At 41.7% G+C, this 72089-nt stretch overlaps 2 protein-coding genes across 7 annotated transcripts in view; one reads left to right on the top strand and one right to left on the bottom strand.

The window, feature by feature from the left end:
* uchl5 (ubiquitin carboxyl-terminal hydrolase L5) overlaps window positions 1-6368 on the bottom strand; it is a 79119-nt gene extending 72751 nt beyond the window's left edge. Inside the window, exon 1 of one of the 2 annotated variants that reach the window (XM_068037726.1) lies at window positions 6209-6368. In XM_068037726.1, coding sequence (XP_067893827.1) covers window positions 6209-6284 — 76 coding nt within the window. In that variant the 5' untranslated portion in view covers window positions 6285-6368. The remainder of the gene's footprint in view (window positions 1-6208) is intronic. The other variant, XM_068037724.1, reaches the window with a different exon arrangement.
* Window positions 6369-11455: 5087 nt separating this feature from the next.
* On the top strand, window positions 11456-46448 carry ro60 (Ro60, Y RNA binding protein). Of its 5 annotated transcripts, none has more exons than XM_068037720.1 (9): window positions 11456-11571; window positions 20977-21592; window positions 23581-23801; window positions 34101-34247; window positions 36285-36422; window positions 36512-36631; window positions 41605-41718; window positions 42380-42526; window positions 44257-46448. In XM_068037720.1, the coding sequence occupies exons 1-9, from the start codon at window positions 11566-11568 to the stop codon at window positions 44407-44409; spliced, it is 1662 nt and encodes a 553-aa protein (XP_067893821.1). In that variant the 5' UTR covers window positions 11456-11565; the 3' UTR covers window positions 44410-46448. The 5 variants fall into 5 exon arrangements, with proteins under 5 accessions (XP_067893821.1, XP_067893820.1, XP_067893822.1 ...); XM_068037719.1 differs by lacking the exon at window positions 11456-11571 and adding an exon at window positions 11585-11833; XM_068037721.1 differs by lacking the exon at window positions 11456-11571 and adding an exon at window positions 19011-19065.
* The last annotated feature ends 25641 nt before the right edge of the window (window positions 46449-72089 follow it).

Here is a 72089-nt window from a genome sequence, read left to right as displayed (position 1 = left end):
AGGTTTGGTAACATCGTCAAATTTTCAAAGTTTACTCTACTTTCCAATATCCAAGCCATGTATTTATATCAAAAAAGCAGTGGTTCTAGCACTGACCCCTGACGAACACCACTATCTACCAAATTCCAGTCTGAAAAACAACCATTTAACATGACTCACTCTATAGTTCTTGCACATCTCTGTGATTTTCCTGCAGATTTGCTCTATCTCTCTCACTATTTGGAGGCCTACAGAATACCCACGTAGTGTGATCATACTTTTCCTGCTTCTCAGCTCTAATTAAACGGATTCAGCCCTTGCCCTTTCAAGGACATTCTCTCTTTCCAACACTACAACACCATGAATATTTATCAGTAAATCAATAGTTTCAGGCATTTCTGCAATGTGAATTACTGGTTCATCAAAAACAATTTTAATTTTGTTCTATTCTGTCCATCACTTCTACCAGACTTAATGCCACAGATTTGCCAAGATATTGTCAATTGGCACACACTGTAACATTGTGTAACTTTAAAAAAAAGTTTAAAACTGCATTTGACCTTTATGGGTATGTTTTCAATTTGCTACCTGTTACGACCAGATGAGAAAGGTGTCTAGCAGTCTCTTTCAGCCTTCACCTGGCCTTACTGTAACAGGATTTAATTTTAAACACACCGTGTTTTGAGCTCCCCTTGGTGAATCCTTGTTCACCGCTTTCCAATTATAAGGCAAAGAAATGAGCACAAACAGGCTTTCTTAGGTTTCAAAAAGAAAAGTTGAAATTTATTAAACTTGAACTCTAATTCGGTTAATGCCTACAGATACATGCCATGCCTCACACTAGCATGCATACGCGATACGCACATGCAAATAGAGACAGAAAAGAGCAGAAGAAAAGATAAAGTGTAAAAGTTTGAGGCAATCTCTGAGGAGGGCTTTTTTTGTAACTGTGCTTCGAGCTCGCTGTAGTCCTTGCTTGTAGGTAGACCTTGCTTTCCGTTGGAACCCAGTATTCTTCTTAAACCTTGTTCACTGTAGGAGACTTTTCTCTCTTGGGGTTCATGTGTCTTCAATCGGTCTTGGAGTTCAGTGAGAAAGAGATGCGATCAGACATGAAAGGCTGTGGTGTCCAGGAGCAAACAGCTTTCTGCCAGTTCAAAACTGTGGCAAGTTCAAATTCCTGCAACAGCCAGTTAGTCATGTGACTAAACTGGGCTGACCACGTCTTCTTTGTATTCGGCCAACTTAGCAGTTAACCTGGAATGCCAGCTCCTCCACCCTCAACGTCTGGTAATCAAAAGTCCACGGTGGATTGAATGTGTCAGGGAATGGTCTTTTGTCCCTTTTAAGCACTGTCTGTATATATGCAAATGTCTTTCCATTCAAGGGTCTGGTGGGGGTTTTTTCAGAAAACAAGTTCTTTCTTTAATCCAGTAACAGCTTAAAAACCAATGTTCATGTAGCGAAATTAATATGCCTCATTCTTGGCAGGTGGGGGCCTGCATGACACTGCCAGAGAATCAAACTTGAGCTGCGGGTTGTCCACCCATTACAGAAACCTCCCAATTTTAAACTCCAATGGTTTCAACAGAAATGACAATCAGGCAATTTCTGTAATGGGCAGCCAACCCACAATGCCGGATTTACAACCGACAGCAAGGTAAAAATCTACCCCTTTCGCTCCTTCCATCCAACAATAAGATAAAAATGACACTTCAGGCATGCTGACTTAAAAAAAAACACATTTACTCCAACAGTTTAAAAATCTTCCAGCTCAAAGGCCACTTTTCCAACAAGGCTGAGAATACTGACATGGTCATATAAGGCACAAGCAAGTGAATTACTAATGCAATTTTTCGATGTCAAACTGAAATCTGCCACTACTGGACAAACATCTTGTATGTGGTCCTCACAGGGCTTTTTTTTTTTACATGTGGACAAGAATTACTTACACTGTAAAATGATGAATAAGGCCATACAACCTTAATTTACATCACAGAAGGAGGGCATTCACCCCATCTCTGTGCTAGAGTGCTCAATGCCCAATAAATACAATCCATAACTTTCTGGTTGGGTCAATGAGCGCTCTCACTATTTGCTTACCGGAATCAAATGTTTGTACCAGATACTAATTCATAGTGAACAATGTAATTCCTACCAGGCTTTCACCAATGTCACTCTCAACCAGTTGCTAGATACCTGACAATGGCCCAGAGATGACTTTCTTTTTTCGCCCTTTCCCACAATAACATAACCAAGTTCATCCACTTGCTTGTCTTTCTATAATGAGGCAATAAAGAAATCAAAACAAAAGGTGCACCACTGCTTTGATTTTTAATTTACATTATTAAAGACAATTATCTACCTTTCATGTTTCACTCACCCACATACTCTCCTCCATCCATAATGTAAATCTAGTGCTACTTTGTAAGTTCACATGACTTTTCAAAATGTGAGAAAAATAAATAAAATTTGCTTCATTTTGAGCATTTTTTAAAATTAATTTGTTCGTGGAATGACAGCATCACTGGCAAGGCCAGCATTCTTTGCCCATCCCTAATTGCCCTTTAGAAGGTGGGGAGCCACCTTCTTAAACCATTGCAGTCCATGTGGTTTAGGTACACCCACAAAGCAGTCAGAGAGTGAGTTCCAGGGTTTTGACACAGCTACAGTGAAGGAACGGTGATATAGTTCCAAGTCAGGAAGGTGAGTGACTTGGAGGGGAATTTGCAGGTGCTGGTGTTCCCATACACCTCCTGCCCTTGTTCTTCCAGATGGTAGAGGTCATGGGTTTGGAAAGTTCGGTCGAAGGAGCCTTGGCGAGTTGCTACTGTGCATTTTGTATATGGTACACACGGCTGCCACTGTGCGCTGGTGGTGGAGGAAGTAAATATTTAAAATGGTAGATGGGGTGCCAATCAAGTACGCAGCTTTGTCCTAGCTGGCGTCAAGCTTCTTCAGTGCTGTTGGAATTAGTGTTCCATCATACTCCTGACTTGTAACGTATAGATGGAAGACAGGCTTTGGGGTGTCAGAAAGTGAGTTACTTGCCGCAGAATTCTAAGCCTCTGACCTGCTTTAGTCGCCACAGTACTTATATGGCTAGTCCAGTTAAGTTTTTGGTCGATGGTGATGGTGATGGTGGAGGATTCAGTGATGGTAATGCCATTGAACGTCAAGGGGAGATAGTTAGATTCTGTCTTGTTGGAGATGTTTCTTATCTGGCACTTCTGCAGCTCAAGAGTTACTTGCCACTTACCAGCCGGAACCTGAATGATGTCCAGGTCTTGCTGCATGCAGGCATGGACTGCTTTAGTGTTGAGGAGTTGTGAACGGTATGAACACTGCATTCATCAGCAAACATACCTACCTCTGACCTTATGATAGAAGGAAGGTCATTGATGAAGCAGCTGAAGATAACCATCCAGGCCTAGGACACTGTCCTGCAGAACACCTGAGACACTGATCTCCAACAACAACAACCATCTTCCTTTGCACTAGGGTTTTGGTGAGACCACATCTGGAATATTGTGTGCAGTTTTGGTCTCCACATTTAAGAAAGGATATACTTGCATTGGAGGCAGTGCAGCAAAGGTTCACTAGATGGATCTCTGGGATGAGGGGATTGTCCAACGATGAGAGACTAAGTAAATTGGGCCTGAGATGAGGAGAAATTACTTCACTCAAATGGTTGTGAATCATTGGAATTCTCTACCCAAGAGGGTTGTGGATGCTCCATCGCTGAATACAGTTAAGGCTGGGATAGACAGATTTTTGGTCTCTCAGGTAATCAAGGGATATGACTAACGGGCAGGAAAGTGTAGTTGAATCCTAAGATCAGCCATGATGGTTTTGAATGGTGGAGCAGGCTCAATGGGCCATTGGGTCTACTCCTGCTCCTATTTCTTGTGTTTTTGTATGTGACTCCAACCAGTGGAGAGTGCCCCTTCCTCTACCCCCCACCCCCACCGATTCCCATTGACTTCAGTTTGGCTAGGGCTCCTTAATGCCACACTCGATCAAATGCTGCTTTGACATCAAGGGCAGTCACTCTCACCTCAGCTGTGGAATTCAGCTCTTTTGCCCCTGTTTGGACCAAGGCTGTAATGAGCTCCAGAACCGAGCAGCCCTGGTGGAATGCAAACTGTGCATCAATGGAGAAGGTTATTGCTGACTGTGCCATTTGACAGCACTATCAATGACATTACTTTGCTGGTGATTGAGGGTAGACTGATGGGACGGTAGTTGGCCTGATTGGTCTTATCCTGCTTTTTGTGGACAGGACATACTTGGGCAATTTTCCACATTGCCAGTGTTGTGGTGTACTGGAACAGCTTGTCCAGGGTGCGTCAGGTTCTGCAGCACAAGTCTTCAGTACTAAAGCTGAAATGTTGTCAGGGCTCACACCCTTTGTGTATCCAGTGTGATGAGCAGTTTCTTGACATCACATGGAGTGAATCAAATTGGCTGAATACTGGCATCTGTGATGCTGGGGACCTCAAGATGATGGACCATCCCCATGGCACTTCTGGTTGAAGGTGGTTGCAAGTGTTTCAACCTTATCTTTTGCACTGGTGTGCTGGGCATCCCCATCATTAAGGATAGGAATGTTTGTGGAGCCTCCTTCTCTGATTAGTTGTTTAAAGTTTTAATTGTCCAAGATTGGATGTGGCAGGACTGCAGAGCTTTGATCTGATCCACTGGTTGTGGGATTGCTTAGCTCTGTCTATAACTTGCTGCTTCCATTGTTTAGCATACATGTGATCGTGCCATTTTTAGGTATGCCTGGTGCTGCTCCTGGCATGCTCTCCTGCACTCCTCATTGAACCAGGATTGGTCCCGACTTGATGGCAATGTTAGAGTGAGGGATATGCCAGGCCATGAGGTTAAAGCCTGGCTTGGTTATAAAATTAAAACCCGACCCTGGCCCGACAACAGCCAACCTGAAGCCGACCCGGGCCCAAGTCCTTTAATTTTTTTTAAATGCCCGACCCGACTATAACAAACATACTTGATTAAATGTAGACTAAAACGGAAACAGTACGAAACAAAACAGTACCAGCCCAACCAGACCCGAGTGCGAATGCTGGACACAGAATACAGACCCAAACCCAACACATGTTTGGTCGGGTTCGGGTCAGGTAGCCTGGCTTTACAGGAGGTTACAAATTGTGATTGAATACAATTCTGCTGCTGCTGATGGCCCACAGCGCCGAATGGATGCCCAGTTTTGAGCTGCTAGATCTGTTCTGCATCTATCCCATTTAGCACACAGTGTCACACAGCACAATGAAGGGTGTCTTCAGTGTGAAGACAGGCTTTGTCTCCACAAGGGCTGTGTGGGGGTCACTCCCACCAATATTGTCATGGACAAATGCATCTGTGACAGGTAGATTGGTGAGGATGAGGTCGCGTAGGTTTTTCCCTATTGTTGGTTTGCTCAACACCTGCCACAAGCCCAGTCTAGCAGATTCTTGGCCTTCTGTTACACTGAATAAAAAGATAATTTGCGTACTTAGCAGTCACTGTACTGCGGAAAGTGATTCACTGTGTGAAGCACCAAGACTATTCACAGGATAAGAAACTCGTACACATTCAATTATGCTGGCTTCAAGATAAATCAACTGGCTACTTATTTTAAGAGCAATTTTGCCGATTAAACGTTTTAGTTAGTCAATTCATCTGGACAATTTACAGTTTGCGTTTTCATTCAAAATATACATCTACAAACGAGGCGCAACACTTATCAAACTTTGTCTTACTGTGGCCTTGAAATCGGCGCGTGAGATCAATCTTAAAGTTCTGTTGTATCGCAGAAGAATTGTCTGTTATCTCCGAAGGTTACTAGTGCTTTACTAGATGGAGAAAGCTTAAATATTAGGCCTAACTTGACATGTTCCAACGCCAGCAACAACAGTGACGAAGGCCTGGAAAAACTATGACAACCAAAAGAAACAAAATTCCCAGGAGAAAATATAAAATCAGGATGCTGCTGCTGCTAAGTCTAGATTTAAAGCTCAAGATGGTCACTTCTCCTTTAACAGGTGGCAATGGCAACCAGTATGAGTCGACCTGCAACCAACCCCAGGCTCAGGGGCTACAGCACGCAGGCCAAAGGCAGCTGCTGCAGCAGCAGCGCTCTCCCTCACCGTGGCTGCCCACCAACTCCATCCTCACCGCTTGCTGCAGCTAAACCACGCGGAGAGGAGCAGGAAAGTTTTGGCCATACCAAAGCCCTTAATCAGCTCAGTGAAAACTCCTGGATCACTTTCCATCAGACACCATTCCCCGGCGCTCCCCGCCATTTCTGCAGCGTGCACGTCCGATTCCACTGGCAATCCGTGAAGCCAAGCGCAGACTCTGGGAGTGCGGGAGGACCTCAGAACCTTCCCGGCAGGCCCTGCGGCTCGACCAGCGGCGCGCGCACGCCGTTTCTATAGCAACCGGCGGAAAGCTGGGCTGGGAGAAGGAGGCGACAACACGGATGCTGGAGAATTCATGAATGTAATCCTATTACTGTCAACCCTCCAGGATTGAATTATAGATTAATCTTCTGGACTTTGCTACGAGCCACCCAGGAAATTATGGGGACATTAAAAGTGTGTTTAATTTTCTTTGTGCACCATCATTAGTTAGTTATAAAAGTACTGGAGATGGGAAGAAAGGCTGTTAGACTGGATGTGATGGTTAACGGCAGGAATTTATATGATGAGGTCTCTCCAGGAACACATCCAACCACAGTTGACAACCCATATAATTTCGACCTGTCAATTTGTACAATCCATGCAACCTTTTGTGATGTGTCGCTTTGGTAGGCCAACACTCTACTCCATCCGTTTGTCAGCATTTGCATTGTTCTGCCTGCTCTCAGAGAATTTTTTGGAATTTTTGCTTATAATTACAAATCACAGTAATTATGGTACTGTAGTAGAAACACAGACTAGTGGTTATGGTATTTGTGCTATCAGCCCACATGTGAGTTCAAATCCTGCTACTGTAAAAGTGATATTCAAAATGACTGAAAGCTGCCAAATTTTCGTAAAAACTCCCAAATTTTCATAAAACTCCAACTGGTTCACTAATTTTCTTACATTTGTCTTACATTTGACTCTAGTCCCACATTATGTGTTTGACTCACATCCCAAGAGCAAATAAGAAAAAGGAATCAATAGAAACTTTTCAAAATTAGAATAAGAAAAGTTAATACGAGTCAGGAAAGCCAGTTCCATAATTGTCACCTTTACAAAACAAATGTATATTCAAAATAATTTCTTGCATTCTTTCTCTTGTTACTGTTGCTCTGTGTGTTCACCTAATCGCAGCGGAGCATGGACTAGAAGAAGAAGCATGTATTATGGGAAGGCAGGACCAGGAAAGATCAGAAAAGCACGCAAAGATGGAGACAACAGGTTCCATCAGCAATGCAAAGTGCAGTTGTTCCAGGCAGGTCAAAAGCCGAGCCTGTGAATTGATACCAAGAATTTGAACATTTGGCCAATTCCCAAAGGGAGAGAAGAAACTGACCACAAAGATCACCCAAAGGAATAACTATGTACGCATTAACTCACTGGGAAAAACATAGGTCATGCACAGGGCAGTACCAATAGAGATGTGCATTAACAGATATCCAGATAGTAAGAATAAAATTCAAGCTTGAAATCTCTTACTGAGGTGACAGTTTCTGTACAAATATAGGTTCATCTTAAATCATGTTTGTGGAGGGGGGAAAAGTAGAGTTTAAAAATATCTAGTATGGATTAAAAATGTCTAGCTTTCCTTCTAGATTCTGAATTCTCCAATTGCTTTAACTCTCATTTAATACAGCAGGACATCTTGACTTATACGATAGAATCCAACAAAGGTGAGCTAAATTGATGCCTTACCATCATGAGAAGGGGGTGGGTATTTAGAGCTGTGACCAAGAGGAGAGGCAGGCCTGGAGTATTTAGAGTCTGCGTCAAAGGGAGAAGCCGGCCTGGAGCAGCTGGTGGCAAAGAAGAGTGGCAGGCCTGCAAAATTCAAAGCCAGCACTGGAGATGGATGCATTCAATTTCGGCATTAGGGAGAAGAGAGGAACTTGCACTTTTCAGAGCAGAGGAAAGAGAGGCAGGCTTGGAGAATTTAGAGGTAGGATTATTTTGAGATTAGGGGGAGGGGGGAAAGTGCACACACAACTCCTGCTTCTCTCTGCTTCCCACAGGCTCACAATCACACATGCATACCACCATCTCAGATGCCAATCTCCAGCCAATTTGGTTCACTCCACATGACATTAAGAAGCAGATGGGTGTATTGGACAAAGACATTGGAGACTAGGCTTTGACAACATTCTGGCAGTAGTGATAAAGACCCGTGCATCTGTCATAGCCAGCACCCCCAGATGAGCTATTCTAGCGCAGTTATGACAACAGTCATCTACCCAACATTGTTGAAAATTGCCCAGATATTTCTTATTCACAAAAGCAAAACAAGTCTAAGTATACTTGGATAGCTCTACCAAAGAGCCAGCACAGGCACAATTACCTGAATGACCTTCTTTTGTGCTGTATCAGTCTATGATTCCATGTACCAATTACTGCCCAATCAGCCTCCAGCATTTTTTAGTTTAGTTTAGAGATACAGCACTGAAACAGGCCCTTCGGCCCACCGAGTCTGTGCCGACCATCAACCACCCATTTATACTAATCCTACACTAATTCCGGTGACTGCAACAACTACCGTGGAATCTCCCTGCTCAGCATAGTGGGGAAAGTCTTTGCTCGAGTCGCTCTGAACAGGCTCCAGAAGCTGGCCGAGCGCGTCTACCCTGAGGCACAGTGTGGCTTTCGTGCAGAGAGATCGACCATTGACATGCTGTTCTCCCTTCGTCAGATACAGGAGAAATGCCGTGAACAACAGATGCCCCTCTACATTGCTTTCATTGATCTCACCAAAGCCTTTGACCTCGTCAGCAGACGTGGTCTCTTCAGACTACTAGAAAAGATTGGATGTCCACCAAAGCTACTAAGTATCATCACCTCATTCCATGACAATATGAAAGGCACAATTCAACATGGTGGCTCCTCATCAGAGCCCTTTCCTATCCTGAGTGGTGTGAAACAGGGCTGTGTTCTCGCACCCACACTGTTTGGGATTTTCCTCTCCCTGCTGCTTTCACATGCGTTCAAATCCTCTGAAGAAGGAATTTTCCTCCACACAAGATCAGGGGGCAGGTTGTTCAACCTTGCCCGTCTAAGAGCGAAGTCCAAAGTACGGAAAGTCCTCATCAGGGAACTCCTCTTTGCTGACGATGCTGCTTTAACATCTCACACTGAAGAGTGCCTGCAGAGTCTCATCGACAGGTTTGCGGCTGCCTGCAATGAATTTGGCCTAACCATCAGCCTCAAGAAAACGAACATCATGGGGCAGGACGTCAGAAATGCTCCATCCATCAATATTGGTGACCACGCTCTGGAAGTGGTTCAAGAGTTCACCTACCTAGGCTCAACTATCACCAGTAACCTGTCTCTAGATGCAGAAATCAACAAGCGCATGGGAAAGGCTTCCACTGCTATGTCCAGACTGGCCAAGAGAGTGTGGGAAAATGGCACATTGACACGGAACACAAAAGTCCGAGTGTATCAGGCCTGTGTCCTCAGTACCTTGCTCTACGGCAGCGAGGCCTGGACAACGTATGCCAGCCAAGAGCGACGTCTCAATTCATTCCATCTTCGCTGCCTCCGGAGAATACTTGGCATCAGGTGGCAGGACTATATCTCCAACACAGAAGTCCTTGAAGCGGCCAACACCCCCAGCTTATACACACTACTGAGTCAGCGGCGCTTGAGATGGCTTGGCCATGTGAGCCGCATGGAAGATGGCAGGATCCCCAAAGACACATTGTACAGTGAGCTCGCCACTGGTATCAGACCCACCGGCCGTCCATGTCTCCGCTATAAAGACGTCTGCAAACGCGACATGAAATCGTGTGACATTGATCACAAGTCGTGAGAGTCAGTTGCCAGCATTCGCCAGAGCTGGCGGGCAGCCATAAAGACAGGGCTAAATTGTGGTGAGTTGAAGAGACTTAGTAGTTGGCAGGAAAAAAGACAGAGGCGCAAGGGGAGAGCCAACTGTGCAACAGCCCCGACAAACAAATTTCTCTGCAGCACCTGTGGAAGAGCCTGTCACTCCAGAATTGGCCTTTATAGCCACTCCAGGCGCTGCTTCACAAACCACTGACCACCTCCAGGCGCGTATCCATTGTCTCTCGAGATAAGGAGGCCCAAAAGAAAAAGAAAGAAAAAGAAAAAAAGAACACTAATTCCATATTCCTACCACATCCCCACTTGTCCCTATATTTCCCTACCACCTACCTATACTAGGGGCAATTTATAATGGCCAATTTACCTATCAACCTGCAAGTCTTTTGGCATGCGGGAGGAAACCTGAGCACCCGGAGGAAACCCACGCAGACACAGGGAAAACTTGCAAACTCCACACAGGCAGTACCCAGAATCAATTATGCTCTAAAGCAATGCCTAGCCACTGACAACCTTCTTGCCAATATTCAGTTGGATTCCATCAGAACCAGTTGGCTCCCAATCTCATCACAGCTCTGATCCAGACATTGAAAGCAAGAGCTTAATGCCAGAGGAGAGGTGAGAATATCAAGGGAGTGTTTGATTCAATGTGGCACTAAGCAATGCTGGAAAAACTGAGATAAATGGAAGACGGTGCGAAGGCCCACCTGTGGCTGGAGATATACTTGATACACAGAAAGATGGTCATGCTTGTGGGTGGCCAATTATCACCAAACAAAATTCAGTACAAGTGGTCCTTTATGGGCACCACGAATATAATAAAAGATCCAATTAAACTAAGAGGCTTAAAATAAGCAGCAAAACTAAAATTAACCTTAACAATATAAATATCAATATTACTGTTGGAATCAAGAAGACATTCCATATCTTGACACCTCCTGTGGAGCCACCAGTTGCGGAAGGTCTTAGATTTATCAGTAGACATTGCCTGCTCCCTCTCCATGACCACCTGGGTACAGAAAATACCAGGAGAAAGGCAGACAGCCAGAGCAATCCTCCCCCCGTGGACCAAACCCATCCTGGACCTGTAAATTACTGTCTTAGCTTGGCCATGAAGCACTTGGGGAGCTGTTGAGGATGTGAAAGGTGCTGTATCAATGCTAGTTCTTCCTCTTAAAAATCTAGGACGGAGAAAAAATGTATAACTAGATGCCCTGCTTGAAGTGGGGGGGGGGGGCGAGGAGGGATTTTAAGTCTTTCTGGAGCGATGAGTTAAGACGGGCCGAATGGGCTTTTTCATAGGTATCTATCTTGTGAGCACTTGGAGAAGTGGGGCAAGGCTGCTCAGTGGACGGTGAAGTCTGGGGCCGTTCCCACTGTGGCCGCGTGTGGCGCTGCGGAGCCCCGATTCCCGAGAAGAGGATTGGTTGATGATGACATCAGGGCGAGTGGAAGCCCGGATGTTGCTGTGGTAACGGGCGGCGGTGGCAGAGTTGGGGTGACAGTGATAGGGGTCATTGGGCGCTGTGTACACCGTTACCTGTCCAACAATAGGGATCGCAGCATGGAGGTAATCTCTATATATTGTTTTCTGATGTCATAGCGGATAGTTAGTCTGCTTAACTGGGATTTAGCTGCCCCCACCCTGGACCAGCAAACCGAAAGCGGGTGTCGTGATTCATTCCCTGCTGACTGGGACAGACAGGCCTGTAATGGTCTTGGAGCTGAAAGATGTTTACATTTCCTATCCCACTTTATACAGGCGACGGATAATATCATATATTCATCGTAAACGACAGTGATGTGCCTTAATGCTTGAAACTTTTGTTATGGTAAGGAACCCAGGAACCTCTCCCTGCCTTTGAGAGACATAAATATATTTTTTTCTCTCCTGGCGATAGCGATTCGACCGTTTACCACATGATTCCCACATTCCCTGCCGGTCTCATACATACATTAAAAATGTCATCAAGTTAAGTGTTTATATTTCATTAATTGCAATGCCTTTGAAATTCAAACCCAAGGATGTTGGAAAGTTCCAAATGCCTTCACTGATGACCGTGTTCACTGGATCACAGATCTTGAACAGTTAACTTGATGATGTAAAATAATGTAACAGTGCTCTGAAGGAATAATTTTTGAAGCCCAGTAATTTTAAGTGAGAATACTTGGCTAAGAGTAGGAACTTACCTTATACAGAATCGTGGTGCAGTTCTTGTGCTGTCACCTGAATTGTTGCAGTATATTACAGAAATACTTTCTACTCATTTATTGAAATCAGAATATTGAAGTAAAGATGCTTAAAAAGGAATGGTACCAATATCAGGCTGCAGGAATAAATCAATTATTTTGTTTCTGGAGTTTGATTTATTCAGTTTGAAATGATTTACAACTCTTGCTTGGCATTCAAGAATGATCACAGAATTGTTACAGCACAGAAATCGGGCCATCTTGTCTGTGCTGGTTCTCTGAAGGAGCAGTTAACCTAGTGCCACTCCCCTGCCTTTTCCTGATAGCTCTACACATTTTTCCTTTTCAGATAACAATCCAATTCCCTCTTGAATGCCTTGATTGAACCTGCCTCCACCGTACTCTCAGCAGTGCATTCCAGATCCTAACCACTTGCTGCATGAAAAAGTTTTTCCTCATGTCGTCATTGCTTCTTTTGCTAATTACCTTTAATCTGTGCCCTCTCGTTCTCGATCCTTCCACCAATGGGAACAATTTTTCCCTATCTACTCTGTCCAGACCCTCATGATTTTGAATACCTCTATCAAATCTCCTCTCCACCTTCTATTCTCCAAGGAAGGTAGTCCCAACTTCTGCAGTCTATCCTTGTAACTGAAATTCCTCATCCCTGGAACCATTCACATGAATCTTTTCTGTGCTGTCTCTAATGCCTTCATATATTTCCTAAAGTTTGGCGCTCAGAACTGGACATAATACTCCAGTAGAAACCGAACCAGTGTTCTATACAAGTTGAACATAACTTCCTTGCTCCATGTACTCTATGCCCCTATTAATAAAGCCTAGGATGCTGTATGTTTTATTAACCACCCTATCAACCTATCCTGCCACCTTCAATGATTTATGTACATATGCAGTCTGGTCCCTCTGCTCCTGCACCACCTTTAGAATTGTACCCTTTGTTTTATATTGTCTCGCTGCATTCTTCCCACCAAAATGAATCACTTCACCCTTCTCTGCATTGAATTTCATCTGCCACTTCTCTATCCATTCCACCAATTTGTCTATGTCCTTTTGGAGTTCTACCCTATTCTCCTCACAGTTCACAATGCTTCCAAGTTTCGCATCATCTGCAAATTTTGAAATTGTGCCCTTTACACCAAGGTTTAGATCATTAATATATATCTGGAAGAGCAAGGGTCCTAACAGTGATTCCTGGGGAACTCCAGGATCAGGATACTTAATTTCCAGTCACTTCACGAAATTGGCTGACAGATTAGTATGTGTCTTTGTAATACCTAAACTGAAATGCAAGGTGGCCTGGTTGGCGCAAAATGTTTTTTTTTTAACAAATTGACAAAAAAAATGTTGAAATCAGTATGCAAAGGAGGCATGCTTTTAATTCTCACCTCCTTTTAATATAACTGTATGTTATACATTTTATAACCCTATCAAAGAACAAAGAACAGCACAGGAACAGGCCATTTGGCCCTCCAAGCCTGCGCCGATCTTGATGCCTGCCTAAACTAAAACCTTCTGCACTTCCGAGGACCATATCCCTCTATTCCCTTCATATTCATGTATTTGTCAAGATGCCTCTTAAACGTCGCTATCGTACCTGCTTCCACCACCTCCCCCGGCAGCAAGTTCCAGGCACTCACCACCCTCTGTGTAAAGAACTTGCCTCGCACATCCCCTCTAAACTTTGCCCCTCTCACCTTAAACTTATGTCCCCTAGTAACTGACTCTTCCACCCTGGGAAAAAGCTTCTGACTATCCACTCTGTCCATGCCGCTCATAACTTTGTAAACCTCTATCATGTCGCCCCTCTACCTCCGTCGTTCCAGTGAAAAAAATCCGAGTTTATCCAACCTCTCCTCATAGCTAATGCCCTCCAGACCAGGCAACATCCTGGTAAACCTCTTCTGTACCCTGTCCAAAGCCTCCACGTCCTTCTGGTAGTGTGGCGACCAGAATTGCACGCAATATTCTAAGTGTTGCCTAACTAAAGTTCTGCACAGCTGCAACATGACTTGCCAATTTTTATACTCTATGCCCCGACTGATGAAGGCAAGCATGCCGTATGCCTTCTTGACTACCTTATCCACCTGCGTTGCCACTTTCAGTGACCTGTGGACCTGTACGCCCAGATCTCTCTGCCTGTCAATACTCCTAAGGATTCTGCCATTTACTGTACACTTCCCACCTGCATTAGACCTTCCAAAATGCACTACCTCACATTTGTCCGGATTAAACTCCATCTGCCATTTCTCCGCCCAAGTCTCCAACCGATCTATATCCTGCTGTATCCTCTGACAATCCTCATCATTATCCGCAACTCCACCAACCTTTGTGTCGTCCGCAAACTTACTAATCAGACCAGCTACATTTTCCTCCAAATCATTTATATATACTACAAACAGCAAAGGTCCCGGCACTGATCCCTGCGGAACACCACCAGTCACATCCCTCCATTCAGAAAAGCACCCTTCCACTGCTACCCTCTGTCTTCTATGATTGAGCCAGTTCTGTATCCATCTTGCCAGCTCACCTCTGATCCCGTGTGACTTCACCTTTTGTACCAGTCTGCCATGAGGGACCTTGTCAAAGGCTTTACTAAAGTCCATATAGATAACATCCACTGCCCTTCCTTCACCAATCATCTTCGTCAGTTCCTCAAAAAACTCAATCAAATTAGTGAGACACGACCTCCCCTTCACAAAACCATGCTGCCTCTCGCTAATAAGTTCGTTTGTTTCCAAATGGGAGTAAATCCTGTCCCGAGGAATCCTGTCTAATAATTTCCCTACCACTGATGTAAGGCTCACCGACCTATAATTTCCTGGATTATCCTTGCTACCCTTCTTAAACAAGGGAACAACATTGGCTATTCTCCAGTCCTCTGGGACCTCACCTGTAGCCAATGAGGATGCAAAGATTTCTGTCAAGGCCCCAGCAATTTCTTCCCTTGCCTCCCTCAGTATTCTGGGGTAGATCCCATCAGGCCCTGGGGACTTATCTACCTTAATGCTTTGCAAGACACCCAACACCACCTCCTCTTTGATAATGAGATGACTGAGACTATCTACACTCCCTTCCCTAGGCTCATCATCTACCAAGTCCTTCTCTTTGGTGAATGCTGATGCAAAGTACTCATTTAGTACCTCGCCCATTTCCTCTGGCTCCACACATAGATTCCCTTCTCTGTCCTTGAGTGGGTCAACCCTTTCCCTAGTTACCCTCTTGCTCTTTATATGCGTATAAAAAGCCTTGGGATTTTCCTTAATCCTGTTTGCCAATGACCTTTCATGACCCCTTTTAGCCAAGTTCCTTCCTACTGTCTTTATATTCCTCAAGGGATTCGTCTGTTCCTCGCCTTCCAGCCCTTACGAATGCTTCCTTTTTCTTTTTGACTAGGCTCACAATATCCCACGTTATCCAAAGTTCCCGAAACTTGCCAAACTTATCCTTCTTCCTCACAGGAACATGCCGGTCCTGGATTCTAATCAACTGACGTTTGAAAGACTCCCACATGTCAGATGTTGATTTACCCTCAAACAGCCGCCCCCAATCTAAATTCTTCAGTTCCTGCCTAATATTGTTACAATTAGCCTTCCCCCAATTTAGCACCTTCACCCGAGGACTACTCTTATCCTTATCCACAAGTACCTTAAAACTTATGGAATTATGGTCACTGTTCCCGAAATGCTCCCCTACTGAAACTTCGACCACCTGGCCGACCTCATTCCCCAATCCCAGGTCCAGAATGGCCCCATCCCTAGTTGGACTATCTACGTATTGTTTCAAGAAGCCCTCCTGGATGCTCCTTACAAATTCTGCCCCATCCAAGCCCCGAGCACTAAGTGAGTCCCAGTCAATATAGGGGAAGTTAAAATCACCCACCACTACAACCCTGTTACCTTTACATCTTTCCAAAATCTGTCTACATATCTGCTCCTCTACCTCCCGCTGGCTGTTGGGAGGCCTGTAGAAAACCCCCAACATCGTGACTGCACCCTTCCTATTCCTGAGCTCCACCCATATTGCCTCGCTGCATGACCCCTCTGAGGTGTCCTCCCGCAGTACAGCTGTGATATTCTCCTTCACCAGTAATGCAACTTCCCCACCCCTTTTACATCCCCCCCTAACCCGCCTGAAGCTTCTAAATCCCAGAACATTTAGCTGCCAATCCTGTCCTTCCCTCAACTAAGTCTCTGTAATAGCAACAACATCATAGTTCCAGCATTAACCCAATGCAAATTTGCCCATTTGATTTGTCCAAGTAATTTTACACCACAGCTTTTAAAATGTACCTAGTTTGTGTAGTTTGCAATTTTGGTACTGTTTAACTTTTTATTATGCTTCAACTGTTTGTGTATATATAATTTATATACAGATTATTCTGCACTTTAAATAATTCGCAACTTTGTGCAAATCTTTTTTAGAAAGCAAACACTTTCAAATTGCAAAAATGAAAGTCTTGATTTATATTGCACTTTTCATGACCACTGGCCCTCTTAAAGCACTTTACAGTCAATTAAGTACTTTTGAAGTGTAGTTATTGCAATGTAGAAAATGTGGCAGCTGATTTTTGCACAGCAAGTCCCCACAAACAGCAATGTGATAATGACCAGATAATTTTTTTTTGTCACGTTGATTGAGGGATAAATATTGTCCAGGACACCGAGTGACCTGAATGCCTGCAGAAACACCACAGCAAACCACATTTTAAAATGCAAGTATCAGATTAAAAAACTGCACTGTTCCGTCTGGATTATCCTATTAAATAACTAATGTTGGCTTTCACATCGTCTGGTTAAACCATTCAGTAGTATTCTTTAGTTTTTGACATTCAGGTATAAAGGTCAAGAGGAAGGGGTCAGGTGACAGTGGGCTGTGTTGTGGGTGAGTTGTTTTGCCTCACGACTCTGTTATCAGTGCGATATTAGGGGCAGGAGGCAGCTCAAATGCAGAGATGTGAATTTGAACTATGAATGTGTGTACTGAGGAGGATACCAGAACCAAGAGGTTATACCCATCTGGAAAGATTGACCAGGCTGGGGCTGTCCTCTAGAAAAGAGAAGACTTGAGGGGGAGGCCTTTAAGATTGAGAGAGTTTGACATAGAGAGATGTTTCCACTTGGGAGTGAGACCAGAGCTAGAAGCCATAAATATAGTCACTTTAGGGAATTCAGGAGGAACTTCTTTACCCAGAGTGGTGAGAATGTGGAAGTTGGTAACACATGGAGTAGCTGAGGCGAATCGTGCAAATGTATTCAAAGAGGAGCTAGATAAGCACATGAAGGAGAAAGGAATAGAAGGATATGTCCAGAGGATTAGGTGAAGTAGGGTGGGTGGAGGCTCGTGTGGAGCAGAAGTGTGGCATGGGCCAAATGGCCTGTTTTTGTGCTATAAATACTATGTGAAACTCTCGTGCTCTTCTTCGAAATAGTGCCATGGGATCTTTTACGTCCATCTGAGAGGGCAGACAGGGCCTCAGTTTAACATCTTATCTGAAGGACAGCACCTCAGACAGTGTAGCACTCCCTCAGTACTTCAGTGGAGTGTCAGCATTGATGTCTGTGCTCAAGTCCTGGAGTGGGACTTGAAACCGGAACCTTATGATTTGGAGGCAAGAGTGCTACCAACTGAGCCAAGGCTGACACAAGTGCAATAGAAAGTGTTCTTGTGGAGAGAAAGTGCTTCTGGTTAGTCTGTGAAGCTACTGTAATCATTAAAATGGAACTGACATAATAAAGAACTGATAATATTGGTTGAAATGAAGAAACACTGGTAGAAACTAATAATAGCTGTGGGCTTGAAAATGAGTTAACGCGGGCTGTAAAGAAAAGTATATTTCTAAAGTTCTCAAATTCTTATTAGCAGAATCCCCATAAACACAATTGTTAAACAATTGTTTGGTATTGTACCGGAGTAATCTATATAATTAATCCTTATTGTTTTTCTTAGATATTCGTGTAGATATTTCACAAAGCGACAACACAAGACAATCTCAGTTATTCTTGAGCATCTCATTTCGTTGATATTTCAGTTAAACTGAAAATTTATATTTTTAGAGATTTAAACAGTATATCGAATCCTATATATGTATAGCCTCAAACTGTAAGTTGCTTAAAAGTGAAATAACAAGTAGATTAGTTAATCTCTTCACTGGTGTTGTTTGACATAGACATGTCAGCCAGAGCCCAGCTCTGGGTATGCACCTGAAGCACCAAAACGTGCCAATAGGGTCAGTTTAACAGCTTTTCTGGAGAATGGGACCCTTGATAATCCCGCAATACCTTCACATTATACTGTTAGTCCAGACTATGCAGTCAGGTGCTGGGGTGGGGCTTGAACCCACAGTCTTATGATTCAGATGAGATTGTTGCAAACTGTAGGGTTGGCATTGCATTTATTATAAGCAGGGATGCTGTAAGGGAAATTCTTCTAAATGATTTTAATTAATGTAATACATCCTTTACTTGATTGAAGCTCTTGGAAAATGATATTTTATAGTAGAAAAGATAAACAAATGAATGGCTTATGTATACTATCTGATCTTTAAAATGTATATTTCTGAATCTCAGAAGGATAATAAAATGTAGTATTTATACTGTTACCTTTGCACAGTTTTGGGCATCTATCAACGTACAAGTGGCTAAGTAACTCAGAATCAGGTTCTGATCTAAACCACCAGTGCATCAATCTCAAGCAGCATGAAACAACATCCAGAGGCCAGTTCTCACTGGTCTGAGCTTACACTGGATGCTGCATACTTAATATTAAAAAGTATTCCTTGCACAGCTTTCTGAGACAGCAGATCTTCCCAGCAGTGGGTCGAACTCCTTTGTGCTTGACCACTGTGTGACATTAGGTAAGCACAGTTGGCATTGTGATTTTGGTATACTAAATGTGCATGGCACTTCATGGATGTGATTTGAGACTGGTAACTGCAGTATCTCCCCAGGGGGTCCTCCATAATTGAAGATCTTAGGAACATAGGAAATAGGAGCAGGAGTAGGCCACTTGACCCCTTGAGCCTACTCCGCCATTCAACTAGTTCATGGCTGATCTTCTACCTCAAAGACATTTTCCTGCACTATCCCCAGATCCCTTGATGCCTTTAATATCTAGAAATCTATTGATCGCTGTCTTGAACATACTCAACAGCAGTGGTTAGCACCGCAGCCTCACAGCTCCAGCGACCCGGGTTCAGTTCTGGGTACTGCCTGTGCAGAGTTTGCACGTTCTTCCTGTGACCACGTGGGTTTCCGCCGTGTGCTCCAGTTTCCTCCCACAGCCAAAGACTTGCAGGTTGATAGGTAAATTGGCCATTGTCAATTGCCCCTAGTGTAGGTGGGTGGTAGGAGAATGGTGGGGATGTGGTAGGGAATATGGGATTCATGTAGGATTAGTATAAATGGGTGGTTGATGGTCGGCACAGACTCGGTGGGCCGAAGGGCCTATTTCAGTGCTGTATCTCTCTATGACTCTAAGCCTCCACAGCCCTCTAGGATAGAGAATTCCAAAGATTCACCGCCCTCTGAGTGAAGAAATTCCTCCTCATCTCAGTCCTAAATGGCTTACTCCTTATTCTGCGACTGTGTCCTCTGGTTCTAGACTCCCCAGCCAGGGGAAACATCTTTTCTGCATCCACCCTGTCAAGCCCTGTAAGAATTTTGTGTGTTTCAATGAGATCACCTCTCGTTCTTCTAAACTCTAGAGAATAGGGGCCCAGCCTCCTCAATCTCTCCTCATAAGACAATCCTGCCATCCCAGGAATTACTCTGATGAACTTTCGTTGCACTCCCTCCATGGCAAGTATATCCTTTCTTAGGTAAGGAGACCAAAACTGTACACAATACTCCAGGTGCAGTCTCACCAAGGCTCTATACAATTGCAGCAAGGCATCTTTACTCCTGTACTTAAATCCTCTTTCAATAAAGGCCAACGTACCAATTGCCTTCCTAATTGCTTGCTGCACCTGCATGTTAGCTTTCAGTGACTCATGACAAAGAAATCCAGATCTCTTTGGACATCAACACTTCCCAATCTCTCACCATTTAAGAAATATTTTTCCTTTCTGTTTTTCCAACCGAAGTGAATAACTTCATATTTTTCCACATTATATTCCATCTGTCACGTTCTTGCCACTCACTTAGCCTGTCCAAAGCCCCTTGAAGCCTCTTTGCATCCTCCTCACAACTCACATTCCCACCTAGTTTTGCGTCATCAGCAAACTTGGAAATATTGGATTTGGTCCTCACATCCAAATCATTGATATACTTTGAATTTTGTACAAGTCTCTAAAATGTTATTTATTATCCTCAGTAATATTTTTTCTATAAATGAAAGTGAAACCCTGTGGTGTTCTGTTAATCCTGCAAAAATTGCTGTTTATCTTAGAATCTGTCACAGTTTTTCAGGGATCTAGTAATGTGTTTTTTTTTAAGTGATTTCAGCATGGGTAGGGTGGGAGGAGGTATATGTGGCACAAAAACTCTGGCATAGACCTGTTAGACTGAATGCCTGTTTCTATCCTGTAAATTCTATGTTGCTTGCTACAGTAATATAAAAAAATCGACTTTTTACATACGAACATATGAATTAGGAGCAGAAGCAGGCCATTCGGCCCCTCGAGCCTGCTCCGCCATTCAATAAGATCATGGCTGGTCTGTTTGTGTTTCGAATTCCACACTCCCATCTAATTCCGATAACCCTTGATTCTCTTTTTGTAAAAATTAGCTTGTGTATTTATAAAATTTATACTTTTTCCATTCAACAGTGTATCACAGATGGGCTCAAAGCTGTTAAAATGCCATCGGAATCTGAAGTGCACCAGATGGAGCCATTGAATGACCAACTGGCGCTAAACTCTGAAGGTGGTTACGTGTGGCAAGTGACCGACATGACCCGCCTGCGCCGGTTTCTCTGTTTTGGTTCTGAGGGTGGGACATACTACACCAATGAGGAAAAGCTTAAGAAAGAAAACGCTCAGGCCATATTAAGATTGATAGAAGAAGGTAAAGGGGCTGATGTTGTCCAGGAAATAAAGACATTTGGTATTGAAGGAAGAACAGCCACACAAGATCCTACTTTGTTCGCTTTGGCTCTTTGCACCCAGTGCTCAGATATTTCCACGAAACAAGCAGCATACAAAGCTTTGACTGAAATCTGTCGCATTCCAACCCATCTATTCACATATATCCAGTTTAGAAAGGATCTCAGTGGAGGGATGAAATGTGGTATATGGGGAAGAGCCCTGAGGAAAGCAGTGGCAAACTGGTACAACAGTAAAGATGGGATGGCTATTGCTATGGCAGTTACCAAGTACAAGCGGAGAGCAGGATGGTCACACAAAGATTTGCTTCGGTTGTCACATCTGAAGCCAGCTAACGAAGGTCAGTAACAATATTGTACAGCACTGAATTTTTTTTTCTACAACTTTTTTATCACCTCTCTAGAATCTGCAGGTTCTCACTGGGTTACAGATCCGTGGGTACCAGCAAGTTACTCGGTAGTAAACTACATGCCAGTCGGCACAGTGGCGCAGTGGTCAGCACCGTAGCCTCACAGCTTCAGCGACCCGGGTTCAATTCTGGGTACTGCCTGTGTGTGGAGTTTGCAAGTTCTCCCTGTGTCTGCGTGGGTTTCCTCTGGGTGCTCCGGTTTCCTCCCAAAGCCAAAAGACTTGCAGGTTGATAGGTAAATTGGCCATTATAAATTGCCCCTAGTATAGGTAGGTGGTAGGGGAATATAGGGACAGGTGAGGATGTAGGAATATGGGATTAGTGTAGGATTAGTGTAAATGGGTGGTTAATGGTCGGCACAGACTCGGTGGGCCGAAGGGCCTGTTTCAGTGCTGTATCTCTAAATCTAAAATAAAAAATCTAAAATCTTATTCCCACCTAATGTTCATATACTTGCCAGAGACACCTGGGGACAATTGCAGTGCCCAAACCACTGCTCTAGCTGAGACTAGTTGACTTGGTACAGTCTGGGTATTGAATTTGGAACTTTATCATTGTTATATTCAGCAATGCCATCATCTCTGGGTCTCTGAGAGAGTTGGGATGAATACGATTGAAGTTTTCACCCAAATAATTATTTCTGTTAAGCTATTGCAGTGTAACCTGGTTTTGGGGATAAAAGATCTAGCCAAACAAAATAATCAGTTATTATTAGGGGGTCCTTAATTACCTACCGCATGCCTCAATATTTAGTTTCACCTTATTGAAATAGTGCATGCTTGTGAGTTGGGACCTGGCTATTTCCTGTAGTGATAACATAGCATTGGATATTGTCAAGTTCAGTTTTTCCTTACTCTGTGTCTATGGCAGGCATTTTTAAAAATGATTTGCCCTATGACATGCTTTCTGCTATTTTCTGTAAGTATCTTGGAGTTCTGTTTGCTTTTTTAAAAAAATTCCAACTTCTACAATCTTTTCTGCATTTTTTTTTCTCTTTCATGAAGCAACAGTTTCCACTCATGCATAATGTTCTCTTTCCCTCTGTCTTTTAATTCGTTTTTTAATCTGTGTTCCAGCCATTTGTTGATTGAACATGTCCAGGTAATGTGTCTGCACATTTTTATGAATTTTCCTCTCTAGTCTGCCATAAATCACCTAAGGTAACTGACCATCTGATAATTTAAATTTTCTTCCTTTTGGAATCGTGGCCAAGACCAGCAAAATCATAGACTTGGGAATTTCAGCAGGTCCTATCATTCATTGCAAGAGGATTGTATTCTTACCTAGCAAGTTAGAATTGATACATTGAGAAGGGTGGACACAAACTCTGTTTGCTTGAATCTTGTGTCTCAGTTTACTAATTGACTTTTCCTACTTCTTTTAAAGAATGGCAATTAGATTATATATCCAAAAGCAATGAATGATGGAAACTGGGTAGTGAATACAAAATTGACAAAACAAATTAACTGTAAACATAAAGCTTCTTTTGCTATTGGAATATGCCTTTCTAATAAATTCCTTATATACAGCAATGGTGCCAATAATAAGTAACCATGCAAGGAACTTTGAATAAAACTTGTTGATTCTTGTACTTTGCCTCGAATATTCTTTCGGACCATACAACTATGAATGGTTGTAAGGGCAGGAAGGCAAGCAACTATAGATTATTTGCAACCTCAGCTGAAATAGTTGTGTGGCTAGTCAGTAGGGATTGTTAAAGTAAGAGCCAAGGTCTGCACAGTGCATTTTATTCTTACCTTTCTTATCGTGCTTGAATGGGTCAAGATCACAGAAATTCATCATCTAGGAGAAGTCAAGGCTGTGTACATTTAAACTTGTGTTATTTATATAATGTTTGTCATTTCTTGCTTTTGACTCATGACCAGAAGGCTCAAGTTGTATTGATCTGTCTTTTCTAGATCTCACTTTGGTTACCAAGTATATTATGAAAGGTTGGAAGGAAGTTGAAGAAGCCTACAAGGATAAAGAAAACTCAGATGGAATCCAGCGGCTTTTGAAGTACTTTGAAGCTCTGGAGAGGGTAAAAATCACCCGCGATGAACAGGAGGTTGCTCAGCTTATTGAGGAGTACAGGTTGGTCAGGGAGCACCTATTGACTAATCACCTGAAGTCACAGGAGGTGAGTGAGTAAATGCTTTGTTCTTTGCTCACTAGTCATAAAACTAATAACACCTACATCAGAGGTATCTAGCTGCTGCTATTAAGCAGCATCTGTGATCATATTTGTAAAATAGTTGTGAAACTAATTAAGAGAGAAAGAAATCTTATTTCCATTCAACCAAGTGGCATTCTCTAATTGACAAAAAGCAGCCCACTATGCTGCTGTTGAGCTGGTTGCTAACATGTATGATAATATCCCAGAAAGACCCTCTTGCCAATTTTTATTTGCCCCTTACCTTCCCCTACTTCACGATAGCACTTGAGAAATTGCTGAATTGTTAACCTTCGACAGTTATTGAAAACAGACTTTAACTATCGGTCAGAGATAGTTTTTGAACTTAGTTTACTTGCTATTTCTTTGACACAAATGTTACTATGGGCTGCTGCTGGGGGAGTGTTATTAGAAAAATTTGGAGGGTATTTTTGTTGTTTGAAAAAAATGCATTATTGAAATATACTTTTTGACATTTACTTATTAGATGGATTTTGAAAGTGACTTGCATAGATACCTCAGTACTTGTTAGATAGGTTAAGTAATATGAGCGTTTATCGCTAAGCTTATTTATTATGTTCTCAACAATTTCTTGTCAGAAATTTCTTTGGTGATATGCAACATCATTCTTGTGCGACACTCTTAATCCATCATCTCAAATTCCTTCCAGCACCAGTGATGGATCTGTAATCACCAGAACTTCAACATAGTGCTCCCAGTCCAGACAAAATCTATAATTGTATAGCTGGCTGTATGTCTCAAATCAAGTGGATATAATATGATGAAGAATAACTTTAAACTTCACTGAACTAGCGCACCTATGTGAGAATCTCTCTCTCTCTCTCTCGAAGCCTCCCCATCTTTCTTGTTCATTATATATTAATGGTATTTAATTGTAAACAGCTGCTGGGCAGTAACTGGGGATTCACTTGTACCCCTACAAAAAGGAACAGACTGAAACTGTTTGTTGGGTTAGAAGGTACATGCTTGTGATATGTATCTCTGTAAATAAATGTTCACAAAAGAGTGCAAAAATGGCTCCAGTTCTATCCTTCAATGCAGTGTCAGCTGTGGCTGAGTTGGTAGCACTCTCGCCTCTGAGTCACAAGATTCTGGGTTCAAGTCTCCTTCCAGAGCTTGAGCATGAAAATCTACACTGACACTGCAGTCCGAGGTGCTGTCTTTGGATAAGACATAAAACCAAGGCCCCATCTGCCTGCTCGGGTGGATGTAAAAGATCCCATGGCAGTATTTCGAGGAAGAGCAGGGAAGTTATCCCTGGTGTCCTGCCCAATAGTTAACCCTAAATCAACGTTGTAAAAATAAATTATCTGGTCATTATCACCTTGCTGTTTGTGGGAGTTACTGCACGCAAATTAGCTAGTGTGTGTCCTACATTACAACAGTGATTACACTTCAAAAGTACTTAATTGGCTGTAAATTGCTTTAAGATGTCCAGTGGTTGTAAAAAGCATTACTTAAATGCTTTAACTGTTTTTTTTGGAATAAAGCATGGTAGCAGAGGGCAGTTGCTTAAAGGTGAAGGACAGAAAATAAGGAAAGAAAATTAATTGAAAACTAAAATTCCTGGTGACCATTGGAGGGAAACAGCAGAAAGCAAGTGTAAATTGTCAGGCTAGGATTAACCTCCGATGTTCTTGGAATCTGAACCATCTGACCAATGGAAGAATTAAGTGGATATGTGGACGTAGATTATGTTCTTACCAAAGAGAAAACAAGTTATGGCCTACAAGAAGTAAAATCAGAAGCAAAGTATTATGTGAGATGGACGCCCATCAGTTGGATAGTGATGAAGGTTTGGACATTCTTTTAGCGTTATTGGATGAATTCTATTCGAAAGATGATTTGTTAATTCTCCGGTAAATGAGCCATGGTCAGAATTTGATAGATTTTGGAGAACAGCTGGTCATTCTATTGAAGAATATGTCATGCACTTTAACAGATTGTATAAAATATTGACAGAGTTCAATCTGGGGATCCCTGGATCGGTACTGGTTGGCATCCTTCCATCTACAAAAGATGATGGACGTGCAGCAAACAATCTATTTAGGTGGGTGTCTTCTCTTGGTGCACCTTTATTGATGGTCGTGAGAGGCAGGTTCTGTCACAGGTGCTGCATGTCAAGCTGCCAATTGACACTGTGAGTTGTTTTTGACGTTGGCGCCTGTTGCCAAGCTGCTGCAGCAACTGCTCATGGTGGTAGTGCACATCAGTTCACAGAATGTGTCACCCTTTCCCTCTTTCACCAACTAGTGACTCCCAAGTGGGATGGTCGATATTTAGGGCCTTTATGTCACGCTTGCAAGCATCCTTGAAGCGGAGCTTTGGGCGCCCCGCCGGTCGTCTGGCCCTGGCTACCTCACCATACAGAAGGTCCTAGGGTATGCGACCATCTTTCATTCTGTGGATGTGTCCAATCCACCAAAGCCGTCTCTGTTTGATTAGTGCCAACACGCTTGGGAGCTCTGCCTTTGAGAGGACTACCACGTTTGTGATTTTTGTCCCGCCAGGATATACCCATAATGCGCTGCAGACAGCGAAGATGGAAATTATTGAGCTTCTTTTCCTGGTAGCTGGAAGTCACCCATGTTTCACAGCCATACAGCAAGATGCTGAGAACACAGGCCTTATAAAACATCAACTTGGTCCTAAGGGTGAGCTTGGTGTAATCCCATGTGCATTTCGCAAGTCAGCCAAAGGTGGTATCTGCTTTCCCTATGTGAATATCGAGCTGTGCAACAAGGGACAGATTGTCTGTCACCGTCGACCCAAGGTAGCAGAATTTGCTAACCACTTCTACTGGAGTGTTATTTAGTGTGATCAGGGGCAGAGATGCAACACCTTGTCCCATGACCACAGTTTTCTTGATGCTTATAGTCAAGGATAACAAGTTACAGACACGGAAGAGACATTCCATGAGTCTTTGTAGCTGAGTTTCTATGTGAGCGACTAGCGCAGCATCATCAGTGTAGAGGAGTTCTCTGTTCAGGACGTGATGTGTTTTTGTCTTTTATTTCAGCCTTGATAGATTGCAGAGCTTGCTGTCTGACCTAGTGTGCAAGTAGACTCCTTCCATATCTGCAGGGAAGGCGAAGGTCAGGAGCATGGAGTAGAAAATGCCAAACAGAGTGGGGGCTAGGACACAACCCTGTCTCATTCCATTCTTCACTCCGAAACTGTTGGAAGTGGAGCCATCAAACTGTACTTTGCAGTGCATATGTTAAGGAAGGAACAGATGAGACTGAAGAGCTTTGGTGGACAGCCAGTTTTTCCCAAAATCTTGTAGAGCCCTGCTCTGCTGACTGTGTCGAATTAGTGAGATCTACAAAGTAAGGTAAAGGGGTGTACTCTGTTCCCTACACTTATTTTGTAGCTGGTGTATGGAGAAGATCATATCCACAGTAGATCTGTTGGCACGGAAACAGCACTCTGCTTCCGGGTACACTCAGTCTGCAAGTAGATGGAGTCTTTTAAGTATGACCCTAGCAAAGGCTTTCCCCGTGACGCTAAGGAGTGAGAAGCCCCTGTACTTGTTGCAGTCTGCTCTGCTGCCTTTGAATTTGGCATCACACACTTCCTGTGGAACAGAGCTTACTTTCCAGCAGAAAAGGAGAATGTCATAAAGGTGTGGTGTAGATGGGGCTTTCTGTGCTTGAGCAGGGTCTATGGCCTTTTCGAGCTCCAGTGATGAGGGATCTTCATCGGACTCATCCATGACAGGAGTTGCAGGAGAACATTGAGTGCGGACTGGGAGATGTCCAACTCACAGGAGTACAAGTCACAGTAGTGTCCAGCCCAAGGGGACGTTTGTTTACTTTTTTTGTTGAGTAATTCGCCATCTGTCGACATCAGGGGAGCAATTTTGGTGATGGATTTGGGGAAAGGTACTAGCATTTAAATTACTGGATTATAAGGTGTCTCATATGGATAGGCAGTTGGTTCTGACTGGTGTTTGGTTCTCGAAGAAGGAGACCCTGTTGGATCAGATGTCTGCTGCCTTAAAAAAAAATTCGTAGGGCAACAGTCATTTCCTGAATGCCTTCATGGAATAAATGAGACATTCCACGATGACACAAATAGAAGATTCAATGATTGCCAAATTTTGGAATAAGGCACCAATACAACCAAAGGATTAAAGACAGGTGGAATGAGGATTAAAGCACCTTGAGCTGATATGGCCAATACAGCAGAAGACAAAATTGGAACAAAAATAATGGGAGAATGAATCCCAGGAATGCTGAAAAACAGTTAATAGGTGCTTCAGGTGTGATTTGAAATGTAATTTTGCAGTGAACTACCCAAAGCGAAGAGGCGGAGTTCTCAAGATTTCACATGACGAAGAGAATTCTGAGGGAGAGGATGAAGATGATGATGATGAATCCGAACATATTATACTGGTCACATGGAGACACCTTTAACTGTGCAGTACTAGTGGGACAGATAGGTTAAAGCGTTATCTTGACTCAGTAAGTAGTGAGGATCGACGCAAGGTTAAGGAATGTAAAAGTACTACTTGATTTAGGTTTGGTGATAACACATTGAGGTCACCAAAAAGAGTTCTAATTCCATGTAAAATAGCTGGAGTTCTGGATCTTGTAAGTACTGATTGATTCTCTAGTGAGATGCTTATGCTGTTGAGTAAACCTTCTATGAAAAAGGCACAAGTGAAACTCGACATGGAGCATATACGGCAATTATTTTAGGAAAGTCAGTGGATCTTCAGTTTACCCAGTCAGGACATTAGTATGTTTCCCGAACAAAACATGATGTTTTTCATCAGTGTGTTAGACAGGTATTAATGATATCAAATGATAAGAATCAGAGAGAGAAAAAGCTAATTGTCTTTGTTACGACTATGTGGTGTGACGTGCGTGGGTCATTCCCACTGTTCAACTCCCCACTGTTCAACTCCCCACCTGACCACAGCAAGTGTATTTGTATTAGAGTTTAGCCCCTTGGTGTTTTATTTTTCAAATAAACAGAGTGACAGGTTTTCTTGTAGGAAAGTCACTTGTTTATTGATCATTTCGCCTGATCTCAAAATTGTTGCAATCGCATTTACTCGCGTGCACACGCACACAAGACAGATAAAGGAAAAATGAAGGTGGCTTTTAGTGGGGGGAAAGATTACGATAACCCTGTTGAATTCTCTTGGAAATCAAGTTCTCAATGGATGCAGGCCTGAGATGAGTGTAGATGTCTCTCTCTTGATTGAAGGTTCAGTTGATGATGGTGAGTAACTTCTAGCTCTCACTGCTGTACAATGTAGATGTCAGATTCTGCAGCAGGACTGACATGCTTTTTTTGGGTTTGGCTGGAATACAAGCTGTTAGGGTGTTGCTTTATCTCTCTCACTCTCTCTGACAGTTTTTTAAGGTAAAGCTGTTATCTCTCACTTCCTGTTAGGAGACGCTCTGGTTTCTTCCAATGTGATCGTACAATGGGTCAGAACATGGCTACTTCACACCTCATTTGTTTCAGGAGAAGAAATGAAATTCTGGAATGTTTCAGGATAGGTGTAGGATGGGTTCAGTTGATACCTCTTGGCTTTGAAGATTTGTCCTTTGTCAGACAGTTTGAAGACACAAAAGGCCAATTCCTTTTTTCTTTGGCCATTTGGACCATTGTTCACTTTCTAAAATCAAAGTTCATTTTTTAAAGACAAAGTCTGTTCTCATAACTCATCAGAGTTAGTCCACGATTGTTGTATCATCGCACTTCCTGTGTGCGTGACATCTTCATGTTATATAGACACTTTTCTCACCCTAATTGTCAAAGGTTAAAGATTCTGCTCGAGGATGCAGGTGTGGTTGATGAAGAGTGTGTGAGGCTGTTATGATGGTGCTTCCATTTTTTATATTTTTTTGAGGACTTGTGTTTAAAAGACTGTGGAAATACCTAAGTGGATACTGGACTTTTTTTTTTAAAAGGGTCACTGGAAGGACACTTGGGACTTTATTTAAAAACAAACACTTACTGGAAGTCACATGTCTTAAGCTAAGTAAACAGCAGGAGTCTTGCTGACTATTGGAGTTATTTACAGAAAAGTGACATGTCTAGATTTATGGTGGGCAGGAGTTGGTTTCGTTTTTGAACTATTTGAATGGGCAGTTGGGGTGTAAGCCTGCTAAGAGAGAGGCCACCAGCTCATCCTGTTCCACTGCTTTAAGCAACCCTGAGAATCCAGCGTGAGAACTGGAGAAACTGATGCACCATTTCTCCTGAGAAGCTTCTGCAAGACCTTCTCTCGACATCTCCTGAATGAACTGCTTCTGAAAGATCCCAGTGACAACCTCATGTTTCTAATGACACCCGTTTTTATGTACCAGGGCCCCAGACCGATATGTCAGCTGGAGCATTTCATAACTTATCTTTTCTCTTCAAGAATTAACAAGTATTTGGCCAAAGTATTTTTTGTTTTTGTAAAGTTGATCTCTGCAGAGAAAACGTCTTTAATTTTTCTTTAATTGGTGTGTGTGTGTGTGTATGTGTGTGTGTGCATGTGTGTTCAGTTATTTGGAAGGGAATGTATTTATACTTTCATATTTCAACTTGTGTGTTTATAAGCTTTGCATATTTATTGAATGAGTCTTGTTTTATAATTTAATAATTTTGTTAATTAAAGAAACCTGGTTGGCAGATTTTTATTCTGAAACTAAAATAGATAAAGTATATAATTGGCTGTATCGGTAACTGGGTAAAACATTTAAATATATGTTGTGACCTGTGGAGAAGTGAAACTTGAGAAAGACAGTGCACTACTCCATCCTTGGTCGTAACAGGCTAATAGAAGACATCAGCAATAAGTGTGAAATCTGTAGAAATATCAGAGGACACAGCCACGTCCTATTGTAAGCCTTCCATTGGCATGTGACTTTAACGAGGTAGTTGCTATGGATCTAAAGATATGGGACAAAAACAGAAACATTTTCATCCTACATTTTTATAGACCCGGCGACCAGATTTTGTCTGTCTTCAGTAAAACGTAGTAAAGACAAAGGAGTTATTATAAACAAAATCATGGAGAAATAGATAGGGACTGGACTAGCAAAGTTTCTGACTGATAATGGAGGGGAATTTGCCAATGAGTAGGTCAGAGACATTGGCAATAATATGAACATCATGGTCACAAATACAGCAGCTGAAAGTCCTTTCAGTAATAGACATTGTGAAAGAAATCATGTAGTGATCGATGAAATACTGCATAAAATTTTAGCTGATCAACCAGACTGCAAGTTGACAATTGCCCTTAATGAAAAGAATTATGTCCAGATGGTTGGACGATATCGTCCCTATCAATTAGTCTATGGGTGAAATACCAAATTCTCATCTCTACAATGCGATAGTCCTCCTGTGTTGGTAGGTACTACAGTTGGTTCCATTTATTTCTGCATATTTGAATCCTATACTGGCAGGGAGACAGGCTTTCATCAAGGCTGAGGTCTCTGGTTAAATTTGGAGAGCATTGAGGCATCATATAAGGCTATCTGAGACAGACTTCAATTTAGGAGATTTGGAAGAGTGAAGAGGCCCTGGTCAGGTAGTTGGTCATGATGGTGAGACAGCACTTATCAAACATAACAATCAAACTGTTATGATTCATTCCTCATGATTAATCAGAATTAATTACAAAACCTCAGATGCTAAGCAGCTTATAGAAGGAAACGAGGCATCTTGTACTTCAAATACTTGTGTGTTTTGTGATTAAGGTCCTGAGGAACAGAATGTGGTAGATTGAGGGCTGGAGAGTGGTTTTGTGAATGATCATGACGCCCATGATAGCACTATCACATCCACAGACCAATTGCCCAGAGTGGGTACTCAGGTGACAAATAGTCCAAAGGGGCCTAGTGAATGGAGGGATGCAACAATTGTGGGCCGTGCAGGAAAAGCAACTGGCAACTTAAATATTAGTTGAATGTTTAGTAGGATGGCCAAAATGCGAAGTCCATAGACTGGCAGAATGGGGTGAAAAAGTAGAGAGCAAGAAAGCACAGTGCAAGTACTGTTAATGAATCTTGGATCAGAAAACGATCACATACCCGCAAAAGACCCTCCGATGGTACAAGAGGGAGATCTCACACTAGTAATTCCAACAGACGTAAAAACGGAAGTAGCTTGAATAGATTACACAATGAAATAAAGGATGCTTAACACGTAAACAGTAGATCCTCATGACTGAAGTTTTGATGGCTGCCAATAAACTTGAGGATAAACTAGTGAGAGACAAAACAAAGAGTTGAATAGTTGGAGAGAGTTTGGAGTTTATACTGATGTACCAGATAAGGGTCAACCAGTCCTGCCACATAGGTGGATTTGTACTGAAATGTCTTTGCAGATGGGACTTATAAGGTTAAAATAAGGTTTGTTGCTTGGTATTTTGAAGAGTGACTGGGTGATACAGATGTTAAAGTGGACTCTCCCACGGCTGAAAAAGTAACCTTAAAAAATCTTTTTAGCTCTTTTGGCCACATGTTCATGGGAGTGTAGATCAATTGGCATAAAAGCTGCATTCAGAGAGAAGTGTTTCTGAAACCGCACAAAAGGCAACTGGTGCAGAAGGAAAACTATGGGAACTAAGCAAATGCGTCTATGGCTTAAATGATGTTTCCAGGGTGTGCTATTTTTCGGTGAGATGGTTTTGTTGAAAATAGGTTGTGTACAACTAAAAGCAGATCTTGCCCATTAAGAAAGTTAAATCTAGAGAAATGCGTACTTAAGTTCCCATTCTTAGGTGGCCCAAAGAATATGAAACTAGTCATCTTTAGCTATGTTTCACAGGCTAACCTTCCTGTTTTATTGGTATCATAAAGGGAAACTTTCAGGCATCTTCATGATGCAGTTTGATTATTTCTTATGGGGTGGTACTGCAGAATTTGAGAAATGTGTTAAGATTGGAGTTCAAAATTGGGAATCGGGCTTGTAGGGCTTTTAAATATATTGGTTTAGGAATTAAGCAGAGCAGGTCTGGAATAACTTTAAATCAACAATCCTATTTAGAGAGTGTTACTCCCATCCTGGTTAAATCATGCTAGATCATCACAAAGATGAATTATTTAAAGAGACAGAGCAATTGCATAGCTTGACTGGTCAGTTCAACTGGTTGTGCACTCAGACTAGATCAGATGCTCATTTTTGACTTGCTGGAGTTAATTAACTACTACGATGAAACATCCTGAAGTAGAGAATGTTTTAAGGGCAAATAAAACATTAAGGAAGTTAAATCTAGAGAGATGCATACTAAATTCCCATCCTTAGGTGGCCCAAAGAACATGAAGCTAGTCATTTTTAGCTATGTTTCATAGGATAACCTTCCTGATGGGTATTCTACTGCAGCTGGTTTCATAATATTTCTGAAGAGTGAAAATGGAAAATATCGTCCTTTAGCTGGGGAAGCGAAGAAAATAAAAGCAGTTGTTAAAAATACTTTGGCTTCCTAAACACTGGCTCTTGAGGAGGCAATGGATATGGGATTCTATTTGTCAAATGTTTTAAGTGAGATTCTGCATAATGTGTGCACTGAAAATAGTATATCCATTGATGTGGGATAATATACACGCTATGAAAAATGTGAGAGAAAAAGTTGCAGATAGACCTTGCTGGCTTGAAACAAATGCTGGGGAAAAAGGAAATCTCTGAAATTAAATGTGTAAATGCAAGTCATCAACTGTCAGATTGTTTTACGAAATGAAACACGTGTATGACAAAACTGTTAGGTGTCGTAGAGGAGGGGTGTCTCGCAATGTAATGCTTTGTACAGAATATGGAGGTCTTTGATTTAATTTGTTTTGAAATTTTGGTTGTATGTAGAAGCTCTGGTTCTTTTTGGAGAGAAGTGAATCTGTTAATTGTATATTTATTATATTTAATTGTATGCAGGCGGTAGGCATTAGCTGGGGATTCAGTTGTGTCCCTATAAATAGCAACAGACTGAAACTGTGGTTGTTTGGTTAGGAGGTGCATGCTTGTAAATACTTTCTTATAAATGTGGGTAAAGATTGGCTCCAGTTCTATCCTTTGCCACCTGGCTTTCTGGGATATAACACCCCTTGCCTCGTTGCCCTTTTTCTCTCTACCCTCCCCCCCTCCACTGACTACACTGAATATGATACACTTATGTTGAATCCATGCGTTCAGTGTTACATCTTGAAGGCCTATTGTACAATATTGAAATAGAGTTATGTTTTGCTTTAATATGCAGATCTTTGTTTTTGGCAGAATATTGCATGTGCTTTATTTAATTAGGTGTGGAAGGCATTACTGAAGGATATGCCTGTTATTACGATACTCAGAAATTTGGGGAAAATGACTACAGATTCCATTCTTAAACCAGGAAGTGAAGAGGTTACCACGGTGTGTGAAAGGTTGAATAATGAGACTGTCTTAAAGAAGGTATGGTTTTGTATCTAAATATAAGTAATCTTTGAAATGCAATTGGTCAAGGACGTGCAATTTGCTTATAACCACACCTGCTCGCAACCAATATGTAACAAAAAAACAAATTTGAGCATGGTAACTTTCTGCTGAACAACACACTGATGAGCCACTTCCTTAAGTGGAAATTTGTGTGTTTCTGAATTTTATAGTTTGTGATTATTTCATGTGATTTATGTATTAATCTATCAGTGAATTTCATCAACTCTTGTAGGTGTATAGTTAATTGTTGCAAACAAGCAGTTTCATACTCACAAAAATCAGCTGAAAACTAGCAGGTTTGGGTGTCTGGTTGATATGTTAAACTGAGGCCCTGTCTGGTCTCTCAGATAGATGTAAAAGATTCCATGGCATTATCCAAAGTTTATCAAATATATTCATCCTTCACTCAACATAACTAAAATAGATTATCTGGCCGTTGCTCTGAAATTTGTGTTGCGAATAATGGTGAGGCTAATTGGATAGCCGGAGCGGAACCCCGTAGGCGGTCATGTGTCACCTTTGGCATGTTTCCGGCAGTTCCTGCAGCCATACTGGTGCCAAACGTTGTGTCCTGCACTCCTTTGGACCCCACCAGAAAGGCCGAGAGGGGGGTTTTGACGACTGGGCAACTCTCAACCTCCATAAATTTGCCCAGGCATGCGCCATGGAGAGGTCACTCCAAAATCACTGACCACCTCCAGGCGCGTATCCATTGTCTCTCGAGATAAGGAGGCCCAAAAGAAAGAAAGAAAGAAATTGGATAGCAACTTCCGGAGTCCACACGTGCAGTTAAATGCAGAAATCAGAAGTTTCTGTCTGATTTTCTCTTCTGCTCCCCAAGCTGTACACCACTGGTACCTTTCTGATAGATCTGGCTTTGAAATCCGTGCAGGTTGCTGCACTTTGGCAGAAAAATTTAAAGCTGGTGCATTTAAGTGTAAGTGAATTTTTAATTGCGTGATGAATCTTAATTACTGCCAGACAACTTCTCTGACACTGAAAATATAGTTTTTTAAGTGTGTAGTTTATTAGTAAATTCCTTAAGAATTTGTTTATTGTTGGTGAATTTTTAAAAAATTAAAGTAATTTTCTTTTTCTTTGACTCTCTTATCTGTCTCTTAATTGCTTAAACATTTGTGTACAATTCAAAAATAACAGTTTATTTGGAAAAATTGTCTCAATAGTATAGTTGTATGTCAGTTTTTTTGATATAAATTTTTGTTTGGTTGATAGCATAGTTACTAGAATGCATTGATATTCAGCTCTTAAATGTTCAGTTAATAAATGCATTACATGGTGCAGAACAAGCCATATAGAAGATTTTAAGTTTAACGCTTGGTGTGTACTCAGCTAATCTCAGCTGGGACAATAGTGGAACATTAGTGTTGTCCTCAGTGTCTCTCGGCTAGACAAGGGAACTTGGCTAAGGTTGCTGCTTTTGGTTACTATCCAACTATTCTTGCTCATTTTCTATTTTGTTTTTGTTTTGGTTTCCCTTTTGTCACCTACAAAGACCATTCACTGATCAGTCCGCCTGTCCGGTTTCTGCTGTATAACCAGCCATAGGAAATGCATAGTAGTCCTTATTGAATCACTTAATCCTTTCTTCAGCAGCCCCCTGCCCCTTTTGTGCACCTCTTTCTGCATTCACCTTTAGGTTTCATGGGCTAGCATCCTGTGAAACCTAGCCAAGAATGAATATGTTTATGAATTGTCGATGTGGTGCTATATGAAGATGGAATCAGGATCAGTGTAGAGCTCATTTATGATGGTCCTCATAATCAAATAGCCAATTGATTCTCCTTGTTGCAGTGCACATATGAACAGTGGTCCCTTGGGGGAAATATTGGAGGCTCTTACGACTTGAAACCATACTTAAATACAAGTGACCACCTTCAAGAGAAGAGAGATGAGAGAATGATATTGGGCAAGGAAAAAAATGCACTGACCGTTTTCAGTCATGCAGAGATTATATCACACTTTTTCAATAATGCATTACTGTTTGACTGTTAGGCTCGAATCCATCCATTTCACGTTTTGGTGGCTCTAGAAACATACAAAGCAGGAAAAGGAAACCGAGGAAAGCTAAAGTGGATCCCTGATCCAGAGATTTTAGTAGCACTCGATCAGGCATTTTATAAAGCATTCAAGGTAATGATAAGTTGATATTTTTCGAACATCATAACATCTATGTTTTGTGGAATATAAATTAATTGAATTATTTTGCTTTATTTTTATAGAATGTAGAACCAACTAGGAAGCGCTTTGTATTGGCCTTGGATGTCAGCTCTTCCATGTGCAGTCAGGTACTAGGATGCAGAGCACTTTATGCTTACAGTGTTGCTGCAGCTATGTCAATGGTAAGACACTTTCACAAACCACTTCTTGCTTTAGTCTCTGGATTTCTTTTGTTGTTGCATATATTGATATGGTATTGAGTTCTTTTTCTGCAAACATATTTGCATTAAAATCAACAAATTTATGTTGTATCATAATTGTTAAAAAGTTATTTTTAAAATAGTGTAACAGAGGACAGTGTCTGCAAGATTCCCACATTAATCATTGTTTGATACTTGCCTTTTGAACAGAAAATACTCTTCATTTTCTTTCGCTTCCATACTTGACTTCCATTTTCCTCTAGACCAGTAAGTGATGGATTTAGCAGGGAAAGGTCAGTTGTCTTTCTCAAGCTTCTGCTGTTGTGTAACCAGCCACTAGGTGGCACTTGAAAGTAATCATTGCTTTCTTTCACTCCCCCACCTCCCGTATCCCTCCCCCCACCTCCCGTATCCCTCCCCCCACCTCCAACCCACGTTTTTTATTTTGTTGGGAAGTACATTGGTTCCAACCTGTAAATCTAGAGAACTGAAGTGATTAACTACTCATCAAGAATCTGCGTTGGATAAGAGAGAAACTGGAGAAAGATGAGAGTTCAGGGCTAGAGCGGGGTGAGGGAGCCTTAGGGAAAGTTTGGCGTGATGGGAGGGCAGGGGTTCTCAACTGGGTCTACAGCCCAGCATCACTTCTTATCACTGACTAGCAGCAATACCTTTTGCACCCATATTTATAGCAGGAGGGCACTGCTGGGAAAACAGTTCAGTGCAACCAAGGTGGGCGAGAAGCCGACAGCACTTCCATGTTAAATATGACAACACAGACATAGATGTGCTGGGTAAAGTGCTAACCCTGACCCAGGTACAGTCTGCAGCTGAGAGCTGAATACGCTGGAACTGTTAACAGTGCTTGAACGTGCAACAAAAGGCAAAAAATAACTAATTGGTGTATAAAGTGCCTAATGGCATGTGTGGGAATCAATCCAGCTGCTGGAAATTAATAATATTGATAGGGAAAACTGACCACTGTCAGTTTGAACTTAACATCGGGCTGCGTATTGTGTGCTGTTGTATTACTTTTGGCTTCCATTATTCTAATGGTATAACTATTGGAAAGCAAACTGAATAAATACTGAAATATTTCTTTCAGTGACTGCAGTAGAAGCTGCATTTATTTTGCTGCTGCAAAGCTGTCGTCCATCTTCCATCTTCGTACACTGTGTCTGGGCCTCCTGCATGATCCCATTCAACTATTGGTCGCAAATATTCCAGCGATTTTAAAAATTAACAAACCCTTTTGTGAATTTTGATACTTTTCCTAACTTGTAAAAATGTTGAATATTTATTAAAATTATAAAGCCCTCTGCTTATGTTGAGTTCTGCATAGGTTCAGAAACACGCAGCTCTTTGTGGGCTACATTATTTATGCTTTTATGATGAAAGTTGGGGCAAATTCGTCGAGACATTTTCCTGCCATTCAGCAAGTTCAGAAACTTCATGATCATGGTGTAGCAGATTTACTCTGCAGCATCTCCATATCAGCTTATTCCATGGGACCATCACTTAAAAGTCTGACTGAACTTATTTAGTACAAACAAAATGTGGTCCTTGGCCCTTTCCCCAAGATCATGATATTTACAGATGAGGATGGTCATTCGGCTCATCTTAATTCAACCATTCAAGTTTTACGTTAAGTAAAACAAAAATAAAAGAAAAGACTTGCATTTATATAGTGCCTTTCACGACCTCCACGTCTCAAAGCGCTTTACAGCCAATGGAGTACTTTTTTTTTTGAAGTGTAGTCACTGTTGTAATGCAGTAAATATATGTTTAATTGTAGAACTAGTTGTATACAGATAAAGTACTTGTGTTATGGGGGTCCATGAAATTTTCATAACATGGAGCGGGGAGGTGGGGGGCATCAGAAGCAAAAAGGTTGAGAACCCCTTGTCTAGGGGAAGGGAGGGAAGCAGCAGTGGCAGCAGAATGGATGGATTCAATTTTAGTGACAAAAATGTCCATGAGCTCTATGTAGATATTGAAGGTGAAGGTTTAGGAGGCAGGAGAACGGTGTGGTAGGGAAGCCTGACGTCAGTGGTAGGGAAGCTGCTGGAGAAGATACTGAGGGATAGGATCTATTCCCATCTGGAAGAAAATGGACTTATCAGTGATAGGCAACATGGTTTTGTGCAGGGAAGGTCATGTCTTACCAACTTAATAGAATTCTTTGAGGAAGTGACAAAGTTGATTGATGAGGGAAGGGCTGTAGATGTCATATACATGGACTTCAGTAAGGCGTTTGATAAGGTTCCTCATGGTAGGCTGATGGAGAAAGTGAAGGCGCATGGGGTCCAAGGTGTACTAGCTAGATGGATAAAGAACTGGCTGGGCAACAGGAGACAGAGAGTAGCAGTGGAAGGGAGTTTCTCAAAATGGAGACGTGTGACCAGTGGTGTTCCACAGGGATCTGTGCTGGGACCACTGTTGTTTGTGATGTACATAAATGATTTGGAGGAAAGTATAGGAGGTCTGATTAGCAAGTTTGCAGACGACACTAAGATTGGTGGAGTAGCAGATAGTGAAGGGGACTGTCAGAGAATACAGCAGAATATAGATAGACTGGAGAGTTGGGCAGAGAAATGGCAGATGGAGTTCAATCAGGGCAAATGCGAGGTGATGCATTTTGGAAGATCCAATTCAAGAATGAACTATACAGTAAATGGAAAAGTCCTGGGGAAAATTGATGTGCAGAGAGATTTGGGTGTTCAGGTCCATTGTTCCCTGAAGGTGGCAACGCAGGTCAATAGAGTGGTCAAGAAGGCATACGGCATGCTTTCCTTCTTCGGACGGGGTATTGAGTACAAAAGTTGGCAGGTCATGTTACAGTTGTATAGGACTTTGGTTCGGCCACATTTGGAATACTGCGTGCAGTTCTGGTCGCCACATTACCAAAAGGATGTGGATGCTTTGGAGAGGGTGCAGAGGAGGTTCACCAGGATGTTGCCTGGTATGGAGGGCGCTAGCTATGAAGAGAGGTTGAGTAGATTAGGATTATTTTCATTAGAAAGACGGAGGTTGAGGGGGGACCTGATTGAGGTGTAAAAAATCATGAGAGGTATAGACAGGGTGGATAGCAAGAAGCTTTTTCCCAGAGTGGGGGTTTCAATTACAAGGGGACATGAGTTCAAAGTGAAAGGGGAAAAGTTTAGGGGGGATATGCGTGGAAAGTTCTTTACGCAGAGGGTGGTGGGTGCATGGAACGCATTGCCAGCGGAGGTGGTAGACGCGGGCACGATAGCGTCTTTTAACATGTATCTAGACAGATACATGAATGGGCAGGAAGTAAAGAGATACAGACCCTTAGATAATAGGCGACAGGTTTAGAGGATTTGGATCGGCGTAGGCTTGGAGGGCCGAAGGGCCTGTTCCTGTGCTGTAATTTTCTTTGTTCTTTGTTTCAGAAGATTGGTGCGGTGAAGAAGAGAAGCTGAGGGTTATGATGATCCTGGAATAGTGAACAGTTTTGGCTGAGGAGAGCAGGACCCGATATTGCCCAATGTGGCCTAGCCAGATATGGCAATGAATGGTTAATCCAGTTGTCCACCATAAATATGAAATTTTGCTTCTTTTGAACTTAAAGGAGCAGAGATGAGGACTGTACCGTGGGAGCGACCAGGGTGGAAGAGAGTTATAGTTTTTATGGAGATTGGCGCATCAGAGGTGGAGGTGAAAGTGTAATTTTAGCAGGTTGTTAGCTGCAGATATGCTATGGTGAATAGAGGGCCAAAGGTGAGACAGTTGGGAATTTGAAAGTGCCATTGTAAGTGACTTGGGGGAGCTATTTCGAAGGCGGGCACAGAGGAAGTGGGATTGGGAGGGGGAAGGGGAATGAGAGTGGAGAGGAATACAAGGAAGTGATCAACACAATGGGAATAGCAAGACCACATGAGGTAGCAAGGTTGAGGGGGTGGTCATGAACGAGTAGGGGAGTTCATATGGAACTACAGAAGGACACATACAGATTATCTGCTTAGTATGTCCAAGGAGCACCTTAGGGTGGTAACAGAGATCTAAAGTGGATCTGCTGGCAGGCAAAATATGCTATTAAAATATCTCTTCAGATAGCTTGCTCTTTAATTATCTATGGATGGGGAAGGAAATGCATTCTATTAAAATACTCCTGTTACTAATTTCTTTGGTTAAAGATAGTTGCAAACTGCAAACCTCAAATCTGTACCAAACACAAATATTTTTCTGTAGTTGCTACGTCTGTAGCAATCAGTGTAAGCTATTTAAATATCAGCCGCTTTTAATTCTTTGGCTCTTTTAACTAAGTTTGAATTTGTAGCAGTCTAGATAAGTTCTTTGAGCTTGGCGTTACAGCTTGCCATGTATAGTGTGATATTTATGAGTAGCAATAGCTTTGAACATTCAAAGACATATATCTTCCCATTGCGTTAGGCCATCAAAGATATCTCTTTCCCCGCCCCCCCCCCCCAATGTCAGTGTCTGCTGATGCATAGTGTAACAGCATAAATAAATCATTATAATGATCTGTTGCCTGTGCTTTCAGTGGTATTCTTGTAAATGCAAAGTTCTGTAATGCTAATGCCAGATCAATTACTATCTATGAAGTTTGAAAATGACTGTATTCAATGCATCTAGAGCAAGCAAACAGGAGTCTGGTTAAAATATAAAGTTATTATTTTGTTTACGTATACTTATAATTCGAATCTAGGAACATTTCCTATCAGAAACATAATCACCTTTGTACCAGCCAATAAGGTGATTAGTCCTGTACGGTGGCAAGTTTTTATGGGGTCCCACAGTTCACATTTGGGAGGGGGCATCACACACCCATCACTTGCCATGACTGTCGGGTTTGAGCACTGTACCTTCTGACTCAAAGAAGGGAATGCTGCCACAAAGCCAGAAGCTCAGTTTATCGTCTACAGTACATGAATATAAGAGGTGATCATCATGAATTCTTTTTTTTTTAGGTAGTTGCACGCACAGAAACCAATTTTACAATAGTTGCTTTTTCTGATGAAATGGTTCCATTATGCATCACTTCAGAAATGTCACTGGATGAAGTATTTACTGCCATGCATGCGGTAATGTAAATTTTTTTATATTTTTCATTTCAATTTTCGTACAGCCTGCTGACTATATCCACGTTAGAAGTAATAAAGATCCAGAGATCACTAGTGTGTATACAAAAACCTGTAATTTTCCTCACTTTGGTAATTGTTCCCTGCATTCTATTAATTAATAGTAACTCCGTGGCTGAAAGATTATTTTCAAAATTCATTTAAGGAGGGTGCATCATTAACTATGATCATTTCTTAAAAATGAAGCTGTTAAGTATTAGCTTGTTACATACAAATTTCCACTATAGTATGAATTTCCATGGAAATTAATTTAATAATGAGTGTCTCAGCCTTTCTTTTCTTCATTCAGCTCAGTTCTCAGTAGCCTCTGGTGCTTATTACTTTAGATGTTGGTTGATGAGTGCCAAAATCTAAGTGAAGAGAATTTTTTTTCACCCAGTCTTGTGAACATTGCACACATCTTGGTCCTTGTGCTCAAGTTACTGCATGAAGTTCCTCAAAAAAAACTTTTTCTTACTTCACTTTTTAATTGCTGCATTCACTTAATTGGAATTTCTGTCCTTCAGATTTCCCAAACTAATCCTACCTCTTTTTCCCACCTGAAAAATGACGATAAAAGTGGACTGAAATGAAACATTTATGCTTTTTTGAATGCTTTCAACAGGTCCCGTTTGGTGCCACTGATTGTGCCCTCCCCTTGTTGTGGGCTATTAAGACAAAAACTGTTGCAGATGTGTTCATTGTCTTTACGGATAATGAGACGTATTATGGAAATATCCATCCAGTAGATGCCCTAAGAGAATACAGAAAGGTGAGAATTCAAAATGATCCTATAACGTAACAACTTTTACAAGGCATGTAAACTTAGATTTGGGGAATTTTAAAAGAAAATTCAATCTTTTGCAACCTGCAGAATTGTAAGAAATGTGCTGGAGCTGCTCTCTATGATCAGGAAGGTGCCAGTGTCAATCGCCCGTCTGAGCTGAGTTGCCAGGTCTTGACTAGGGCAGCAGTCGGAGGTTGCTGATTGGCAACAGCACTCCTTGATTAGGGAAGACAAAGTGGGCAGGATTCCTGGCCATGATCATTAAATAGCAACTCCTGCTTGAAGCACATGTGTTGGATACTAGGATAAGATAGGATTGGGCTTCGCTGTAATAATCTCCACACTGGATCAGCTGCCGACATTCTCCATCAAGCTCAACGTGGGAATAGCCATTTGGATGAGGCACCTTGTCTGATCAGTGGCTGAAAAGTCATATCCCTGAACTATAGTTGATATCCTCAGGAGTGGGGATGGGGAATTGCCCTATAATGAAACCCCTCTATGATTTTGTATTTATCCAAGAATAAATATTGATATGTCATTAAATATATAACAATTTGACACTTAAAAGCTCACTAGAAAATGAGTCATCATGATGGCTGTGTAAGAAATGTACCAACCAATGTGCTACTGAGCCATCTTGACCATTCGGATCACCAGTTTGCCCTGTTATACTAAGATATTGGCATGAGCAAAGATTGCAACACTACAACTGTCTTCCACTTTGCTTGCGACTTGGGTACATTGAGTGCTGACAGTATTTGTGATTAGCAGAAATCACCGCCTTGAGAAGAGGAGAGAAGGTTTAGGGAAGAGGGGAATAAGGGCCATCCCTCAGATATTTGCTGTGCATTGCAAAGAATACCAAGAATGCTTCAGTTGTTCCTTTAGTTTCCTGGATTTTGCAGCTGTCTACCATCATTTACTAGTCTAAATAGCATCAAACTTTCAGAGTGCAAAGCCCAGGTCCTAATTAAGATTGCCTGCTAACTGTGATTTCAGCCCAGTTGATGTACGACATTGTACTAAGAATACCTCTGACCTAAAGATAATGTAGCGAGCTGCCAGTAAATGTATGAACTAAGTTGAAGTAAATGTGGCATTAACCTTACAGACATCCATCAGCATCAGCCCTGACTTTAGTGGCATAGATATATGATCAGTGAGATAGCATTTGTGTCTCTAAACATTCCAATAACCAACAAAAGTGGTCATTTCACTGGTACCTCCAGGAACACTCCAACAGGAGTACAAATGTTACTTCTCGAGGTACTGGCTGTCAAGAGTGAGCAAGTTTCTGACAGGTTGTCTGATCGAACCTGCCCCAATCATCTAGGAAATCTAATCATAAAGAAATTGTGACCAAACAAGTGTGTATGCATAATTGCTTGTTCTATCTGTACAGTAAATAAAGAAAAGGCAGTTTCATAGCAGTAGCATCTTCATGTTGCATTCGAGAAATATTACCCAAATGGTCCTATAACACAAACACAGCTAAAGGAGTATAAACAGTAGCTATGTCTTGGTCAATTCAAATCACAAAAATGTAAAACACTTTGAAATCTGAAATAAAAACAGAAAATGCTGGAAATACTCAGCAGATCAGGCAGCATCTGTGGCGATAGAAACCAGAATTAATCATTCGTCGGAGCAGCAATTCAGATCATCTTCAATTGCCAAAAGTTTGTTCACTTACTGTTTGATTTTTGTTGCAGAAAATGGGCCTTCCAGCCAAATTGATTGTCTGTGGATTGGCTTCTAACGGTTTCACTATTGCTGACCCGGATGACAAAGGCATGCTGGATATTTGTGGCTTTGACAGTGGGGCACTGGAAGTCATTCAAAACTTTGCATTAGATTTGATTTAAATATTGGAAGAAACCACTGAATTGTTTAGTTAAAGAGTAGTTACTCATCAGGTTTCTTGACTGCTTAAATGAAAAACTCACATTATGGGTTGCTAGTTTCTTGGTAGAATGCCTGTTTGAGTTGACGAGAGACTAAGGGGATTTTAAGACTGTTCTGCCACAGCAAATTATTTTAATTATAGTGTGCTTTTGGCTCTCTGCTGTCTAGGCATTTGTAATCTTAACTAGAAACATCTAAATAGAGTGATAACCAAAGTTGTGCTCTCTTTTTTGTTCAGTAGGTTTATATTAGACCACATTGACAGTAAATAGGTTAAATGTAATAGTGGAGAGCACTGTTTAATTGTAATTTTTTGCCGTGAACAGGCTGACAAGTTAAGATGTTTCAATCATGGAACTTGATTAAGTTTGAGGAGGATTAGGTCACAGGAATATTCTGAGAAAATAGTTTTTTCTAACACATTGTACTCTTTGTAGTTATAATAGTAGTTACTTGGAAAAAAATTGAAAAAGGATCACATGAGCATTAAAATCTGAGTGAGAATATAGAGGGGATTGTGCAGAATAAAGTAGACTTTAAAAGGCAAGTCTATGTGTAAGTATGCTACTCCTTTTAAGGTTTCTAATTATTCAGCTGTCAGACTTAGAAGAGTTCTAAAAGACAGCCGTAAGTGACAAATCCACAAAAATAGATTCTACTTAACATTCACCAGCAATTTCCTTTGTTATAGATCTTAGATTTTTGTAGCTACTGTCAATGAGGGGTTAGAAAAGAGTGATCTAGAGATACGTTGAAGATTAATGTAACTAGTTGAGATTAGGTTACATTAAATTTCATTTTGCAGGAGTTACAGCAGTGTTGGCTTTGCTGATTGACAGGAACAATCAGTCATTAAAGTAAACTGTCTCATGTATTGATAGTCAGTCTAGCTCATTTTAACTGTGGAATCCATGCCAAACATGTATGCGAGCCTGTATATAACACAAGTCGTAGATGACACATATCACTTATGTGATCAGCCGTTTTTGATCCTGAGGGTCCGATGCAGCTCGCAGCATGTTCCCAAACTACTTCTCTAAAATTATGATTCCAATGTGACCTTATTTGAAAAGAATATATATCAGAAGTTAAGAATTAATCCACTTTATGACACTTCAGAAAAAATTTCAGGTGGTGAACAATCCAGTTTTTGTCAGGAGAAATTATCTTCATGGTTTAAGAGAATGTAAGCTGTTGTGAGTATGTTTTTGCAGTGACTGGGAATTCCACACCGCACGACAGTATTTTTTTGGAAGAACAGAATACAATATTGTAATGTTAGATATGTAAATCAGAGGAAATGGGGCTTGTATGGAGATGCTAAAATTTCCATGTAATAAAAATAGGGTTGGGAAAGAATTAAATGTATGAAGCAGAATAAGCATTGGATAACTTGAATCCATCAAAACATGAAAATACTGATGAAAATGTTTATTTTTAATCATTAAATTAGATTCTTGTTCAATTATAAGTTAGGTCATGAGCACCATTCCTTTTTGTGAACTTTATAAACATTTTATTTTTCCTCTGTTTCTATTCTAAAATCAGTTTCTCTGGTTTGGTCCCCCTCCCCTCCAGTACCTGGCACAAGTGGCCATAAGTCTTGTATGTCCGAACAATGTGTGTTAGCTGATTTGTTTGGGCAGGGGCAAGTTTGATCCTGTCCTGATCTGATACCTTTACGTGCATAATTCTAGCAAAGGTTACCAAGTAGCACACTTGCAATCACCCTAGTTAACTGAGCAAGACCACAGACCATGTCTAGGATCTTCGTGGTCTGCATAAAACTCACTGTGGTGTTGTTGCAGTCTCCTTTTGTGAATGCCCAAGAAGCTATTAAACTGTAGATGGTATTTAACTAGTTTTTTTTTGTTTTATTTTGCCCAAGACAATATAACTTTTACCTAATCTCTAGAAATGGAAAAGAATTGTAGCTACTGCTATGAAATGCATATAGTGCTAACTGGATAATGTTACGGTAAAATTTCAAGTATTGATATCTCAGTCTTGTTTGTTCTTTCATCAGATTGTTTAAATCACTTGACATGACAGTGGAGGTTGTTTGGATCGATGATCTGGAAGTCTTGTGTGGAGTCAGTCTCTTAGTAAACCAGTGGTTAAGCTAGTAGAATTGATTGCCAATAGTTAATGAACTAAGTTCATTGTTGCCGATATGCTGAAAGGTGGTTTGGAGCATCCTGCGTTTGTATACTTGTTGTTTTTTGCATAATGCATGGTGGCTGTGAAACCACGTTGTGAAAGGCATGATAACCTGTCCAGCTAACTGGTTGATTCAGATCCATGAGAATGAGTGATTTTGTCCTTGTGTGATGTGCATACAGAAATGGGGATATGGCCAGACCTTTTAGCTGTCAGCATCTAATATAATCTGCCCAAACTACATTCCTCTGTAGAAAAATGGCACAACAACATGTCAAAATGTTAATGCTGTCATTTGGCAGATTGGGTCCAATGATGTAATGCATTAGATAGGCCCATGAAGATCTAATGAAAATGATGGCTAGGAACGATAGAAATATACTGAGGGTGAATATTGGAATAGAGAGCTCTACAATTAGGGCCTTGAAAGGTAATGAAATACCAGGGTAGTACTTGGTTTGTCATCCAAATTAAGCCTCAATTGGATTTTGTTACACAATTAAGTAGAATTAACTAGATAGAAAATGACAAATATTAATGGGACTAACAGCCAACAGATTCCCTAGACCTGATGACCCACATTCTAGGGTTTTAAGAGGTATCTACAGAGATAATGATGCATTGGTTTCAATCTTCTAGAAGTCTCTAGATGTTAGAATGGTTCCAGTGGATTGGAAGGTAGAAAATGTTAACCCCTCTGTTGAAGAAAGGAAGAAGAGCGGAAACATGGAATTATAGGCCAGTTAGCCTGACATCAGTAGTAGGGAAAATGCTAGAATCTATTGTTAAAGATGTGGCAAAAGGGCACTTGGAAAATCACAATATGATTAGGCAGAGTCAAACATGGTTTTATGAAAGGGAAATAGTGTTTGACAAATCTGTTGAGCTTTTATTTGAGGGTGTAACCAGCAGCATAGATAAGGGGGATCCAGTGGATGTAGTATATTTGGATTTTCATAAGGAAGTTGATAAAGTGCCACACAAGTGGTTGCTACTCCCAATCCCCTGAGCCCTAATTTTGTGTAATAGCATGAATTGAGGTTTGATTTCTCTTCTCTTTGGCCTCCTTATCTCGAGAGACAATAGGTAAGCGCCTGGAGGCGGTCAGTGGTGTGTGGAGCAACGCCTGGAGTGGCTATAAAGGCCAATTCTAGAGTGACAGGCTCTTCCACAGGTGCTGCAGAAAAATTTGTTTGTCAGGGCTGTTACACAGTTGGCTCTCCCCTTGCGCCTGTCTTTTTTCCTGCCAACTACTAAGTGTCTTCAACTCGCCACACTTTAGCCCCGCCTTTATGGCTGCCCACCAGCTCTGGCGAACGCTGGCAACTGACTCCCACGACTTGTGATCAATGTCACAGGATTTCATGTCGCGTTTGCAGACGTCTTTATAGCGGAGACATGGACGGCCGGTGGGTCTGATACCAGTGGCGAGCTCGCTGTACAATGTGTCTTTGGGGGTCCTGCCATCTTCCATGCGGCTCACATGGCCAAGCCATCTCAAGCGCCGCTGACTCAGCAGTGTGTATAAGCTGGGGATGTGGGCCGCCTCGAGGACTTCTATGTTGGAGATACGGTCCTGCCACCTGATGCCAAGTATTCTCCGGAAACAGCGAAGATGGAATGAATTGAGATGCCGCTCTTGGCTGACATACGTTGTCCAGGCCTCGCTGCCATAGAGCAAGGTACTGAGGACACAGGCTTGATACACTCAGACTTTTGTGTTCCGTGTCAGTGCGCCATTTTCCCACACTCTCTTGGCAAATCTGGACATAGCAGTGGAAGCCTTTCCCATGCTCTTGTTGATTTCTGCATCTAGAGACAGGTTACTGGTGATAGTTGAGCCTAGGTAAGTGAACTCTTGAACAACTTCCAGAGCGTGGTCGCCAATATTGATGGATGGAGCATTTCTGACGTCCTGCCCCATGATGTTCGTTTTCTTGAGGCTGATGGTTAGGCCAAATTCATTGCAGGCAGCTGCAAACCTATCGATGAGACTCTGCAGGCACTCTTCAGTGTGAGATGTTAAAGCAGCATCGTCAGCAAAGAGGAGTTCCCTGATGAGGACTTTCCGTACTTTGGACTTCGCTCTTAGACGGGCAAGGTTGAACAACCTGCCCCCTGATCTTGTGTGGAGGAGAATTCTTTCTTCAGAGGACTTGAACGCATGTGAAAGCAGCAGGGAGAAGAAAATCCCAATAAGTGTGGGTGCGAGAACACATCCCTGTTTCACGCCACTCAGGATAGGAAAGGGCTCTGATGAGGAGCCACCATGTTGAATTGTGCCTTTCATATTGTCATGGAATGAGGTGATGATACTTAGTAGCTTTGGTGGACATCCAATCTTTTCTAGTACTCTGAAGAGACCACGTCTGCTGACGAGGTCAAAGGCTTTGGTGAGATCAATGAAAGCAATGTAGAGGGGCATCTGTTGTTCACAGCATTTCTCCTGTATCTGACGAAGGGAGAACAGCATGTCAACAGTCGATCTCTCTGCACGAAGGCCACACTGTGCCTCAGGGTAGACGCGCTCGGCCAGCTTCTGGAACCTGTTTAGAGCGACTTGAGCAAAGACTTTCCCCACTATGCTGAGCAGGGAGATTCCATGGTAGTTGTTGCAGTCACCGCGGTCACCTTTGTTTTTATAGTGTGAGATGATATTGGCATCGCGCATGTCCTGGGGTACTGCTCCCTCGTCCCAGCACAGGCATAGCAGTTCATGTAGTGCTGAGAGTATAGCAGGCTTGGCACTCTTGATTATTTCAGGGGTAATGCTGTCCTTCCCAGGGGCTTTTCTGCTGGCTAGAGAATCAATGGCATCACTGAGTTCCGATTTTGTTGGCTGTACGTCCAGCTCATCCATGACTGGTAGAGGCTGGGCTGCATTGAGGGCAGTCTCAGTGACAACATTCTCCCTGGAGTACAGTTCTAGGTAGTGCTCAACCCAGCGGTCCATTTGTTTGCGTTGGTCAGTGATTATGTCCCGATTTAGATTTGAGGGGGGCGATCTTCTTGACGGTTGGCCCAAGAGCTCTCTTAATACCATCATACATTCCTCTGATGTTTCCAGTGTCTAAGGCCAGCTAAATATGACTGCATAGGTGTTGCCAGTAGTCGTTTGCGCAGTGCCTGGCTGTTCTTTGTGCAGTACTTCTGGCTGCTTTAAGTGCTGCGGATGTTAACTCGCTGGGGGCTTTCTTGTAGTTCAACAGTGCAATGCGCTTAGCGGCTAGGACAGGTTCCAGCTCTTCATTGAGATTGAAACCAGTCTGCATTTCTCTTTGCACTTTTGCCGTAGGTGGTCAAAGCTGACTCATAGATGGCATCTCTGATGTGGGCCCACTTGGTCTCAGCATCCCCTGTGGGAGTGTTTTGAAGGGCTGTTACACGTGAATTTAGAAATTTTTGTAACAGCTGTGGGTGAGAAATTCTGCTCGTGTTGATGCGCGGGTGGCCCTTCTGCTTGGAATGATGCAACTTCTTTGGTCTGAGTCTAACCTTGCTGCACACCAGGGAGTGGTCGGTGTCGCAGTCCGCACTGTGGAAGCTGCGTGTGATTTGAACACTGTTTAAGGCGGCTCACCTTGTGACAATGAGGTCTAGCTGGTGCCAACGACGCGATCTTGGGTGCCTCCATGAAACCTGGTGACAGGGTTTAGTGTGAAAGAACGAGTTGGTGATGCAGAGGTTATGATAGGTATACAACTCAAGCAGTCTCTGCCCGTTCTCATTCATCCTTCCAACACCATAGCGCCCAAGGCAGGAGGGCCATGAGTCATGGTCGGCCCCAACCCTGGCATTAATGTCCCCCAGCAGGAATAGGTGTTCGGTGTTGGGGATGCTGCTAATGATATTATGGAGTTCCTCGTAGAACTGATCTTTAGCTTCAGGTGGGGAGCAGAGTGTTGGAGCATAGATGCTGAGTAGGTGTACTGGACCAGAGGTGGTGAGCAGTCGGATGGACAGTATGCGTTCCGAGCCATTTGAGGGAGGCTCTATCATGCTGAGCAACGAGTTTCTGATGGCGAAGCCCACTCCATGCTGTCTTGGTTCTTCAGGATCCCTGCCCTGCCAGAAGAAGGTGTAGTCTTGCTCTACTAGAGATCCACTCGCAGGGAGGTATGTCTTTGAAGTGCTGCAATGTCGAGTGGACAGAAAGTGGAGGGAGTCATAGTCAGAATGGCAGGATATAAATAGTGGAGGATCAGTGCCTGGGCCTAAGCTATTTGCAATCTGCATCAATGATTTTGATGGGACCAAGTGTAATATATCCAGCAATATATCCAGGTTTGCTGACGAGACAAAACAAGGTGGGAAAGTAAGCTTTCAGGAGGATGCATAAAGGCTGCAAAGGAATTTGACTGGCTAAATGGACAAGAAAGTGCCAGATGAAGTATAATGTGGAGAAGTGTGAAATTATCTACTTTTAGTAGTAAGAATGGAAAAGTAAAGTATTCTTTTTAAAAGTGAGAGACTAGTAAATGTTGATGTTCAGAGGGATTTGGATGTCCTTGTACACAAATCACAGAACATTAACATGCAGGTACAGCAGGCAATTGGGAAGGCAAATGGTATGTTAGCCTTTATTGCAAGGGGGTTGATGTAGAAGTTCAGCCATGATCATCTTGAATGGTGGAGCAGGCTTGAGGGGCCATATGGCTTCTTATGTTCTTATTAGCAGCTGTCATTAATCAGGTTAAAATCTGTTTCAGGGTAAAGAATTAGGGGGGAATATAATGGAATTAATTACATGCAAGTTGAACAGGGAAAATGTCTAAACTGGACGGTTTCAGAAGATTGTCTTAAAATCAGCTTCAGGCATGAGTCCATATTGTGTCAGTTACAGCTGCAGCAGCATAACAGTGGATATCTTTATGAATCAACTGTTAGGGTCATTAGGCTGAAACTGGTGACACTGGTGTGCTAAAATTTTGCAGCATTATTGTTTGGTCTTGAGCTATGTTTCAGGACAAAAAGTTATTGCTCAGATTTCACCATCAAACTGATGGATCAGCTGCATTTGAAAAAAAATTAACAAGTAAAATGGGAGGGGACAACAGCAGAGAGGGCAGTCATTAACAATACAAAAATCTGCTCTGACTGCATTGATTTTTGTGGCCTTCCAGCTGAACCAAAAGATCTTGATCATTGTTATGGATTGCTGCATAAAAGTATATACTATGTTCTATGCAAATAGTTCTCAGCTATTTGTATGTTTAAAGCCTATGACCATTTACATTCATCTGCCAAAATTAAAATGTTGACATATGCGGATTTGGTTGCCTCTTGGACAATGTGATTTTCAATGTTACATTCTGTTTGAATTTTGATTTGGGCATAGACAACAATAACTTGCATTTATATAGCACCTTTAATGTAGTAATAATGTCCCAAGGCACTTCACAGGAGCCTTATCAGGTTAACAGAAGCTATATGTAATTTCTTGAAATTAAAAATTGAGCTTGTGGTACAAGCTGGTCTTGAACTCTTCACATGTCCTACAATTCACTTTTACACAATATAAATCACTGGGTTTTCTAGTTTGTTTTTATGGCAGTCTGTGATCTATTTGATTTGTACACATACACAATAGTTTTTTAAATTTATTCTTCGCATTTGTATTTCATAATTATTTTCTTTAATGTTCAACTGATCGTGTACAAACATTCCAAGCTCACCTGCTTTTCTTCATCTTGCGGTTGGCTTTTTCTTTTGCATGTATCCACATGTATGACTTCAGTTTGCAATTTCAGCTTTTTCATTCCACTCAATGTCTTGTTAGCTGCCTGATTTCTGCTGAACAAAATTATACTGCAAAGGAGTGTGTCTGTTTTCAAAATGACAGATAAAAGGTTTTTGGAAATACAAATTCCACCTTGTGCTTTTGCAATATTTTGACTCTGACCAAAGAAACAAGTAAGGTATTAAAATTCTTCACTTGTCGTAGCCACATTTGAACGACATAATATAAAATTGCCACCGTCTGGGAGCTATTATCCTGTTTGTAAAATAAAGTGCAAGTTTGTCAATGGTTCTACACTGACATGTTTGTTACCTTCACCTATTCTTTAGATATACAAGCATATTAATTATACCTCATCTGTTACACCGTCTTGTGTAGAAAACTTTGAGAGATTGTGTAGTTTGCTCAAAACAGTTTAATGTTTGCAGCAAAGTAACCTTTTTGTATTTCTAGCTGATTTCCAATAAGATCAAGAGTAACCTTTTAAATATTACTGACCAAGTCATACAATTACTGTATTAACTAAAAACAAGAAATGCTGGAACCACTCAGCAGGTCTGGCAGCATCTGTGGGAGAGTTCCGAAGAAGGGTCACTGACCCGAAACGTTAACTCTGCTTCCCTTTCCACAGATGCTGCCAGACCTGCTGAGTGGTTCCAGCATTTCTCGTTTTTGTTTCAGATTTCCAGCATCCGCAGTATTTTGCTTTTATTATACTGTATTAACTAATGCTGGAGGACAAATGGAGTTTGTATAGATTACAGATTTAATTTTGCCACTTTTAAAATCTGTACCACATAGATTGAAACAGATATTGCCACTGGCAAACTTCAACAAAACTCTATGCATATTGAACTAAAGTTGTTAAGAATAAAGTTGTGTACAACTTATTCTTGTTATTGCAAATATATGTCTGTCAGAACTTTGGAGTTTTATCTGTCTCCATGTACTTAATGCCAGAATTTAAAACAGGTTACAGCTGTCTAACTTCTGGAGCTGCTCTTCCTTTAGAAGTTTGATGTTGCCACTTGAAAAGGCAATTAATCACTAACACCACTTGTCAAACTAAATGTGATGCTGTACAATTATGAATGTTACTGTTAACTGCCTTTACTTTAACTATATACATTCTATTGTTTTTTTTAAATTTAATTCAGTTGAAATAAAGTGCTAGGAAAAATATTTAGTGCTGTGACATTAAATGCCTTTTTTGGGGGTTTTTTTTCCATAACACACCACAGCTTAACAGCTACTAGGCTTTTATTAGTACTTCTTTGTAAGCTTGGAAGTCCATGAAAGTGATCAAAGTGACTTTGGAGGGATATAAGCTCTTCATTCCTCATGGGCAAAGTGACTGACCTCCATACTGAGGGCAGAAAAATAGGAAGTTTAATTTGATTTTATAATTCAAATCTGTTTGATAAAATCACTTGTGTTTAGAAAAATTCTTGCTAATCAGTCCAACTGGATGCATTTTAATTTGCTAGTTTATTCCACAAGTAATGGCAAGCTAGGAATGATGCTTCTGTTTGGTGTTAAAGAAGAACGCAGACTCCTTCCATAACAGAGTTTGGACCGCACTCATTCACCATGTCCAGTAGTCTACCCTTGGAATGGAGTAGAACAGTGTCTGAACCGCCACCAATGCATGTCCCATTTATAAACACTTTTGGAACCTGTGTAGGAAAATAAAAAGTGTTGGGTAATTTGGGTTGCTGATTAGTGTTGTACATTTCTAATAGCTACATCTTTGTTTTCTCCACGCTCTAATCTGAATTGCATTATATACTTTAAAGGCCTGTGTGAATGTTGATAAGTGCATCCGTAAATGGAAACTCTCCAATTCTCTCACTCTCTCCTCTTCCCAGGCTACAACATTGCTGAGTTGGAGTTAGTTCCTTAGGGATTGGCTCCTGCACATAGGCATATTTTTTCTCTTGGCTTTATTTTCTTTTTTAACTTTTTTCTCGCTTGTTTCTATAACACTCCCCCCCCCTCTGCTCAAGTGACGGGGGGGGTGGGGAGGGTGGTGGCAACAAGCTAAAAAGCGTAGAGAGACAACAGGAAAGGAAAGAGTGGGCCTTGGTACTTCTGTTTGTTGCAAGGTGCTTCTGGGAATTGTAAGCCTGGGTGTCCAGGTTAGATGACAGAACAACCTGAGCAAATGCAGGAGGAATGGCCGTATACTGGTTTGTACACATTCTTCTACGAAAGACAGCCTTTCGTGGCTCCTTGATTTGTAGTCCTGGAGACATTGTTAAAATTTGTATTTAAGTTGCCCCAGTTAACGTGAGTGTGTGTGTACCCAAAGTCCAGAATGTTCTGATGGCTGGGTGCATTATGCTTGGGGAGTGATGGAGTCACGTATTTGGGTAAGTATGTGACTGAATCTTATACAATTAACTTATGTATTGTTACAACTGAGGTTGGAGGAATGCACTGTCTTTCTCTAGTTCCACTACTCTAATGTTCACAACATATATTTAAATGTTTTACCCAGTTAACAATACGGCTAATTATATACTTTATATTAGTTTGAGTAAAAATCTGCCAACCAGGTTTCTTTAATAAACAAAATTGTTGATTTATTATAAAACGAGACTTATTCAGTAAACGTGCAAAGCTTAACACAGTTTGAATATGAAAGTATAAATATCTACCCTTCTAAAATAACATGCACACACACTCAGTTAAAGAAAAAAATAAAGAAATATGAAAAAACTGGCTCTGCAGAGGTAAACTTGTGAAAAAATACTTTGGGCAAGTCATTGTTAATTCTTGAAGAAAAAAGGATAAGGTGTGGAATGTTCCAGATGACTTTCGGTCTGGTGTCCTGGTACATATAGACCAACAGTCAACTGGAACATTCCACGTCTTATTGTCACTGGGATCTTTTCAGAAGCAGTTCATTTAGGAGATGTCGAGAGGAAGTCTTCCAGAAGCTTCTCAGGAGAAATGCTGCATCAGTTTCTCCAGCTCTCACACTGAATTCTCTCGGTTTCTCAAGGAGATGGAACAGGATGAGTTGGTTGCTTCTCTCTGCAGGCTGCAACCCCAACTGACCATTCAAACAATCCAGCCCCAAAACAGAAAGCCAAAAACTCCTGACAGCCATAAACCCTAATATATAACTTCTCCAAGTCCAAACAGTTCCATAGTCCATAAGGCTCCAGCTGTTTACTTAGCTTAAGGTATGTGACTTCAAGTAAGTGTTTGTTTAAAACAAAGTCCCAAGTGTCCTTTAAGTGACCTTTAAAAAAAAAACATGTCCAGGCATCTCCTCAGGTATTTTCCAGTCTTTTAAACACATATCCTTATTTTATATATAAATTGTGTTTAATTATAGGCAGGTGGAGGGCATTAATTGAGGTCTTACTTGAACACATATAAAAGGAGAAACTTACTGAAACAGAGTGGGGGTTTGAGTTAGGAGCTATATGTTTGTAATCTTTGTGAATAAATGTAAGACTTGGTAAAGATTGGCTCCAGTTTCATCTTTCAACAACAGGCTTTCTGGATTAGAACATGGTAGCAGAGGATGGCTGCCGAAAGATGAAGGTTGGAAACTTTAAAAAAAAAATCAGATAGAAGACTACAATTCTAGTAACTATTGTGAGAAATGGCAGAAAGCAAGTGTAAGTTGTTGGGTATAATTACTCCTCGATATTAGAGTCATAGAGTTAGACAGCACAGAAACAGGCCCAAGCGCATAGTGTCCGCACCGGCCATCAAGCACCTATCTATTCTAATCCCATTTTCCAGCACTTGGCCTGTAGCCTTGTATGCTATGGCGTTTCAAGTGCTCATCTAAATACTTATTCTTGGAGTATGAAACATATGACCAGTGGAAGAATGAAGTGGATATGTGAACACTGGTTACATCCCTACCGAAAAGGAAACAAGGTATGGCTTGGCATTGGTCACTTTCTACCAAAAGTAAAATTGGAAGTATTTTGTGAGCTGGATGCTTGTCAGTCGGATACTGATGAAGGTTTGGATTTTCCACTAGAATTCTTGGATGAAATTTACTAGAAAGATGACCTATTAAATGCCTCTGAAGCATGATCAGACTTTAATAGATTTCAGAAAACAGATGGTTGTTCAATAGAGAAATATATCATGGACTTTAACCAACTATAAAAGATTGAGGAAATTCAATTTAGAGATCCCTGGTTTGAGCATTTAAATTGCTGGATTGTGCTAAGTTGTCATGTATGGACAGACTCCTGGTTCTAACTATGGTTCTGTTAATGGAAAAAGACTCCCTGTTGAATTGGATGTCTGCTGCCTTAAAATCCTGGGGAAACAGTCATTTCCTGCAGCCTTGGTGGAACAAATGGGACATTTTGCGGTGGCATAAAGAATAGAGGATTCAATGATTGCCGGATTTCAAAATCGTCCAGATACTGGATGCAGGCATCGGTACAACGGAAGAATTATAGACAGGGGGAATGAGGATGAAAGCACTTTTAGCAGATGTGGCTATTACAGAAGACGACAGAATTGGAACAGCAAAATAGGCGAATGAATCCCAGGAATGCCCAAGGAACAATTAATAGGTGCTTCAGGTGTGACTCAAAGTATTATGCATTGAACTGCCCAAAGCTGAGAGATAGGGTTCTTAATGACACATGACGCAGAGAATTCTGAGGCAGAAGATGAAGAGAATGATGAATCTGAACGAATTGTACTAGTCACAAGGAGTTTTAGTCCCATGTTCAATGTGTTAGTTGCAAATTTGTTCAAGTGTGCTGTGCTAGATAGTGCTTGAACTTCAACATTATGTGGAACAAATTTGTTAAAATGTTATCTGGATTTACTCAGTAGTGAGGATTGATGCAAGGTTAAGGAGTATAAAAGTACTACTTGCTTTAGGTTTGGTGATGACAACACAAGGAGGTCACTAAAGAGTGTTGGAATTCCATGTAAAATAGCTGGAGTAAGCCACTTTATCAGTACTGATGTAATCTCTAGTGAGATACCTTTACTGTTGAGTAAACCTTCCACGAAAAAGGCACAAATGAAACTTGACATGAAGCATGTCAAGATTGTTTTTGGAAAGTCAGTGGTTCTCCAGTTACCCAGTCAGGGCATTATTGTATCCCCTTAACAAAACCTGATGTTTCGCGTCAGTGTTCAAGTATTAATGGAATCAGATGATAAGAATCAGAGAGAAAAAAAATCATTTCAAAAGTTACACAGACAATTTGCTCACCCTTAAGTAGCAACGCAGGTGGATAAGGTAGTCAAGAAGGCATACGGCATGCTTGCCTTCATCGGTCGGGGCATAGAGTATAAAAATTGGCAAGTCATGCTGCAGCTGTACAGGACCTTAGTTAGGCCACACTTAGAATATTGCGTGCAATTCTGGTCGCCACACTACCAGAAGGACGTGGAGGCTTTGGAGAGGGTAAAGAAAAGGTTTACCAGGATGTTACCTGGTCTGGAGGGCATTAGCTATGAGGAGAGGTTGGATAAATTCGGTATGTTTTCACTGGAATGACGGATGTGGAGGGGCGACATGATAGAGGTTTACAAAGTTATGAGTGGCATGGACAGAGTGGATAGTCAGAAGCTTTTACCCAGAGTGGAAGAGTCAGTTACAAAGGGACATAGGTTTAAGGTGCGAGGGGCAAAGTTTAGAGGGGATGTGTGAGGCAAGTTCTTTAAATAGAGGGTGGTGAGTGCCTGGAACTTGCTGTCGGGGGAAGTGGTGGAAGCAGGTACAATAGAGACGTTTAAGAGGCATCTTGACAATTACATGAATAGGATGGGAATAGAGGGATATGGTCCCTGGAAGTGCAGAAGGTTTTAGTTTAGACAGGCATCAAGATCGGCAGGCTTGGAGGGCTGAATGGCCTGTTCCTGTGCTGTACTGTTCTTTGTTCTTGTCAGATTAAAAACCCTGTTAAAGGAAGCAGGTGTGATTGATGAAGAGTATACAAGGCTAATAGAAGAGATTAGTGAGAAGTGTGAAAGCTGTAAAGAATATTGGAGGATGCCGTATTGTCACGTAAGCCTTCCATTGGCACATGACTTTGAGGAGGTAGTTGCCACGGATCTAAAGGTACGGGACAAAGAAATATTTTCATTCTACATTTTATAGACCCGGCAACCATATTTAGTCTTTCTACAATAATACATAGCAAAGACAAAAAGGATGATTATAGACATAATTATGGAGAAATGGATGGGGACCATACTTGGGGCACCAGCTAAGTTTCTGACTGATGATGGAGGGGAATTTTCCAATGACAAGTTAGATGAAAACATGAACATTGTGCTCCTTTCAACAATGGGCTTTGTGAAAGGAATCACGCAGTGATTGATGAAATGCGCATAAAATCTTAGCTGATCAACCAAACTGCAAGAGAACAGCCCTGGCATGGGCAGTTCATGCAAAGACTTCACTTCAGATGGTTGCAGAGTATAGTCCCAAATTGGCTTCTGTGCTGTCTGATAATCCTCCTGCTCTAGCAAGTACTACAATTAGTTCTATTTTTCTGCACATTTGAATGCTTTATGCATAGGGAGACCAGCTTTCATCAAGGCTGAGGTCTCAGAGAAAATTCGGAGAGCTCTGAGGCATCGTATAAGACCATCTGAGACAGAATTTAATTCAGGAGATTTGGCGTATTATAAAAGAGAGGGTCATGGGGAACAGAACGGCCCTGGTAAGGTAATAGGTCATGATGGTAAGACAGTAGTAATTAAACATGGCAATCAAACTGTGAAGGTTCATTCCTCATGATTAATTACAAAATCTCAGAATCTGAGCAGCTAATAGAAGGGAGGTCAAATGCTCATGTGTTTTGGATGAAGATCCTGAGGAACAGAATAGGGTAGATCAAGGGTTGGATGGTGGTAATGTGAGTGATCACAATGCGCAGGGCACAGCTATCGCATCCAAAGGCCAATTGCCCAGAGTGGGTACTTGTGTGACATATTCTAGAGGGGTCTAATGAATGGAGGGATGTGACAATTATGGAGCATGCAAGAAAATCTACTGGCAAGTTTAAATATTGGTCGAATGTTCAGGATGATGGCCAAGAACTGGCAGAATGGGGTGAAAGAGTGGAAAATATGAAAGTACAGTGCAAGTTCTATTAATGGATTGGGAAGTGATTCTTGCATCAGGAAACGATCACGTACTGAAGAAAGAGCCTCCGATAGTGCAAGAGGGAAACCTTAAAGTAGTAGTCCCGAAAGACATCAAAGTGCTAGTAGAGGCCATAGCTGAAATAGATTACACAATGAAATGAGGGCTAAAGATGAGTCCCGCAATTGAACTAGCAGCAGAAGTCCTCATGACCATGAAGTTTTGGTGGTTGCCAGTAAACTTGAGGATAAACTAATAAGAGAAGCAAAACATAAGGAATTATATAGTTGGACAGAATTTGGAGTTCATTCTGAGGTACGAAATAAGGGACAGCCAGCCTGGTCACATAGGTGGATTTGTATTGAAAAAATCCTTGCAGAAGGAACTTATAAGGCTAGTTGCTTGGGGTTTTGAAGAGTGGCTGGGTGATAGAGATGTTAGAGTGGACTCTCCCTGGAAAATTAATACTGAAAATCTTTTTAGCTCGTTTGGCCACATACTCATGGGCGTGTAGATCAATTGACAGAAAAGCCACTTTTCTGCAGGGTGATACTTTTCAGAGAGACGTGTTTCGGAAACTGCCGAAAGAGGCAGCAGATGCAAAAGGAAAACGATGGAAACTAAACAAATGCATCTAATCCTGCATGCCTGAATGATACTTCTAGGGTGTGGTATATCTTGGTGAGATCTGTTTTGTTAAAAATTGATTGTGTTCAACTAAAAGTGGATCCTGCAATATTCTATTGGTATCAAAGGGAAACTTTCAGGTATCTTCATGATGCACATTAATGATTTTTTTATGGGATGGTACTGCAAAATTTTAGAAATGTGTTATTAAGATTAGAGTAGAATTTATGATTGAGAGTCAGGCTTGTGAGGCTTTGAAATATATTGGTTTAGTTATTAAGCAGAGTAGGTCTGGAATAACTTTAAATCAACAATCCTATTTAGAGAGAGTGTTACTCCCATCCTGGTTAATCATGCTCGGTCATCACAGAAAGATGCAGAAACGGAGCAATTGCGAAGCCTGATTGGTCAATTGATCTGGTTATGCGCTCAGACTAGATACGTTTTGATGTGTTGGAGTTAAGTACTATGATGAAACACCCAAAGGTTGAGAATGTTTTAAGGGCAATTAAGATATTTTAAAAATTCTGGAGAAATACATACTTAAGTTCCCATCCTTAGGAAACCCAAAGAACATGAAACTAATCATTTTCACTGATGCTTCACATGCTAATCTTCCTGATGGGTATTTGAGTGCAGCTGGTTTCGTAATATTTCTGATGGGTGAAAATGGGAAATGTCCTTTAGCTTGGGAAACTAAGAAAATAAAAATGGTTGTGAAAAGTACTTCAGCTCTTGTGAAGGCAGTGGATATGGGGATCTATGTTAAATATTTTAGGTGAGATTCTGTACAAGAGGTATACTGAGGATAGGATACCCATTGAATGTTATGTAGATAATCATTCCTTGTGGGATAATGTACACTCTACCAAAAGAGTGAGAAAAGGTCAGGGATTGACCTTGCTGGCATGAGAAATCTCAAATTAAATGGGGTGATGAAAATCATCAACTACCTGATTGGTTTACAAAAAAGAAATGTTTGTATGCAGAAAGTGTTAGGAGTCCTAGAGAAGAGCTATTTCGTAATGTTATGTCAGGAATATGGAATTTATTTTGATTTGTTTTGAATTGTTGTTTCTACATGTTAAACTCTTAAGTTTTATTTAAAAAGAAAGGAATTTAATAATTGTCTATCAATTGTGTTTAATTATATGCAGGTAGAGGGTGTTAATTGGGGTCTTATTTGAACACAAATAAGGAGATACTTACTGAAACTGAGTGGGGTTTGACTTAAAAGCTTTTTGTTTGTAATCTTTCACTCTGTGAATAAATGTAAGATTGAATAAAGATTGGTTCCAGTTTCATCCTTCAACAACTGGCTTTCTGGATTAGAACCATGTACAGACAATTTTGTGAACAAAATGGGCAATTTCAATCAGCCCACTGTAAACTGGTAATGCCCTCTTGGAAATGAAGGAACCAAATGAGAACTACTGAATCTGATACAGGTTTACTTTTTGATCACAAGAGTATAAGGTACCAAGTTGCACCGAGACCCACATTTTTTCTGAACAGAATAACTAGTAGAATGTAGCTTTACAAAGGCAAAATACTACAAAATGGTGGAAATCTGAAAATCAGAATATAACCTTAGCTGGGGCAGAGATGGCAAACTAATGTGGTAGAATCGAACAGAGTCAACATGGATTTATGAAAGGGAAATCATGCTTGACAGATCTACTAGAATTCTTCGAGGATATAACTAGTAGAGTTGATGAGGGGGAGCCAGTGGATGTGGTTTATTTGGATTTTCAGAAGACTTTCGACAAAGCCCCACATAAGAGATTAGCACGTAAAATTAAAGTGCATTGGATTGGGGGTAGTGTATTGCGATGGATAGAAAATTGGTTGGCAGACAGGAAACAAAGAGTAGGAATAAACGGGTCTTTTTCCATACCACAGCTATTCACAATATATATTAATGATTTAGATGAGGGAACTAAATGTAATATCTCCAAATTTGCAGATGACACAAAACTGGTGGGAGGATACAAAGAGGCTTCAGGGTAATTTGGACAAGTTGAGTAAGTGGGCTAATGCATGGCAGATGCAGTATAATGTGGAGAAATGTGAGGTTATCCACTTTGATAGCAAAAACAGGAAGGCAGATTATTATCTGAATGGCTATAAACAGAGAGGGGAATATGCAACGAGACCTGGGTGTTCTCGTACACCAGTCACTGAAGGTAAGCATGCAGGTGCAAAAGGCAGTAAAAAAGGCAAATGGTATGTTGGCCTTCATAGCGAGAGGATTCGAGTACAGGAGCAGGGATGCCTTGCTGCAATTATACAGGGCCTTGGTAAGGACACACCTGGAATATTGTGTGCAGTTTTGGTCTCCTTATCGGAGGAAGGATGTTCTTGCTATAGAGGGAGTGCAGTGAAGGTTTACCAGACTGATTCCTGGGATGGCGGGACTGACGTATGAGGAGAGATTGAGTCGGTTAGGATTATATTCACTGGAGTTCAGAAGAGTGAGGGGGGGATCTCATAGAAACCTATAAAATTCTAACAGGACTTGACAGGTTAGATGCAGGAAAGATGTTCCCGATGGTGGGGAGTCCAGAACCAGTTGACATAGTCTAAGGATACGGGGTAAAATATTCAGGACTGAGATGAGGAGAAATTTCTTCACCCAGAGAGAGTGGTGAGCCTGTGGAATTCGCTAACCACAGAAAGCAGTTGAGGCCAAAACATTGTATGTTTTCAAAAAGGAATTAGATATAGCTCTTGGGGAGAAAGGGATCAAAGGGTATGGGGGGGAAAGCGGGAAGAGGTTACTGAGTTGGATGATCAGCCATGATCATAATGAATGGCGGAGCAAGCTCTAAGGGCTGAATGGCCTACTCCTGCTCCTATTTTCTATGTTTCTATACTAATGTTTTGTGACTCCTGCACTAGAACACCTAGATCCCTCTGCACTTTGGAATTTTGCAGTTGTTCTCTGTTTAAGAAATGCTTCGCTTTTTTATTCTTCCTGCCAAAGTGAACAACTTCACATTTTCCCACATTATACTCCATCTGCCAGATTTTTGCCTGATCACTCAACCTGTCTATATCGGTCTGCAACCTCCTTATGTCCTCTTCATAACATACATTCCTACCTCTCTTTGTGTCATCTGCAAATTTAGCCACCAAGCCATCTCTCCCCTCATCTAAGTCATTGATATAAATTGTAAACATTTGAGGCCCCAGCACAGACCCCTGCGGGACTGCGCTCATCATATCCTGCCAATCAGAAAAGGACCAATTTATGCATAATCTCTGTTTTGTGCCAACCAACCAATCTTCTATCCATGCTAATCTGTTAACCCCTACACCATGAGCTCCTACTTTGCGCAATAACCTTTATGTGGCACCTTGTCAAATGCCTTCTGGAAATCCAAGTACAGTATGTCAATGGGCTCTCCTTTTAAAGAGCTCCAAAACAAATCTGACATGAGAGACAATGAAGGCATTAAGAGAGGTGGTAGCGAGGCAGAGCTGAATGTTGTCAATGTACAAATGGAACCTGATGTGTTTTGGGATGGACATTGCCAAGCGACAGCATGTAGATAGGAATAGAAAGGGGCCAAGGATAGATCCTTGGGGACTCCAGAGGTAATGGTATGGGTACGGGTACGGGAAGAGAAGTCATTGCAGGTGATGCTCTGGCTACAATTCAATAGGTAAGAATGGATTCAGGCAAGGGTAGTTCCACCCAGCTGGATGACGGAGGAGAAGTGTTGGAGGAGAATAGTGTGATCAACTTTGTCAAAGGCTGCAGATAGGATGAAGAGGGATCATTTATTAATGTTATGATATTTAAAATTATCTTGTGCAATTAGCACCAGGAAGGTTCAAGACAAATATGTAGAGAACAGAGAAGAGGATCAGCAAACCTAAGAGTAAAGGAATACACAATGAGGAATGATTAGAGAACTTTAAGCTTTACCATCTAGAGAGAAGACAATTAAGGAGGAACTGCATCAAGTTGCATAAAATGGTATAGACAAGGTAAACTGAATTTTAATTTAAATTAAGCCAGAAAGTGGGACCAAAGGATATCAATTTAAATTAGTGCGAAAAATTGATTTAGAACTGATCTCTAAAGGAACTTGTACATTCACTGATATATGTTTGGAATAACTTTCCTGGTGATATAGATAAGAACATTAGTGGTAGTCAGAATATACCTTGATATTATAAAAGGGAGGGATTGGGTATCACAGGGGAAAGCTGTAACTCATCAAAATGGCCTTTCCCTATCTTAAGTTCTGAAAATAATAAATCTTAAAGTAAAGGAATATTTGAAGTGAACTAAGAAATTGCTGGGGCCTTGACAGAAATCTTTGCATCCTCATTGGCTACAGGTGAGGTCCCAGAGGACTGGAGAATAGCCAATATTGTTCCTTTGTTTCAGAAGGGTAGCAAGGATAATCCAGGAAATTATAGGCCGGTGAGCCTTACGTCAGTGGGAGGGAAATTATTAGAGAGGATTCCTCAGGACAGAATTTACTCCCATTTGGAAACAAATGGACTTATTAGCGAGAGGCAGCATGGTTTTGTGAAGGGGAGGTGGTGTCTCACTAATTTGATTGAGTTTTTTGAGGAAGTGACGAAGATGATTGGATGAAGGACAAACAGTGGATGTTATCTATATGGACTTCAATAAAGCCTTTGACAAGGTCCCTCATGGCAGACTGGTACAAAATGTGAAGTCACATGGGATCAGAGGGGAGCTGGCAAGATGGATACAGAACTGGCTCGGTCATAGAAGACAGAGGGTAGCAGTGGAAGGGTGCTTTTCTGAATGGAGGGATGTGACTAGTGGTGTTCTGCAGGGATGAGTGCTGGGACCTTTGCTGTTTGTAGTATATATAAATGATTTGGAGTAAAATGTAGCTGGTCTGATTTGTAAGTTTGCAGACGACACAAAGATTGGTGGAGTTGCGGACAGTGATGAGGATTGTCAGAGGATACAGCAGGATATAGATCGGTTGGAGACTCGGGCGGAGAAATGGCAGATGGGGTTTAATCCGGACAAATGTGAGGTAATGCATTTTGGAAGGTCTAATGCAGGTGGGAAGTATACAGTAAATGGTAGAACCCTCAGGAGTATTGACAGGCAGAGATATCTGGGCATACAGGTCCACAGGTCACTGAAAGTGGCAACGCAGGTGGATAAGGTAGTCAAGAAGGCATATGGCATGCTTGCCTTCATCGGTCAGGGCATAGAGTATAAAAATTGGCAAGTCATGCTGCAGCTGTACAGAACCTTAGTTAGGCCACACTTAGAATATTGCGTGCAATTCTGGTCGCCACACTACCAGAAGGACGTGGAGGCTTTGGAGAGGGACAGAAGAGGTTTACCAGGATGTTGCCTGGTCTGGAGGGCATTAGCTCGGAGGAGAGGTTGGATAAACTTGGATTGTTTTCACTGGAACGACGGAGGTGGAGGGGCGACCTGATAGAGGTTTACAAAGTTATAAGCGGCATGGACAGAGTGGATAGTCAGAAGCTTTTTCCCCAAGGTGGAAGAGTCAGTTACTAGGGGACATAGGTTTAAGGTGAGAGGGGCAAAGTTTAGAGGGGATGTGCGAGGCAAGTCCTTTACACAGAGGGTGGTGAGTGCCTGGAACTTGTTGCCGGGGGAGATGGCGGAAGCAGGTACCATAGAGACGTTTAAGAGGCATCTTGACAAATACATGAATAGGATGGGAATAGAGGGATACGGACCCTGGAGTGCAGAAGGTTTTAGTTTAGGCAGGCATCAAGATCAGCGCAGGCTTGGAGGGCCGAATGGCCTGTTCCTGTGCTGTACTGTTCTTTGTTCTAAACAAGGTGGATAAATTAGCCATAAAGACCGAAAAGGTCTCCAGTTTGATCGTTGGTCTGTGCTGTCAGTTGAACCACTGCACAGAGTCATTAGAGCATCCTTGCACCTGGGTGGAATTGACTATGCTACCTCATCTTCAATGTTGGCTCTGTGCATCAATCTGGATGTTGAGTGAAGACAACAGTGGGCTTGCAGTGATGTACTACCTATGTGCAGGTATTCTGCTGATAATTACTGGTTAAGGTCTTTTTTTTTAAAAATGACTGCTTGAATTAGATGCCTGAGCATTATTGTCTTTGGTGGAGCCTTACCATAGCATAAGTCAATATGTTCACAAGAGAATGGAAAAATTGTAAGGGGAGAGGATGTTCAAACATTTGTAAAACACTTCGGTTAATGTCAGAGACTAAAGTGGATCCCAATGATACACAGCATATCACACAATGATACAGGGCCCTGTATAATTGGCCTAGATTTGTAAAAAGATACATTCTAAGTTGAGTAAAATAACCTCTAAATATTTTTAATAACAGAACTCTTGGTTAAAGCAAAGAATTGAACGTGTAAGATTAAAATGGATCCTGATTTTCTTTGAGGGTAGTTACCTCTACCTTCTTGCTCTATAGTTGAACCTTTAAAAAGATGAGACAAAGGATTTACCGAACGTAGAAATCTAGTAGACTTACTGTCTTTATACCGGTCATTTCAGTAAGAATATACTGGAGATGCACACCATCATTCCGGAGATCTAATTCAATGGCTTTGTAAGGAATGCCCAGGTCTGTAAATATGTTCTTTACAATATCACAGTAAGGGCATGTAGTTTTGGAAAAGATCACAACACGGTTTCGTGTAATTGTGTCCTGAAAGAAATGAATTCAAGAGTTTTGTTTTCAATTTTTCTCCTCTTCTCATCCCTTATTTGATTGCAAACCATTGCAGTTGAATTTTATTACATCTCATAAGATTGGTCTTTCTTATTAATTTCTATAAGGGTTATTGCTTGGTTATCTGTATCTGTACATTAAACCCCTAGTCTGTGACAGGCTTTGGCACCCTGAAGAAAATTCCCAATAATTAAAATGAAACTTACAACATTCTTCAGCCTGGAGGAAAGAGAAAGGCAGCTTGGAGTACAACCTGCTCTATAATCACTACCAATTCTGCTCCTCAGGAAGGTCATCTCTTCCAAAAGTTCAAGAGGCCTAAAAGTTATCAAATATACTGGATATTGAGCAAAAAGACAGTCCCCCAACATTAAGGAATTTATTAGGAAGGAATTGAAGAAGGCAGGAGAAAATTCTAAACATTTCCTTCATTAAAACATAAGTTTTGACTACTTCCCGTTAGTTGATGTTGTTGATTCCATCTCCTCCAGTACTGTTCCCCTACCCTTAAATCTGCCATCATCATCCTTCTCCTCAAAAAAACCCACCCTTGACCCCTCTTGTCCTTGCATACTGCCCTATCTCCAACCTCCCTTTCCTCTCCAAAGTCCTTGAATGTGTTGTCACCTCCCAAATTCATGCCCATTGTTCCCACAATATCATATTTGAATCCCACTAATCAGGTTTTTGCCCCACCATAGAACTGAAATGGCTGTTATCAAAGTCACAAACATCCTATGTTACTGTGACCAAAATAAATGATCCCTCTTCATCCTATCTGCAGCCTTTGACAAAGTTGATCATACTATTCTCCTCCAACACTTCTCCTCCGTCATCCAGCTGGGTGGAACTACCCTTGCCTGAATCCATTCTTACCTATTGAATTGTAGCCAGAGCATCACCTGCAATGACTTCTCTTCCCGTACCCGTACCCATACCATTACCTCTGGAGTCCCCAAGGATCTATCCTTGGCCCCTTTCTATTCCTATCTACATGCTGTCGCTTGGCAATGTCCATCCCAAAACACATCAGGTTCCATTTGTACATTGACAACATTCAGCTCTGCCTCGCTACCACCTCTCTTAATGCCTTCATTGTCTCTCATGTCAGATTTGTTTTGGAGCTCTTTAAAAGGAGAGCCCATTGACATACTGTACTTGGATTTCCAGAAGGCATTTGACAAGGTGCCACATAAAGGTTATTGCGCAAAGTAGGAGCTCATGGTGTAGGGGTTAACAGATTAGCATGGATAGAAGATTGGTTGGTTGGCACAAAACAGAGATTATGCATAAATTGGTCCTTTTCTGATTGGCAGGATATGATGAGCGCAGTCCCGCAGGGGTCTGTGCTGGGGCCTCAAATGTTTACAATTTATATCAATGACTTAGATGAGGGGAGAGATGGCTTGGTGGCTAAATTTGCAGATGACACAAAGAGAGGTAGGAATGTATGTTATGAAGAGGACATAAGGAGGTTGCAGACCGATATAGACAGGTTGAGTGATCAGGCAAAAATCTGGCAGATGGAGTATAATGTGGGAAAATGTGAAGTTGTTCACTTTGGCAGGAAGAATAAAAAAGCGAAGCATTTCTTAAACAGAGAACAACTGCAAAATTCCAAAGTGCAGAGGGATCTAGGTGTTCTAGTGCAGGAGTCACAAAACATTAGTATAGAAACATAGAAAATAGGAGCAGGAGTAGGCCATTCAGCCCTTAGAGCTTGCTCCGCCATTCATTATGATCATGGCTGATCATCCAACTCAGTAACCTCTTCCCGCTTTCCCCCCCATACCCTTTGATCCCTTTCTCCCCAAGAGCTATATCTAATTCCTTTTTGAAAACATACAATGTTTTGGCCTCAACTGCTTTCTGTGGTTAGCGAATTCCACAGGCTCACCACTCTCTCTGGGTGAAGAAATTTCTCCTCATCTCAGTCCTGAATATTTTACCCCGTATCCTTAGACTATGTCAACTGGTTCTGGACTCCCCACCATCGGGAACATCTTTCCTGCATCTAACCTGTCAAGTCCTGTTAGAATTTTATAGGTTTCTATGAGATCCCCCCCTCACTCTTCTGAACTCCAGTGAATATAATCCTAACCGACTCGATCTCTCCTCATACGTCAGTCCCGCCATCCCAGGAATCAGTCTGGTAAACCTTCGCTGCACTCCCTCTATAGCAAGAACATCCTTCCTCCGATAAGGAGACCAAAACTGCACACAATATTCCAGGTGTGTCCTTACCAAGGCCCTGTATAATTGCAGCAAGGCATCCCTGCTCCTGTACTCGAATCCTCTCGCTATGAAGGCCAACATACCATTTGCCTTTTTTACTGCCTTTTGCACCTGCATGCTTACCTTCAGTGACTGGTGTATGAGAACACCCAGGTCTCGTTGCATATTCCCCTCTCTCAGTTTATAGCCGTTCAGATAATAATCTGCCTTCCTGTTTTTGCTATCAAAGTGGATAACCTCACATTTCTCCACATTATACTGCATCTGCCATGCATTAGCCCACTCACTCAACTTGTCCAAATCACCCTGAAGCCTCTCTGCATCCTCCTCACAACTCACCCTCCCACCCGGTTTTGTGTCATCTGCAAATTTGGAGATATTACTTTTAGTTCCCTAATCTAAATCATTAATATATATAGTGAATAGCTGGGGTCCTAGCACCAGTCCCTGCAGTACCCCACGAGTCACTGCCTGCCATTCGGAAAAAGACCCATTTATCCCTACTCTTTCTTTCCTGTCTGCCAACCAATTTTCTATCCATCGCAATACACTACCCCCAATCCCATGCGCTTTAATTTTACTTGCTAATCTCTTATGTGGGACTTTGTTGAAAGCCTTCTGAAAGTTCAAATAAACCACATCCACTGGCTTCCCCTCATCAACTCTACTAGTTACATCCTCGAAGAATTCTAGTAGATTTGTCAAGCAGGATTTCCCTTTCGTAAATCCTTGCTGACTCTGCCCAATTCTACCACTGTTCAGAGTGCTCTGCTATAAAATCTTTGATAATGGACTCTAGAATTTTCCCCGCTACCAACGTCAGGTTGACTGGTCTATAATTCACTGCTTTCTCTCTACCTCCCTTTTTTAAATAGTGGGGTTACATTAGCTACCCTCCAATCTGTAGGAACTGTTCCAGAGTCTATAGAATCTTGGAAGATGACCACCAATGCATCCACTATTTCTAGGGCCACTTCCTTAAGTACTCTGGGATGCATACCATCAGGCCCAGGGGATTTATCGGCCTTCAATCCCATCAATTTCCCCAACACCATTTCTCTACTCATACTGATTTCTTTCAGTTCCTCTCTCTCACTAAGCCCTGTGTTCCCAACATTTCTGGTATGATATTGGTGTCCTCCTTTGTGAAGACCAAAGTATGCATTTAGTTGGTCAGCCATTTCTTTGTTCCCCATAATAAATTCCCCTGTTTCTGACTGTAAGGGACCTACATTTGTCTTCACCAATCTTTTTCTCTTCACATATCTACAGAAACTTTTACAGTCAGTTTTTATGTTCCCTGCAAGCTTGCTCTCGTACTCTATTTTCTCTTTCTTAATCAATCCCTTGGTCCTCCTTTGCTGAATTCTAAACTGCTCCCAATCCTCAGGTTTGCTGTTTTTCCGGGCAAATTTATACGCCTCTTCCTTGGATCTAATGCTATCTCTAATTTCCCTTGTAAGCCATGGTTTGGCTACCTTTCCCATTTTACTTTTGCGCCAGACAGGGATAAACAATTGTTGCAGTTCATCCATGCGCTCTTTGAATGTTTGCCATTGCCTATCCACCGTCATCCCTTTAAGTAACGTTTCCCAATCCATCACGGCCAACTTGCACCTCATATCTTAGGAAAGGAAACTACAAAGATTCAGGACCCTTGTCTCAGAATCAACTACGTCACTCTCCATCTTGATGAAGAATTCGATCATATTATGGTCGCTCGTCCTCAAGGGGTCTCGCACCACTAGATTGTCAATTATTCCTCTCTCATTACACAATACCCAGTCTAGGATGGTCTGTTCTCTAGTTGGTTCCTCAATGTATTGGTCCAGAAAACCATCCCATATACACTCCATGAATTCCTCCTCTATGGTATTGTGATGAATTTGATTTGTCCAATTTATATGCAGATTAAGTCACCCATAATTACAGATGTTCTTTTATCGCATGCATCTCTAATTTCCTGTTTAATACCATTCCCAACATCACCACTATAGTTTGGGGGTCTACATACAACCCCCACTAACGTTTTTTGCCCCTTAGTGTTTTTTTTTTATTCATTCATGGGATGTGGGCGTCGCTGGCCAGGCCAGCATTTATTGCCCATCCCTAATTGCCCTTGAGAAGGTGTTGGTGAGCTGCCTTCTTGAACCGCTGCTGTCCATTTGGGGTAGGTTTACCCACAGTGCTGTTAGGAAGGGAGTTCCAGGATTTTGACCCAGTGACAGTGAAGGAACGGCGATATAGTTCCAAGTCAGTTCTACCCATACAGATTCCACATCGTCAGAGCCAATATCTTTCCTCACTATTGCGTTAATTTTTTCTTTAACCAGCAATGCAACTCCACCGCCTTTTGTCTGTCATTCCTAAATACTGAATACCCCTGGATGTTCATTTCCCATCTCTGGTCCGTAATCCCGACTATATCATACCCGTTTACATCTATTTGCGCGATTAATTCATCCACTTTATTGCGAATGCTCTGTGCATTAAGGCACAAAGCCTGAAGGCTTGTCTTTTTAAGATTACTTGTCCTCTTCGCACTATTTTTCACTGTGGCCCTGGTTGATTCTGGCCCTTGATTTCTCTGACTATCACTTTTCTTATTCCCCTTATTGTCTTTTGTGCTGTCTTTGATCCCCCCTCCTCTGACTCCTTGCAAAGGTTCCCACCCCCCTGCCATTTTAGATTAAACCCTCCCCAAATACTCCCCCAGGACATCAGTCCCGGTCATGCCCAGGTGTAACCCATCCAGTTTGTACTGGTCCCACCTCCCCCAGAACTGGTCCCAATGCCCCAGGAATCTAAAACCCTCCCACTCACACCATCTCTTCAGCCATGTATTCATCTGATATCTCCTGCTATTTCTACTCTGACTAGCGCGTGGCACTGGTAGTAATCCTGAGATCACTACCTAGGAGGTCCTACTTTTCAACTTTACTTCCTAGCTTCCTATAGTCTGCTTTTAGGACCTCATCCTTTTTCTTTTTAAAACCTATGTCCCCAGCTGCCGCTCCAGCTCCAAAACCTGGCCTTCCAGGAGCTGCAGCTGGACACACTTCCTGCATACATGC

Source organism: Heterodontus francisci, chromosome 8 (assembly GCF_036365525.1).
Source record: "Heterodontus francisci isolate sHetFra1 chromosome 8, sHetFra1.hap1, whole genome shotgun sequence".
NCBI lineage: Eukaryota > Metazoa > Chordata > Chondrichthyes > Heterodontiformes > Heterodontidae > Heterodontus > Heterodontus francisci.
Note: the sequence above shows the minus strand (reverse complement) of the source record. Positions and strands in the feature narration are given on the sequence as shown.

What these genes read in the sequence shown, in the direction of transcription:
- ro60 (XM_068037719.1), top strand. Translation starts at nt 11,813, where the DNA reads ATGCTTGAAACTTTTGTTATG. An exon ending in TCTGAAGCCAGCTAACGAAG is followed by an intron (nt 21,593 to 23,580) that starts GTCAGTAACAAT and finishes TGTCTTTTCTAG; the next exon opens with ATCTCACTTTGGTTACCAAG. An exon ending in CCCTAAGAGAATACAGAAAG is followed by an intron (nt 42,527 to 44,256) that starts GTGAGAATTCAA and finishes TTTTTGTTGCAG; the next exon opens with AAAATGGGCCTTCCAGCCAA.